A 72,089-nucleotide genomic window follows, 5' to 3' on the forward strand; every position below is an offset into this window, starting at 1 on the left:
TCTTCTCTACTATTTTAAAAGGGACTATTCCACTAGCTCATTTTCATCCCTGGAATTGTTTGTGTAAATGAAGATCATGAATTCATGTTTGCTTATTTTGTACTCTGCCACCTTACCAAACTCTCCTGTGCAGAGAATCTATAAGCAGAGATAATTTGACTTCCTCTTTTCCAATTTTAATTCCTTTAATTTATTTTTCTTGCCAAAAAATACAAAGGACCAACAAAACAAAAAAGCTAGTTTTTGACATATCAATAGACAAACTGTAGCCACACTAACAAAGAAAAAAAGATGGAAAATTCAAATAAATAAAACCAGAGGTGAAATGGTAAACATAACTAATGCCACAGAAATAATAAAGGATCATAAAAAACTGAGAAATTATAAGCTAACAAATTGGAAAAAACCTCAAAGAAATGAATGAATTCTTCTCACTATAAGCTACCAAGAGATAAAGAAATCTAAACAGACTCATACTGAGCAACAGGATTGAAGCAGTAACAAAAAATCTTCCATTAAGGAAAAACCCAGGACATTTCAGCTTTACTGCTGAATTTTACAAAATGTTTGACTCCAACTATTTCCAAACTATTCCAAAATATTAAGCAGGATGGAACTCTGCCAAACTCTTTTCAGAGGTCAGCCTCACACTGACATTAAAATTGAACAAAGACACAACAAAAAAAGAAAACTATAGTCCTGTGTCTGCAAAAATTCTCAAAATATTAACAAGCTGAATTCAAAACCACATCAAAAATACATACATCACAATCAAATGGATTTATTGCAGAGATGCTAAAGTGGTTTAACATTTGCAAATCAATAACTGTCATAAATCACATCAACACAGTTAAGAACAAAAACATATGGTCACCTGAATAGTTACAGAGATAGTATTTGATAATACTCAACATCCCTTTATGATCAAAATTCCTTCACAAATTATGTATTGAAGGACCAAACCTGGGGCTGGTGCAGTGACTCAACAGGCTAATTCTCCAGCAGCAGCAGCAGCATCCCATTTGGCTGCCTCTTCTAACCCCAGCTGCTCCACTTAGTATCAAGCTCCCTGCTTATGACCTGGCAAAGCAGTAGAGGACCGTTCAAGTCCTTGGGCATCTAAACCCATATGGGAGACTGAAAGAAGCTCCTGGCTCCTAACTCCTGGCTCCTGCCTTCAGACTGGCTCTTCTCCTGCCATTGCACCATCTGGGGAATGACCTACCAGAAGATGAAAGATTCTCTCTCTCTCTCTCTCTCTCTCTTCTTCTCTCTGTACACCTGTGTTTCAAATAAAAATAAGTAAATCATTTTTTTCACACAAAGGACCATATATGGGAATTATAAAGGAGCTACATGACAAAATAGCTGTAAGTATCATACTAAACAAGGAAAACCTGAAAGAATTTTCCCTCAGACCTAAAACAAGACAAGAATGCTGACTTCTACCACCCTTATTCAGTATAGTACTAGTAATATTAGCAAGAGCAATCAGGGAGAAGAAACAAATAAAGAACCTCAGAATTAGAAAGAGTGTCAAAATATTCATGCTTTCAGGTAACACAATGCTGTACATGCAAAAAATCTAAACATTCCACCAAAGAGCTATTAGAACTGATAAATCATGCAGCCAAAGTGCAGGTTACAAAGTAAGCATACAGAGAAAGAGAGGAAGGAAGGAAGGAAGGAAGGGAAGGAGGGAGGGAGAGAGAGAGAGAGAGAGAGAGAGAGAGAGAGAGAGAGAGAGAAAGAAAGAAAGAAAGAAAGAAAGAAAGAAAGAAAGAAAGAAAGAAAGAAAGAAAGAAAGAAAGAAAGAAAGAAAGAAAGAAAGAAAGAAAGAAAGAAAGAAAGAAAGAAAGGAAGGGAGAAAAGAAAGAGAGAAAAGAAAGACAGACAATGAAAGGGGAAGAAATGGAAGTGCTCGCTCATATGTTCATCAACAGAGAACTCTGAGAGAAATCCGATTCACAACTGGCAAAAGAAAAACAACAAAGAATCAAACATTTAGGAATAAGCTTAACCAGGAAGTGAAAGATCTATATAATGAAAATCATAAAACAACAGTGAAATAAAGCATCAAGGGCACACCTTGGAAAATATATTCCTTTCTCAGAAACTGGAAGAGAAGAATATCTGGGAAAAAATGAATATCTGATTTTTTAGTAGAGTCTTCTCTCTGCTCACCCATCAAGGTGCCGAGAACAGCCTCAGACTGGCAACTGTCTACATTAAGAGCTCAGCTAGCCACTACTGTCCTGGTTTCATTGCTCACTGCTGCCACCCTCCCCACCCCCAAATCAAGAGGAGGATTTTTGATTTCTCCGGCCCAGATGAAGTGACCACTGCTGAACCCAACAGACATAACCTGGGTGGTTCACACTGACACAATGCAAGACCCGCTGGGGGTAGAGATGGGAGGAGGGGCTGGGACCCATTGCTACAGATGAGAGTCATGACTTATGCAGGCAACCAGCACGTATCAGCCTGAGCCAGTGATTTTAGAAGAGTCGATACCGTGTCCTGACAACTGCTGGGCACCCTGCCAACCACTGCAAACATTTTGATGCATTTCATGCTGACCACAACCCTGGGAGGAAGGTTTCATATTTCCATGTTACAGATGAGGCAACTGAGGCAAAGAAAAGTTTAGGGAATTGCATAAACTCACAGATCTGATAAGGGACTGACAACTGCTGCCGTGGCAGTACACCTCCACGTGTTTGGGTTGTGTGGAGCAACCAATGGGTGTGAGATTTCTGTGTCAGGAAACAATCATTCATCCATCACACTACAGAAAACCGTAGCTACTGTGAGAGTTAGGAGGCCAGGACAGTGGAATTCTGGTATGTTTAATACTTCACTCTGGGCATTCTGGGCATTTTGTCTATATTTATGATATTTTATGTACACTCATAGCAAAAAAAATAATAATAATAAGTGTAACTATTAAAATGCCATTCTACTGGTGCTGGTGCTGTGGTGCTAAGCTTTAGCCAGCAGCACTAGCATCCCATAAGGGTACCAGTTCTATCTTCAGCTGTTCCACTTACAAATAAAACCACAACGATGAAAGCATTGTACTGAGGAAGAAACTTACATGCAAAGGATGAATTCACCCAAGATCCACAGCTCGGAAGCAGTGACCCAAGCCTGCCACCTGGGCCAGTGAACTTTCCTCTTCATCCACAGGCCAGAGTAGTGTCAACACAGACAGGTGATGGGCAAGGCAGGGAGGAATTCAGTCACTCAGGAAACAAGCTCAGTAAAGAGAGCTCGCTCAAAGCAAAGTCATTTTGCGAATTCACATACAGGTGTGAATTGTATCAAGCTGCTTAAGCATGTTTATTTTTTATTCCTTTTGTCTATACAAGCATTTGTAGAATTTATAGCCATTCCTGAACTTTCTGTCATGTCTTGAGTTTCCACTGAAACAAGGAAGAGCTCTAGCTAAAGGAACCAAAGGTGACAATTGCATGTTAAAGCTTATTTTTGCTCTGCCCTTCCTTGTAGCTAACTCTTCCCTTGTTGATTTAAAGAAAATCTGGGGGGACCCACAGAATAAGAATTTCAATTCTCAATAGCTAAACACCAGAGCCCAGTGTAGTGGCACAGTGGGATAAGCTGCCACATGACAAAAGAGCTAACCCCAAAGGCAGGAGCAGACATTTTTCAACTGTCGTTTTTATTCCAGGAGTCACAGCAGAAATACCTGGATGTCCTCAAATGGAACAGCACCACTGTCCTGAGCTCAGGAGACTCCCGATGTGCTTCTAACATTAACATACACACCTGTGCCTTTACTCCAGTCTTGCATTCACAGCCCCTAACTCAGCTGGCCATCTACAACTGAGAAGATGTCTCAGCACTAAAAGCATGATGAGGATTTGGACATCAGGATGAAACGCCAATTCAGAAAGTGACTGGGCTTTTAAACATATGTATTTATTTTTATTGGAAAGGCAGATTTTACAGAGAGAGGTGGAGAGCCAGAGACTCGTTTCCCAAAGGGCCACCATGGCCAGAGCTGAGCTGATCTGAAATCAAGAGCCTGGAACACCTCTGGGCCTCCCACATGGATATAGGGGCTCAAGGACTTGAGTCATCCTTTGCTGCTTTGCCAGGTCAGAATCACAGAGGCGGACCCTGGCCAACAGGGTTCTCTGACTCAGCTGCCCTGAAGTCAAGGGGTGGGAGAGCTTCTGTTTTCCAGGGTCAGATGCTGTGCAGGTCTTCACTGATGTCATCTTATGAAACAGTCTTTGCAAAAACCCTTGGAGGGAAGTTTTTAATCAATGTATTCTAGATGAGGAAATAAGCTAAGAGAAGGCAGGTCAATAGGGAAAAGTGACTCTAGCTGTAAGTCAACACTAGACCTGAACAACTCCTCCCATTGACCAAGGAGGCTTTCCACCAGGACAGCCCTATGGGGGACTATGCCGTGTGCCCAGCAATCAAAAAGAACTGGTTTAGACTTCCTAGGAGAACCTGCTCTGTGGTGTGCTTGATTCTGCTCCACCAGCTGACCTGCCCCAGTCCTCGTCTCCCTATTTCCAAGTCCATGTTCAACACATGGTTTGCTCAGTCACCAGTGTGCTTCCCTCGAAATGCTCCCCCATTGTATCATTTCCCTGTTGAGACCCCACACCTCTGTGACAATATTCTATGCTCCTGTCCTGCATGGGAGAGGAGACGGACTGCAGAGGATGCTGGGAGAAGAAGGTTCTAAGGGAAGTCACTGGGGAACTTCCTGCCTCAGAGACAAAAAGAGGAGTGGGGAAGGCAAATTTAAAGCTGGACTCTTAGAGGTGGATAATTTTAAAAGGAAATCTCTTCCAAAAGAGAGTATGTGTGAAAACCCTTCAGAAAGCTCTTGAACAGACATAAGGATGTTTGGGACTCTGCCAGGAGTTGTAAAAGAAAATCTGGCTCGGGTGATGAAAATGATGTTTCGTGGTACTGAAAAGACTCCCCACGTGGGCTCCCGGCTGCCGAAACACTCTCCTGTGGAGGGCATCCAGAGGCACCATCCCGGTGCGTGCAGGGAGGCTGCAACAGCCCAACTGCTGCAAGTCTGTCACCAGACCCACACAGCCACCAGCCCCTCTGGGCCAGTAGCCTTGCCCATACTCTCATCCCTCCCAGGGAATTCACACCTAGTGACTGATGGATTGGCCAGATCTGTGTCTAGCTCCACAGTCTCAGGAAACCTGCCAGCAGGCCCTGAGGCTACCAAAGGGCTGAAACAACAGTGTTCTTTGGTGGCTCCACGGACCACCAGGAGCGATCTGGTGGGAGGTCTCCATTTATTCTGCACAGATTACAAGCTTATAAAGGCTAGGGAAGAGGAGGCCTGGAGCACGTCTCCTCATAGTCTACCCACCCAGCAATGACACTGTAGTGGACTAGAAGCCATGTCTATTCTCCTGGACCCTCCAGTCACGTCAGAGGTCACATTCCACAAGCAGGGCTGGAAGTTGTACCTCCGATTATGGGCAAGTAAGTGGTGAACCAGGCCTACCAGGTAGCAGGCAGAGATCCAGGGGTGATCTCCCCCACCACAGATCAGGACCTCCTCCTTCAAGAGCACCCCACAATGTTAGGCCTGTCACTGAGTTTGTGTCGTCTTTCAGCTCCTTCCCACTGTTCAGTCCCACTTCTGCCCACTCCCTTCTACAGAAGTGGATCACAAAGAATCTTCCTTCGAAACTACCCTGCACACGAAACACTAGCTCAGATCCTGTGTCAGCTCCTACAGGCATGCTTTCCTATGAGGCAGTAGCCAAGAGAACAGAGCAGAAAGCTGGAATTCCCTTTGCTATCCCCTGGGCTCATGCAGAGCATCAGCAGACACCACAGAATCAACCATCCCGGGGCCTGCATGACATCCTAAGCAGATCCGTTGGTTGGCTGAGTCGTAACCAAAGCAATCTACCCTGCTGTAGTAGTATTCTTTCCGAAGGGCTCATTCTGATTTATTCTCATTCATAAAACTTTGGGGAGACTGGGAAGTTTCATCCTTACACAGTCTCACTGAGAACGAGGCTTCTCCAGCGCCCACCCAGGCAGGCATTGAGCTAGGACGTGGGTCTGAATTATTACAGGACCTTCAAGTAAAGACAAAGCCTGGTCTTTAGAAACACAAGGAGTTCCCATGACAGTGCAAGTGGAGATTCAAGATGGCAGGAGTGGCCAGGGCACAGGAAGACTGCTGCCTTCGTGGTTGGCATTGGTGAGGAGTACAGACCCTGGGTGAAACCGACTGAGGCTGAACACTACTTCCACCTGTTTTGTTGTTGTTGCTGTTGTTTTAATTTTTACTTGTCATGATTACAGTCCCATAGGCTCCAGGCTTTCCCTCTCCACCTTGCCCATGTACCGCCCCCACCACTGTTCTCCCCTGTGTTATTACAATGATGTAGTCGTCCGACAACAGTCACAAGTGCATCATTCTGCTATTTAAGTCCCTGGAGAGACCAGCATGCTATTGTCAAGGTATACTTAGCAGTTTCATTGTGAGTCCATCTTCCACTCAGGAGTAGAGATGAACACTTCACTTCTCACCATGCTAATCTCTCTTATGCAGTTCCTTTAGATGTTTATATATAAACATACATATACACACATAGATATACATGTTTACCAATATATTTATTGATCTTATATTTTGAAGGTTGCCTTACATCAGAGAGAAATACATTTGTGCTTTCTGGTTCTTACCAGGTGAGTCACTTATCCTTCTTCATGAAGGTGGTGGCTGTATTTGTCAGATTCTGCTCCCCTAACTAGAGATGGAGTGGCTTAAACACCAGACATTTATTTCTCACAGTCCTGAGTCTAGGACAGCCAAGGTCAAGTTGTGGGGTCATCTGGCTCTATTGCTCACTTGCAAATGACAGCAACGTTCTCCTCAGGCAGGGCGAGAAGCAAGCTCTCTGGCATCTCGCCTTACAAGGGCCCTGCTCCCATCAAGGCCCACTCCCTCAAGGCTTCGTGGAAACCTCATCACCCCTCAACCCCATCACTTTGCGGGTGAGGCTATCCGCCTTGGTTTGGTGTGGACGGGAGTACAATTCAGACTAGAGCCCTGATGCAAATAGTGCTTTCCTCCTAGATGATGAGGATTCAATGAACCGATACATGTAAGCCTGTCCAGACCGACGTCTGCCCTGTACTAAATGCTCTACGTGTGAGTGCCGGCCCCTGTGAACACTGAAGTCACATAAGCCAGGTTCAAACCTGGGAAATGTCAAGTGTGTCAAGGTTTTCCTTGCCAACGCTGAATTCCTGGGGTCACATTGCCTCTCAAAGGTGGAGGAATTAAGGATGGACTGTTTTCATGCAAATATGAGCATGGAAAGCCCCTGGACTGTAGGAAGGTGAGAATCTCAAACCTTCCAATTCTTACTGAGTTCATCTCTCTCTCTCTCTCTCTCTCTCCATTCTCCTCTTTCACTGGTGATCAAATGTGAACCAATCTCAGAAGCATGTCCACTGAAGGGATGACTGCTGGTAAAAAACATTTACTTTTTAATTCCACAGGACACAAGCTGCTTGAAATGTAAGACATCATAGGTTTAATCCAGAGGTAAGAGGTGAAACTGGGTGAAATGGAATCCAAAATACACTGATCCCCATGAAAAAAACCAACGTCAGTTGGTTTTAAGAGGGTCAGGGAATGGTTAATTTTGTCAGCCTACCGATAACTCTGGAATCGTAAACAACAGAAATGCATTTTCATCAATGTGTCACACTTTTCTTTACCTCCCTAGCTAGGCCTGTGGGATATTACTAACTGGACCTAGAGGCAGGCTGGGATTGAGCTCTGCATTTAGGAGCTGGACATTGATGAAACTGGTCCTCAACCCCCTTTTGGACTTCTTAGGTCTTCTTTCTGCTTGTTTTAGTAAAAAGGCTGAGGTCCCTGGCCCCTGCAGACAAGCGCACGGCGTGATTGTTGCCTTGTTGTCAGAGGGCAAGGTTGACAACCCAGATCCTGCCGCCTTTAGCTGACCTTTTCAATCTTTCCGTTTGTTTCCTGATGGGGTCCTTCTTCTTTACAATTAGAACGCTGCTAAGGGAACTGTGTGAAATGTACTGTCAAGGTCTGCATGGGGGCAGTGTGCAAACAGGCACTCACCTGTATTTATTTGCAAAAGAATTATTAAGATGAAATTTATGTATCATGAAATCTACACCCATAAAGTGCATATTTCAATGTATTCTAGCATAATTATAGTTTGCACCAGCATCACACCATCAAAAATCAGGACATTTTCACCACCCCAAAAGGGATGCCACCAAATCTTTCAATGCCTGTTTCTGTCTGTATGAAATGGCTTGTTCTAGATATTTCATCATACAGGATCATATATTACATAACCTTTTGCAATCTATTTCTTTTACTTAGCAATGTTTCATGCATTCTTGATTGGGTATAAATTGACTCAATATTTAGAGGAAGATTTATGAATATCAGCCAAACCTTAAAATACACCCACTCTGACTCAGAAATTTGACATACAGGAACTTATCCCTAAAAAAATAGTCCCACTTATGTTAAGATAGCTGTACAAAGACAACATTGCAGCATTGAAAAGGATTGGAAAATATCCAAGGAACATTTGCTAGAGCTCAGGCTGAATGGCTTTTGGTTCAACGCTATAGTGGAGTGCTGCACAGTTTTTCATAGGATGAGTCCCACATAGAATGATGTGGAATACACTCCAAAATAACTGAACACAGCGGAACACATGAAGGCATAGAACTATGTTTAAAGATCATTTCTAGTTGCATGAAAAGATCAGGATATATGTATACATGTATATGCATTGCTATATGTGGGTACAAGGGTGTATGTATTTTATATCCTCAAAATGTTATGGAAAAAATAGACTTAAAACCTAAGTCTATTTTAGCACAAAGGCTTTTTGAAAACTATGCACAGTTTTTTCATAGTATGCATTTTTTGTGAATTTTTTCCCAGAGTTCTCATATGCATAAATTTCAAGTATTTTGCACCAAAATATCTATATCTCTTATTAAATATATACCTTTCAATTTGATTTTCCACAAACTTTTTGGAGAGATATATATAGACAAAGAGGGAGTGGGGGAGCAAGGGAAGCCTCTATCCCTGGCAAGCTTGTCCTTAAGGAGGGAAAATGCTGGTCTGGGGGGTGCGTTGGGGAAGAGAGGAAAGCTGACTCCTCATCTTGCAGCTTCCAGAATTGTTTGAACAGTATTTACCAAGGACATGCGTGTGCCGAGAATGTTAACTAGAGATCATTGAATGGTATCATTAAGCAGCTGCCTGAGCAAATTCAGTCTGGGAACCACACAGGGAGTCGCACACCCTGAGCCCTGCAGGGTTTGTAAGTGACTGACACCCAGAGAGACAGGGCCAGCCTCGGCAAAGCATGAAGACCTGTGATTTGAAGCTCAGAGATTTCTGTTATTATCTTCCTGGAGGCCTGCTGTCACCTGCATGACCTTTTCACCTGCCAATTAAAGGCAGATGCACACACCTGGAGAGGCAGCTTTCAAGATGCTCCCTACCTTGCCCCTTCCCAGAACGCTCTTGACCGCCAAGAGCCTTCTGAGAGTCTGTGTTCCTGCCACTGAATTCCTTTGAAGAAAACCCGAAGGAATCAAGAGCCAGGTCACATCTGGGTCATCAGCCATTGTTTTCATACTGCCTCAGCCTTTGGAGGAAGGGGTGCTGTGTCCCCTCCTCTGTCCTAAACACTGACCCCAAGCAGAAGACCACAGACACCGTCAAGGCTTCTCCATCAATGCTTTCCTCTTGCAAAGTCGAAACCACTTTCAACGCCCCTACCAATCAGGGCTCCTCTTTTCTACTGTATTCGGATGAACGGCAAAGTGAAAGATGACATAACTTTTATTTTTAAAAAGGCACTTAGTTATGGAAGGTATGATTATTTTTATTTCGACATGGCATGCGGTGTTTTTGTGTATGTTTTCAGCCAATAAGAAGTGAGGAATTTTGCCTCCATTAGCCATCATCTGATACGGTTCTTTCACAGATATACAAGAGTTTCTGAGTTGCTATGTAGAATGAAAATGTCAGTGCACATCATGTGTCAAAACTCAACTTCCATTTCCCTGACATCTTTTCAGTTATCGCTCCCATCTGCCTCAGTAGCCTCTGGCATCATAGACTGGCAGGAATACGTGGAGTTTTCCTTCCTGCTTGAGTGACATTAAGAAGGGTAGCAATTAAAATAGAATCGTGATTTTTCAACCTTAAGAGAAGTTACTGCAGTGTTGCTGAAAATATTCAGTTACTGAAACTTTAGCTAACACCTACGTATGCCATGATTAGGAATGAAATTGCAAATTTCAGGAGGACCTTGAAACCAAGTCTGACTTTCAGATTTGGGGGGTGGATGCCTGACACAACAATTATGATACACTTGGGACACTTGCAACGCACACTGCAGAGTCCCTGGGTTTGCTCCCCACTTCAATTCCACCTTCCTGCTGATGTGCACGCTGGGAGATAGTGGTTAGGGTTCAAGTAGTTGGATCCCTGCCAGCCACATGCGAGACCCAGACTGGATTTCCAGTTCCTGGCTTTAGTATGACCCAACCCCAAGTATGTGGGTATTTCAGGAGGGAACCAGTACATGGAAGATTTCTCTACCTACCTTTCTCTCTCCATTAAATCCTTAAAAACTGTTGTCTATTGCCCACCCACACATAGGAAATGCTATCCTTTCGCATCACTATTGCAGCTCTAGGCCTTGCTGTACTATCAAGTACTGTTAGACAGCAATGTATTGAAAGGATAGTTGGTCTCTTCCCTCCATCACATACGTGCACAGCCAATGGGCTGAGAATGGGAGCAGCGTCCCATGCAGCAATGCCACAGAGACTCCCAAAAGTCCTTGTCCATCCCTTAGCCACACCCTTGACCTTGAGAGGGGATCTGCTAAAGCAACTCCATGGACATCTTAAGATGAATATCCTTTTCAAAGAGCCCACCCCTGAAACAATTCAAGTTCAACTCCGCCTCTCCCCTCCAGTTGTCACTGCGTTGGAACGTAACAGATTTACCTCTGGCTGCACATTTCTGAGGCACCCACTGCTGGGGGATGATAAAAACACACCAGTGTAAAGACCTTTTCAACGCTTTCCTGGGTGTTTCCCAAGGGCAGCCAGGGCTAGACACCAATGGAACTCAGCATAAACCTTCTTCATTTCCTGCTTGGATTATGCCAAGTGCCTCCTAGAGGATCCTCATGTTTTGAGTCTCATACTGATCATCTGCATGTGTTGCAGTAATTGATTTATCTCCACTGTGAATCTATATTTCTACTAGAACAAATGAAACAATAAAAATGGGCAGAAAGAAACAAATGACCATCTCCAATCAGAAAAATGACAAAATATTTTGTTGTCATTCTTCCGTAGTTTTCCCTAGTTTTCTATGGTCCTTTAATAATACATTGCGGGCAAATTTTTAAGACAGTAAATGTAGATCCATACCCTCTCCAGCACCTTCCTGGCACTTGACTGTGTAACCGTATCACTGTCTTTGACCAATCCTTGATCTTAGGGTATTTATATCATTTTCCTGTGGGTTGTTGTTATTTCACTTTATTTGCTTCCTTGGGTTTTATTCTGTATTTTTGCTAATGTCAACAACATTGGAAGGAACCATTTGGAAAAGGCATGTTGCTTATAGACCCATTTTCTAAGAATACCATCCTGAAGGTCAAGTACTTCAAGTCAGTGTAGGGTACCCCTTCAAAATTCTCTGAATTTACAAATTGCTCTTCCAGGCAATTTAATAGTGTCTGAAAGGGTCTACCCCTCCACCCTTCGCTAACCTTGGCCTTGTCGTTTATAAAGCATCTTCATTTAGTCAGCTGGATGAAAAATGATGCCACCTCTTTGTTCCTACTGTTAGCAAATGTGAACAGCTTTCATCCATTTTTGGACATATAAAAACTTGCTTTTTAAAATGGCTTATTTATATTCATTATCCATTTTCTATAACACAATCTTGTTCTCATTAATTATGCAGAAGAAGCACTCACATAACAGAACGATTAATATTCTCCCAGTTTGTCTTTGTTAACCTTTTTAAGGATTTTTTTAAACCTTTGTCCTTTTAACTATAAGCACTGGCTTTGTGATCTATTTTTAAATCTTCACATGTTCAAATCTATTCGTCTTTTTTTATATGGTCTTTCTGTTGAAAACTTTTCCCCAAATTAAAATTATTTATGTTTTTTTCCCCTCATAGTTTTATGGTTTCACTTTTTATTTCATTAAACCTTTGCAGTTAATGAAATCTTTGTGGCTGACTGTTAAAGCACAGATGTGATTATACACTCCCTTCCTTCAATCCTTCCTTGTCTCATTGCCTATGGGATTATGTTCAAGTTTAAATTCAAGTTCCCTCACACCCCCCCCCAAATTATTTGGTCAACATTTAGCTTTTATGCCCCTTCCATCTATGCTCACAGCATTCCTTTGCGGGGGAGCGGGATGAAGTTACACTATAGGGGTTTTGTTCTTCCATCATAGATAGTCTATTGCTTCAAATTTCATGAGAATAGACACTGAGAATGCATTAGTACTCTTAGCACAATGTCAGGGAGGAAATACACCTGCATTACTCACTTCTGAAAGAATAAAATGTTACCAGCTCCCAGGAACCCACTGCCAGTGCCTGCAAGAAGACAGGCTCCTTTATGCCGTGAAGCACAGTGTTCTGTATATATAGTATACTGCAGCGTAACCTGCTACGTAATGACATTACAGAGTGCATCCTGGAACCCACACGACCTATCTGTTCCTCTGGCTGCTGTCACATTATATCCTTGACTCCTCCCCAAGGGTGGGACATACAGCAGGTCCTCAGTGTGTGCTATTGGATTCACATGAGTACATTCTCACATGGTCCCCCTGGCTTGCAGTTAATCCTGCCTTGGATGTGCCCTGAAACATCCTTGTATTTAGAAGGAAAGAGGCTGACAGTTTCTAAAAAGCCAATAGGATATTAGTTGGAAGGGCGTGTGCCCAGCTGAAACCTATTATTTCATTAATAAGAAATCAAGAAATAATGGTGCAGGTGTGGAAGCGGTGCCTTCTGGCGCCCCCTCCTGGACTCTATCCATCATGTCTGCCTTTTCCCTAGGTAGAGCCTAAGAGCTGACCAACCAATTCTCTCCAAGGATTTCGTACTTGCAAATTAATAGCATTTCAACAGACCAGGAGAACTGAGTTTTCTCTTTCTCCCTGACTGCGCTTAATTTAGGAGTTTGGTGGTTTTCTCCCTGTGTTCCAACAGACTGTTTTCCCTTATTTCATGTGAATAACTGTTGAAGGCTTCCAGACACTTAACCAGACACTTAAAATAGCTTTACAAATTGGCAGAGTGCACATTAAAAATAATAACAAGAAATATTTCACCTGCCTCCATTCCACTCCCAGAGAGCTCAGTGCATGCACAATACGTAGCGAGGCCTGAACCAGCACGTAGCTGTTAATCGTACAGATCAGCTCCACTTAGCACGGGACAGAATTGGTGTGTTCCTTAGATGACACACGTGATGATTATCTCTGACACCGAACTGACCTGGGGCTTGTGATTTCGCCATTCCAAGGCTCAGCTTTCTTATCTGTCAAGTAACTGTGCGCATGACTTTATACAATCTCTGAAGTTCCCTCTGCCACGGGACTGTGGCCAATCATGGTTTTCTAGAAGACAGGGACAAAGAGACCACCCAGGCAGCACAGAGATGGGCTTCTCCCCATATGGCCCTGTAACCCTACCTTCTGTCAGTCACTCTGCTACAGATAAAGGGGCAGGGGAGGCAATTCCTGGCCTTGCTACCTAACACACAGGGACGGCAGAGGGCACCTGCTCTGTGAGCTCCCCACCCCCAGGTGTCTCCCAGTAGATTATAGTCTGTGTTAGACTGCTTTTCATGACTTCATGCTGTGATGTGTGTGCTCAAGATGCTATTAGCGATGAACTAATGAGGTACGCTCGCAAAGGAAAACCTTTTGCTTTTCTTTCTAAACACCATCTTGAGTTTTCACTGTCAGATGTGGCATTTTAAACTCGACATATGTAATCGATGACACCTGTCACAGAACTCCCGTTCTGCATTTTGAGGTCTGACATGGCTCCAGGAACCAGCCTACTCTACCTAGATGCCTAACAGACACATCCGTTAGTTCACGGCTAGCTGTGTAAGGTTGTAGTTCTAAGTACCCTAGTTCTATAACCTGGTTGTTATGTAAACCGGAGCAAATTGCTTCAACTCTCCATACCTCAGTTTTCTCCTCAGAGAAATGGGACTTCAGTGACAATTCAATGTTCCCAGAACAGCAAGTAGCTCAAAATAAACTCTCCAAAAAATTAATTCACACAGTTGCCCCCTCACCTTATCCATAACTTCATTTGCTATGGTTTCGGCTACCTATAATCACCCATCATCTTTAAATGTCAAATCAAAAATCCAGAAATGAACAATTCTTAAGTGAAATTACACCGTGCTTAGTAACATGAGGAAATCTTGTGCCATCTTGCCCTGTCCCACCAGATGTGAATGGTTCCTTTGTCCATTGTCTCCGTTCTGTACATACTGACCATCTGTGAGTCACTGAGTAAGCCATGTCATTTATCAGATTGACCCAAGCGGGTATTGCAGGGACACCAAGTAACCTTGATTTTATCCAGCAACAAAAGCAACAGCAATGATGCTGGCAACTCAAACCATGCCAAGAAGAAGCCATAGTTATTTGTTTAAAGGAATAGGTGAAAGCTCCTCACTTAATAAGAAAAAGATTCTATGCTGAGGCTGCAAAGATCTTCAATAAGTTATTGTTCTTATTATCTCAGTGTGCCTACATTTTAAATTTACCATACATATGTTTGTACAGATTAGATGGTATAGATGGGCTTTGGCTGAATCTGCTTTATCGGGCATCCACTGGAATCTTGAACCATAACCCCTATGAATCTGATAGGACACTATCCATCAACACGACCAGGCCACCACTTGTGTCCACTTGGATGAAGCTCTTAACTTGTGTTCTCCTGCTAAGGCTTCTTGGATGGTGTTCCTTTTCAGGAGATCACTAGGATAACAGTCCTGAGGTTGAGAGGGAGAGAGAAACAACAGCCAGACACTGTCTAAGAGATGGCGCTGGAAGGACACACGGATGTTGAATAAGAATGAGATTTTACCTACACCACAAGCATAGTACTTCCACATATCCTCTGCTCATCCAGGTGAGGTTACCTCACATCTTCAGGCTCCAAAATCAGCTAGAATCAGAAAACAGCAGGTGGGTTCCCACAGCCTGCTTGCTCGTTTTTCCATTTATCTAATCCAACTCTAGTGTTAGTTCAAACGGTTCTACGTTTGAATATATTGATAGACTGTAGAGCATAAGCAAACAACACTGATGCACTTATTTTCCTGGAGAAACATCATCTTCCAAAGTGGAGTCATTGACATTCCTGATTCTTCAATCAGCAAATTCAGTGATTCAACTACTGAGCACGCACATTTGACGAACTAGGTCTAGAACTGTGAGTGCATGGACGTTACTAGCCTAGCTCTCTATAGCTAACCACATCCAAGGATGTTCTAACGATAGGACAAGGAAACTCCCTCGTTAGCAATGATGAAGGGCTTTTGAAAGAGGTAACTAATGAGGCAACTAACCATTGAACAGTCCTCATCACACTCAGTTTGGAAAGCTAAGGATAATTCACCCGACTCCCACTATTTTCCACACCCTGGCCACGCACCATCCAACAGGAACGTGTGGTCAATGGATACAAGAAAAGGAGGACTGCTGCTACTGAGGACCTGACATTTTAGTTTAAGTTCATTTTTCATTAGTTTTCATTCAAAAGGCACATATGGCTAGTGGCTACCACATTGTACAGTAAAAATAGAGGGGTATTTCCATTTGAATCTGCCTCGTTGTAGAAAGGGCTGCAACAAATCCTTGATTGCAAATGGTAGAGTCAACATTTTCCCCACAAACATTTTCCAGATTTTTAAAAACAGAAATCAGCACGTTACATAAGGCATTTGCTATTCAGTTAGCCCTCAGCCTTTTCCTCAATGCCATAAAAGTATTGAGGAAAAACAGTGTTGGAGGTGATTTTTGCTTTGTTTTCAAGTACCTGAACTTCTCAGCTAGTCATCTGGCCTCCTCCAAGGATTGGTGCCTAGATCAAAGTGTCCAGAGTGACTATGTAAATGCATTGCCAATGATTTCTCTTCAGGAAACAGCGGTGACAGGATCTCATTACTTTGAATGACACCAACAATCTGCTACATGCTGGCTGTTTCCTATCTCACTCTTTTCTGCTGTTGGAACTGCAAATCCCATTAGCAGGTGTTCCTCGAGCACCCTGAGCAATGTGAGTGACTCACAGGTCTGAAAAAATAGCTCTGCTGCTGAACCACTTTGAGAGGCACAAGATAGGACTGTAGCAAGGATGGGCTGCAGGTGGGTGGAATAGCTAATATGTGCCTTGTTTGCAAGTTTTCATCTCAGTAGTTTAAAAACCAATTAAGGAAAGGAATGAGGGTCCTGATGAGATAGAATTCAATTCACCCCTTGTAATGGATGCAGGGATGAGGCAACAGAAGGGTAATCCATCATTGCATTACCACCATCACCCAGCTTGTCTATGTTGCTGAGTGTTTATTTCCTGCCTCCGGAGGACACGGACCCCTGGTTGCTGACTCGGGCATTGGGAAATACAAAGATGATGAAAGTAGAGACTTGGGAGCAGCATGACTCAGCTCAGAGTTGAAATGGCTGCTTGTATTCCATGGATCTCTGCTTCTTGTGAGTCCAAACACCTGTCACTAAACTATGTGACTGTGGGTGGCCCTACTTATGGAATTTGCAAGATTATCTGAACCTAGATAAACCCTGGTACTTTTTAAGGGCCAACTTAGGTGCTGAACCAAATAGAAAAACAAAAAATTTACTCTCTAATTGATGAGCCAGAATCCTTTGATGTCCCAAGAGTGTGGTTGGGGCCTAATGGGGCTGTATCATAGGGAACACTGGATCATGCGTGGGATGCGGCCAATCGCTCGTGAGCTGCTTACAGGAATCCAGCTGTCAATGACAAGGTGGTTTGAGGTTGAGGTTATTAGTCATTAATGTGGGTACCAGGTGGAGGCTGGAGCTGGCCCTCAGTGACACAAAGAGGAAAAGCATACTTACAAATGTAGTTCCAGAGCATGCTTCACACACATTCTGTCTAATCTTCAGAACCAGTTTTGATGGCTTTATTTGTCTGACCTCCCTTCCAGGCACAGAGAGCTTATAAATCTCCCCTAAAGTCATGAGGATTGAAAGTGACAGAGAGGCTGGCACTGTGGTGCAGCAAGTTGAGCTACCATTGGTGATGATGACATCCTATAGCAGAGTGGGGGGGCAGCTCTGGACCCTACTGCGGCCATCCATTTCCAATACAACACTTCTGGGCAAGCAGAAGAAGATGACCCTAGTGTCTGAGCCTCTGCTACCTGTGTGGGATACCTGAATGGAGTTGCCTGCTCCTGGCTTTGGCCTGGCCTGGTCCATCCTCAGCTGTTGCAGCCGACTGGGGAGCCAATCGGTGTCTGGAAGATCTCTCTCTCTCTTTCCTCTCTCTCTCTCTTTCTCTTCTCCTCCCCTGCTTGTCTCTACCTCTTTCTCTCAGTCACTGCCCATTTCAAACAAACAAGTCAACATAACTCTTAAAGTTGTAATCATATATAAACATATGTTTACATTAAAATGACATAGTCTGATCCAAGAGCTGCCTAGGCTGCCCTGCTCCATGGAGGTGGGATGCAGAGGGCCGCAGGTCTCTGCTCTGTTTTCTAGTCTAAAGGCAACCAGAGACCAAAGGCAAGACTCTTGGTGGCACCTGCCACGGTGAATGATTTAGGAACCAATCTAATGCCTGGTTTTTAGAAGGAACTAAGCTGAAGGCCTCACTACCGGCACATGTCCTTGCAAGCCAGTTATGAGGCTATGGTAAGACAAATAAAAGTTTTTGATTTCTAGTTCTGGCCTGACCCAAATTTGTGGCAACTGTCCACCAAAATTACACACACACACACACACACACACACACACACACACACACACACACACAGAGTAGCCAATTGCAGAAGCTTAACCTATACATGTGCAAAACAGCGAATATATAAAGTGTTTCCTTACAATACTGTGTGATAGCAAAAAGCAAGAAGCGATCTTTTTTAATCCATGAAGGACTGACTCAATAATTTATAAGACTTCCATATGTGGAATATTATGCAACTTAAAGACAGAGGTGTTCTATACAGTGATGTAAGAAGATACATAGTTAACTAAAAGAAAAAATGTTAAAGAGCTTATAATGTGCTAACTTTGTGCTAACTTCTGTATAAAAGTAGAAAGAGGAAGAGAAGCACGTATTTGTTTATGAAGAGAAACTACGGACAAAGCTCTGAACAGTGGTTATTTGTGGAGTGTGAAGAAAGAACACGGAAGATTACGAACAATGATGGTGAGGAGAGTTTTTTACTTTGAGGGTTTCCAAGAAATAAATGAAAAGATTAAAATGGTGTCTTCTTTGCTAAGGGGGTCTCTCTTACAGGATCCAAATGCTCTTAACAGAGCTGTGCTCTTTTATAAAAAAGAACACAACCCCAGTCAGATGGCCGGGCTCCAAAGGCCACCTTCTCACTTCCCGAGTTCATTGTCTGACCCTCAACTTTCTCCTTTAAAATAGGAGACATAGGAAATATCGACACCATTATACTGAATGTCAAGCAACATAACATGTAAAAGTGCATGGTTTACTGTTAAAATACTCCAAATACATAGCCCAAGTGCTTGCTCTCATTGCAGCTGGGGAAATGATTCTTGCTAAGCATCAGGACCCAAGGTTCTGGAATATACTCTTCCCTTTTCAGATTTGGCTTTCATTAGGGAATCTTGCCAGGACAGACTTGGGATGCTTCATTGTTCTTCTGCATTCCCCATCTCAATGATCCAGTCAGCCTTCTGGTCTTAGATCCACAGAAAACCTTAGTCCACTTTCTAGCAGAGCACCTGAGACAGGGTTAATGTGGCTCCTGTTTCTGAGATCTGGGAAGGCTGACACCAAGGGGTGATGTCTGGGGAGGGCCTGCTTGCGGCAGCATAGCTCAGGGAAGACTCAGAATGGGGAGGAGTGCATGGGAAAGAAGCAAAAAACGGAAGCGCTCTCTCTCCTTCATAGCAAGTCTACTCTCATGACCATGTTCCCCCTTGCGGATCCCCCCTCCCAGGATGGCTGCAGTGGGAACAGGCAGTTCACAAGGCCCTTTCAGGCTCTTCACTCCACTGTTTCTACCTTGTCCCAGGAGTGAGCCAAGTAGTAAAGCCAGTCCTGGCTTCTAAGTCCCAGGAGCCTAGATTCTTCTGTCAACACTGGTTCTCAGAACATTTCAGCCCTCCCCAAAGGCAATGATGATGATAATAACACCACACCTTCCAGGAGTTTAAGTCAGCTATGGCTGCTGAAGCAATGGATGGTCTCCAAGTGCTTGAGGCTATCTGGTGGCCCTGATTGCCAAATCACAAAACTCTTCAAGACCACATTTGGAGTATTGATGGTTCAATTCCATGCTTGCCTGTTTCGGCTGGAACCCTGGCACCCACTGCCACCCCAGGGTATGTGGCCTGGGCTCCCTCCTTAGGGGATATGCTCCTGCAGCATGGCCCACAGCTCTTGGCAAAGGTTTCTCCCCTCTGCAGCAACACATCCTGGGGGGAGAGGGGGCCAGGATAGGGTCTGGGACGAAGGCTAGGATTGGGGTGGGGGCAGGAGTACAGATGCTTCCTGCCCTTGCTGATGAGTTGTCTTAGCAGTGTGACATAACTTAGAGACAAGAGAGCCCTGGCTGTCCTCCTGCAAACCTGAATTGTGTTCCTTGTAAAGCATTCAAGTGTAACCATGAATAGGAAAAAAAACTAAAGACTTATTGCAGAAGCAATTATTTTTCAGCTCTGATGATAAATTTCCAAGCTACTCGAATTTAATTAAGAAAATGTGTTGTTTTTACACCAAAGTTGGACCCCCCCCCCCAAATTCTTTAGTATTTGCCAACTTTGATTGCAAGAGGATGGAGTGCCATGCATTATTTGGAATACTAGTTTCAGGTCAAGGTCCCAAGCAGAGGCTGAGAAAGCAACTCCTATGCAAGCATGGGAGGGCTTGCACGGAGGAGAAACTAGTAAATGAGGGAGAGAAGCAGAGTGGGTCAAGGACAGAATTGGGCCAGGGTGTGGGGGAGAGTCAGAAGTCTGGGCTCAGTCTAATTGCTCAGCAGTCCTCGATCACGAATTTTATCAGGGATTTTTCCTCCCAGAAGCAGGGGCACTGGCTCCTGGAACTCTGAAGTAGAGGGTCACTGCTATGGATGACCTCAATGGAGTGGACCTGGGAGACCTCGCTGGTCAGCCAAAGGCAAGCCTCTTGACTAGGGTGCATCTGCGAGCCTGAAGCAGCCCACACCTGCAGCCAGCACGGGTGGGTATGGACCTGCCTGGAGAACCCACAGCAGCTGTTCCAGCATTTGGCCCATGTCAGTGTAATATATCTCCATTTTAATGGAAGGTGGAGCCCCATTCCTACAATTCCTGTTTTCCAGAAAAGGAATCCAAGACTTTGGCAGAGCAAGTGAATTCATGAAAGTCATACAGGGCCACAAATGAGCCAAGAGCTTCTGGTGTTGTAGCCTGTCTCTGAGGGATCCTCTGCTTGAAATGGGGAGACGGGAAGCTGCATATCCAGGCAGTTCCTGTCCTCAAACACATCCCTGGGCCACTTTGTTCAGTGGAAACAGCCATGTGGGCATTACCTATGCAGAGCTAACTTCTTCATGAGATGTTAACTGTTTTTCACTTACTGCAACATAAAGATTGAGGCATCTCTGAAAATTAAATATTGAAGTTTGGTAACACAGTTATTGTAGCAGAGCAACAGTACACTATAATGATATATTACTCCATTTCTGATTTTAAAGCACAAGCCCATTTCTCAGTAATTTTCAAGAATATCTTATTTTTTTAAACCCCAAACAAAAATAGACACTAGGAAATAAACCCATATTCATGCTATAAAAAATTCTTAAAAACATATTAAAAATACCAGTTCATGACCCACTTGCTATCCTCATAATCATGTTAAGCCATTTGCTTTCTCCTGGAATGTTGCATTGGAACATGAAAAATGAGACAGATCAACAGCTTCCAGTGCTATGGCCATGTAAATGTTGTGAACTGGAACTTGATGTTCCAGAAAATGTTTTAAGAACAGAGATTAATGAATTTATAGGAAGAGTGCAGAATATGTTTCTGTCACTCAAAATAATGATGCACCCTTAAAAAAAGGCATTAGTGCATGGACCAGCGCCAAGGTGAGGGGCTACTTACATAACAACAGGGCAAAATGCCTTGGGCTCGCATCGTACCTAATTGTGCCTCACTCACAATGAACAATGCCATAATACCACCCAAAAGTCATAAACACTGCATCTGCTTCCAATGATGAATTACAAAGCAGTTCCTTATCAAAAAACAATAAGCAAAAGCCAAGAGAACTCTTTAAATAAAACCCAAAAGGCTTCTGTTGTTGACAGCATTGTCCCCTGTTTAGCATCACTCTTTGAGATACAGACAATCTCTCTGGGAAGCTGAGACATTTCCTGTGGTGCCCTGGCTGAGCTCCACAGAGCCTAAGGTTTCACTAGGTATTAGATAATAGGACGATGGGGCAGTGTGGGTTACCCCTTACGGGACCTATTATTAGCAAGTCAGAATACCTAGCACGCCTGCCTAAGCGAGGTCCCCAAGGCACTGGTAATACTTAGCCCAGAGTCAGAGCAGCTTGGAGAGAGCAGTTGAAATCAATCAGCTGAGCCATCCCCATGGGGCCTTTAGTTTAGCTAGCTAAAGCTAGGAAGGGAAGGACAAAAATAGGTCTAGTTCTCCAACTCTCAGAAGAGAAGCAGGAAGTTGACTAATTAAATTTGGGAACCCAGGTGAGGGAAGACTCCTGAGTTTCACTAATGCAGGAAGGAGATTTATTTGTTGGAGAATTAGAATTTTCAAGCTCTGGTTTCGCCTTCGCATGCTTAAAGGTTTGGGGATGAAGGGTCTAGGGAGAAAGCAGACACCTCTGCGTGTGAGACTGAGGGCTGCCAGGGCAGCGTGGGTGTGCCCACACTGCGGGCTGTGGAGGAAAACAGCATCTTGCTTATGCAGCACACACTCAGGTGGCCCCATGGCAGCACACTCAGGGGACTCCTCCATTCTACAGTGGTCCTTATACCCCAAGTGTACCTGCTTGCTCCCTCTCCCTTCTCCCCAGATCCTTGGCATCAACCATCTCCTTCCTCTCATCTTTCCTTTCCACAGGCTCCTTCCCCTTGCTCCACACACACTCAGATCTCAAGTCCTGGAACAACAACAAAGCTGCACCATGACCATGTCTTTCTCTCAACTTAACTCTCTTATTTTCCTCCTGTCACCACTGCACAGCAACCACCTCGCTGCTTCATCTTCCATTTATTCTCTGACTCTGTAGTCTGCATCCTTCACCCTGGAACATGCACTTCCAAGGGTCCCAGTGGCACATCCCAGCTTCTTGCATCTCCTCCCCGTCAGCTGTAGCCACTAGTCCTACAAACCACACTGCATCTCTGTGTGTCCTGGCTTTGTTTCCATTCTTCTCAGGCACAACAGCATTCTCTTGCCAGTTTTCAGTAGACTCAAGGTCAAGGCAGTTATCACCTGGACAGAGCCTCTCCCCTACAGTCAGACAGTACTGAGAGGATACACTCCTGAAACCTGCTTGGGAGCCCTCTGAGTTGGACTAAGCCACTGGGCCATTGGATTTTATGGCAAAGCATGTGACAGTCCCAGGCAATTGTCCGTATGCCTTGTAAGGTCTTGGAAAGCTCAAGTTCTGGCTGCAGGACAGTTATTCCCTATTACCCCCCAGATGGAGGAAGCCTGATTCTGGACAAATCCTGTGGTCTAGAAGGCTCCACCAGCCCTGTGCTCTGAGGCCACAACCCTGCCTGGAACTTGGACCACGCTTTTTTTTTTTTCAACTTATTATTTGTTTTTATTGGAAAGGCAGATCCACACAAAAAAGGAGAGACAGAGAGAAAGATCCTCTGTGCTCTGGTTTACTCCCCAAGTGGTCGCAATGAGTTGAACCAAAGCCAGGAGTTTCCCCAAGGTCTCCCATGCTGGCACAGGGTGCCAAGGCTTTGGGCCATCCTCCATTGCTTTTCCAGGCCACAAGCAGGAAGCCAGGTGAGAAGTGGAGCAGCCAGAACATGAACTGATGCCCACATGGGATTCCGGTGAATGCAAGGCCATGTTTTGGTATACCTTGACAGTGTGACCTTGGATTTTCTACCCTTGCCTGTTTCTACAATGCTGAAATAGCAAAATGTTAAACTTGTAACAGTTGCTAAAGGATTATCCTACTGTGATAATATGGGAGAAAATAGCAGAAGACAAAGTGGGAAGGGAGAGTAGAGGGAATCCTTATAACTACAAAAGTGTATCATAAAAAATAATGACAATAAAAATGTAAAAAAAAATGACTACAAAGTGACGAGGATCGGTCACTCCCCAAAAGAGACAGAGAGACATGCAGAACCAGAGGAACAGAAAAATCCCTATGCATTCCGCTTGCATCGTCGTCTCCCATCTGAGGAAAACCTGGAGCGACTCGCAGGAGGAATAATGGAAGGAGTCAGACTCATAGGTGGCAGTCAGAAGAAAGCCCTGTGAGTCCCCTGGGAGCGTGCACTTCTCTGGAGAGTGTGTCAGGCAGAGGACCTGCAGGGGAAGAAGAGGCAGTGCAGAGGGTGTGGGAGGCAGGATGCCCTGCTGGCCTCCTCCAGCACTGCAGAGCCATTTGGAGGCCAAGAAAGGCTTCCTACAGCCCCTGAGTGCCCAAGACCTTCAGGGGCGATTCCTGTCCCTCTTCAGGGTGGGCAGTGAGACATCAAGCCAAAGAGGAGACAAGCAGATCCTTAGTGCTGTGGCCATAGGGACAACGAATCAGGTAAGGATCCGAGAACTGAGGCATAAGCCACGGCAGGTAGAAATTCCAATCCATCCAGTGCAAAAGGGGCCCCTTAGAAACCTTCAAAGCTGGATGCCGACAGTTTTGGGGTCCTGAGAAAAAAGGAGGTTTCCATAGAAACAAGAAAAAGGCAACTGCCTCTCGGAGTGAAGGACAGGGCTACGAAGATGTAACTCATACATGCTCATCTTTATTCTAGTATAGAAGTCTGAGTCTACAAGAAGCGCTTAGCTCCCTAGCCTTAATTTTTAAACTGCTCCCAATCCACCCAAAGTTTGGTAAGTTGTCCCCTCCAGTGAAATGGAACAGTATAACTTGAAGCCCTGTCCATTTGCTACAGCTGAAGGGAACATCTGATGACTTCCTGACTCCTGGCCTCCCCACAATCATGCAATTCACAACGTTGGTCTTCCCACCCCAGACCCACTGTCCACCATCATCCACCCAAAGCTGAGCCCTGTTCCTGTATCCTGCACCGGGCCCAGTGCCAGGCCCTGCTCCTGTGTCCTGTATTGGGCTCATTGCTTCTGACTTTTGGCTGGTTGGGTCAGTACAACAGAGAGGAAGAGGGGTTAGGGTCTTTCTCCCCAGGCTACTGTTTTTTTTTTAACTCCATCATCTGGCAGCTTCCCTTCTAGCTGCCTCCATCCCACATGTGCTTCTGTCCTTATCGTCTGCTATCTTCAAGTTTGGTCATGCCTGACACGCTTGTATGTGCCAATGTCCACCTTCTCCAGCAGCAATGCCATTCAATGGCTCCTCTAGTACTTTTTCAAATCATTGTTATTTATTTATTTATTTGAAAGCATGACAGAGACAGAGATAAGTATCTTCCATCCTCTGGCTCATTCCCCAAATGATAGGAAGAATCAGGACTGAGCCGGTCTGAAGCCAGGAGCCAGGAGCTCCATCCAGGTCTCCCACACAAATGGCAGGGGCCCAAGGCCTTGGGCTATCTTCTACTGATTTTCCAGGTGCTTGAGCAGACAGCTGATCAGAAGAAGAATATCTGGGGCTCAGAATTTATGATCCAAAACAGCATGCTGATACAAAAGCAGAAGTTTAACCTCCTTAGCCACTGAGCCAGCTCTGGTATTTCGTTGTTTTTAAAGGACATGAGTGACGGACAAGAGGAAGAACATTTCACCTTATTTTTCAATTTGTATGGTTTCTTTTTTTTTTTTCCTCCCCATTTTATCTGAAATGGACAGAGACAGACAATAATCTTGCATCTGCTGCTTCACTCCCCAAATACCCACAATGGCTCAGGCTGAGCTGAATCAAGCCAAAGTCAGGATTCAGGAGCTTCATCTGGCTCGCCCACATGTGTAACAGAGGCCCAAGCGCTTGGCCTTCTTCCACAGCCTTTCCATTGACAAGGAAGGAGCTGCATCAGAAATGAAGCAGCCAGGACATGAACCAGAGTGTGCATGGGAGGCCAATGTTTGCTATGTTAAAACATCTGTTTTTAATGAGGTATTGGGAAGGGATTGAGAACTTGCATTTGGAAAGAAGGGAAATCTGACTGGACCAAGGTCCTCTTCCAAAGTTGGTGAGAAAAAATATAATGTAGGGGCTGGGGAAGTTTGGCATGAAGAATATTTTACTGCTGGCCGCTGTCGTGGGGTCATCACGGGTATCACTGTGTAACCTGCAGTGGCCATGTGGCTGAGACCCATCTTCCATGGCGAACGACTAGCACAGTGGAATGTGGAAGGGTCCAGGGCATGGACTTGAGCAAACAGATCTGAGCTCACCTGAGCATAGAGGTGGTGGGGTACCTGGGGGGAGGCGCTCTCCAATGTGAGCCTCTGCAGGGAGTGAGGATTACTCAACATGGGAGCTGCCCACAGCACAACACTACAGGCAGAACTGTTCCTGCTCCAGAGAGACCGGGATTATTTTGGAGAACTAGTGCCAGGCCCTGAAAAACACAGATGCCAAGGCTTGCTAGCTCTTCCTTCAAAATTGGAGTCACATACTCCTGAGCCACTTGGCTTCTGAGTCGAGAAAATGCAGCAGTGGGAGAAGGAGGGCCAGGGAACTGAGGTTGAGCTACTACGAAAGCTGATGAGCCACACCTTTCACTGATGCTCTTGGGAACCCTCATGATCAGAGAATAAATGGCGTGAAGTTACAGCTGCTTTAGGCAGAATATCCCAGGCAAGCTATTCTCAGGGCCCCGTTGTTACCACACTCACAGTCTGTAATCAGCATCAGGGCAGAGATTCCCTCTTTAGGGCTCCTCTACCAGGACAAGTCAGTGAAATTCAGAACAGGTGCCTAAGGGCCCCACTGCAGCATGCAAAACACCTTCCCCCAGGGGCTGTAGGGCTATTCATTCCACCTCCCCACGCTTCCCAAGGTATGCCCCCTGGGCTTTAGAGACTTCAGAAAGTGCTCTTGTATTTGAAAAAAAAAAAAAAAAAAAAAAAAAGCATCTCCAGGGAAAGATAGAGACTGTGAGGCATCCTGGGGAGATTAGGACAGCCTGTCTCACTCAGCAACTAGGGCAGGCTGGTGTTTTCAGACCAGGGGCCAGCACTGTGTGCTGGAGGAGGTGGCCATGTGACTCCCTCCCTGCCCACACCAAGGAGGCTGTTTCCTGTTTGCAAACCAGGAAAGCTTGGAGTTTTCGCCACAAGGGGAGCAAGCCGAGGCAGAGTTGCACTTACCAAGACCACCCTTTGGTAGGCAAGCAGCAGCAGCAGGCTGTGGCACAACGTCCTGTGGGAGTTAGTTTACTATTATTAAGACTGCATTTCTATTACGCCAATGCTGATGGCGTATGCGGATATCAGTAATTATGCTCTCTAACACCAGATACTGCTTCTGCTTCTCTCCATTCCCAGCATCCATGTGTTTCCTGATTGCTCCTGACTGTCCTGGGCTGTGGGTAGTGCAGGGCTGCTGTGTCTTGGGTTTCAGACCCAGCCAAGATGGCTCAGCTCCCACAGCATTAGCTCTGTATTCAGAAGGAAAGCCGCCTGCTGTGAACATAGGGAAAGAGGAAAAGGGAACTTGCTTTTTCTCAGGGAGATTTTATATGGATCTTCTGGTCAATGAAAAGTCTATTTAAATTTTTAATGGAGGATCTTGGCCGAATGGTATGTTGTAGCCTTCACTGTGTATTACTGACCTCAAGTTCTTTGGCTCATTTGCAAATGGAATTGACAACAGACCGATGTTCAACCTAGACAGTTTTTATTGGGGCTCATGCTAGGGAGCCAACAGCCCGGCAGGAAGAGCTTCCACTGAGTGGCTTCCCAGCGGGAGTTGAACAGGTGTTTTTACTTGGGTCCGGAAGGCATGATGTTCCATGTCAGTGCAACGCCCTTCCGTCTGCAGTCAGGTTGGCATGCTGCCTCATCCCACTTGGAACACCAACCTTGAGCCAGCAACTGGTTTGGTGTGCTGTGCAGGCGCTGTGTGTTTTTGGTTTGGTTTGGTTTTGCCCGTAATATATGAAATAGTGCATTGCTCACTACTGTCACCCCAGGAAGGTCCCATATCTGGGTTTCTGTGCGGCTAGGAGCCAGATGTTCTTTGTTGCTGATTGCTTTGGAACTGGAGATGATTGCATGTCGGATTAGGAGTGGCTTCATTTAGTGAGTTCTGCTTCTATCCTGTTTCCCTACCACAGGTGACAGATGTGATATGCATTTCTAGAATTATGGTTATTGAGCCAAATTTTGGAACTCAGACAAGTAGGATTTGGGGAGAAATATCCTCTTTGGAGGGAGAATCCATCCTGGGGCACCTAACGGACACTCTTGAGTAACAAATATCATGGACACACTTCCAGTCAATGCTACTGTAAGGAGATTAAAACAAAGTTTCTGTTATTAAGATGTATTGTTCTGGAAAGGAGAGAATATAAACTTACAAGAAACAAGAGAACCCCCAAAACTGCGGAAACTCAGAAAAGTAGGGCTCATGCTGTTCTTTCTAGGGGTTGAAAAATGAAAAAAAAAAAGTGAATTTGGGGGAATATTTTTCTCCCACAATCATTTCTTTTTTTCTAGCAATTGGCAGACTTTAATATTCAAGGAGAATTAAGTCCATCATACATAAGTTAGTCATTCTTATTTTCTTTTGAAAAAAAGGCATTTGCAAATAGGCATACACATGTAGCATATTTCTGAAGTTATTTACAAAGGACTTTAATGTCTCTTCTTATAGTAATTGAAGCCAATTAATATAAACTATACTGAACAGAACTGATATTTATATTTCCAATTCTTAAGAACATATGATTTGTTGTAAAATATTTTAAGTAGGCAGTTTCAACTGTGAATGCAGGATATTGAGCTTTTTTGCAAGTTGAGCACATCTTTTGAATAATAAATAACAATTATGAAAAACTTACTATGTACCAAACATTCAGACTGGCATTCTTTCTGGTCTTTGCCACACCCCATTATTTGGGCACTTTTATCAGCCACTGCCCTTTACAGGTGAGGAAACAGAGCTTAAAATCTGCCACACTCAAAGCAAGGCTTTGAACCCTGAAGTTCTGATCCCAAATTGATCAGATGGAGTCCTGTGCTGGTGGTCAGTCTACACAGCCCAAGTCTCCCATTAGGGGAAGAGGTGCTGCCCACTGAAGGAGCACTGTCCGGCCTCCAGATACCTGCATCTCCAAGGGCTGCCTCCATCTCAAGGACCTGAAATCACATCCTTCCTTGCAAGGTCACTTAGACCCAGTGCTGGAAAACTCTGATGAGCACAGCTCAGTCAAAACAATTAAGGCTTGCTGAGCTCACGCACTTTGCATTCCCTCCTATCATCTGTTGCTAGGGAAGCCAACCTCTCCAAGGCTGCGTGCATCTGCATGATACGCAGTCACATTCTCCAATAGACTCAAGGGAGTTTGACATATCATTTTGGACTACTGTGTTTACTATGTTTGAATGTGCCCTCCCAAAGATCATGTGTTGGAGGCTTAATCCAGAATGCCATAATGTGATACAAGTGGGGCCTAATGAGAGGTATTTAGATCACAAGAACTCCACCTTCATGAACAGATGGACACTGTTTGTAAAAGGGCTAGAGAAACGCAGGTTTGACAACTTGCTCTCCTGCCTTTCCATTTTCTTCCATAGGATGATACAGAAAGGAAGTTCTCATTACTTGCCAGTCCTCAATCTTCCCTGCCTCCAGATCCATCAGCCAATAAATTTCTGTTCATTGTAAATTGTTCAGTTTGTGGTATTCTGTTATAACAGTACAACACATCCCGGAACAAGTGCTATAGGTTTAAAAAAAAGATCTACTTCTAAAAAAAAAAAAATAAGATTTCACCATTTTCCTTTAGGCTTTGATGTATGACACCATTGCATTTGAGCATTCATTTGATTGATTTCATTCATCGGTAACTGACCAAATTTCCAACATCTTTATTCGTCAATTGGCTATGTATGTGTTTTGAACAGTAGCCCAGGATCACAGCATCAATGCTGTAAAATCTTGCATCTTTCGCAAGACATAGAGTTTCATTCTACCTTTTGTTTGCATTCTATCTTTTGTTTGCAAATACACCCAGTATTTTTTGTAGGAAATCTTTAACAATCTCAGAAAAACAAACAGTGGTGATTAATGGTGTTCATCAGCTGCTCTGGGTAAATACTAGACCATAGCCAATTTCAAGTCATAAATATGATGTCACTAAATTAGGGGAAATTGTGTACATTGATTACATCAAGTCTGAAGGCCTTATGGTTTACTTCCAGCAAGCCACTGGCCAGACACTAGTATTACATAAGAAGTGGTGTCTGAATAGTCCCAAATTTGTTAACTGATTAGTGTTTTGGTATATTCCTGATATTAGAAGTTTGTCTTCCTGATAAACTTTTTAACCTATGAGATTCAAAAATTAGGAAACGCAATAACATTATCCAACATTCTCCACGGGGATACAGCACAGTGACCTGTCTGGCTAAGCCATAGCTTGCAACCTCAGTGTCCCACACTGGCATCAGTTCATTTCCCAGCAGTTCTATTTTTGAACAAGCTCCTGGCTAATGCACCGACGATAGCAACTGAGAATGGTCCAGTTGCTTGGGCTGCTGCAACCCACCAACATGAGAGGCCTCGATGCAGCTCCTGATTTTGACCTGACCCAGCCCAGCCATTGTAGCCATTTGGGGAGTGAACCATCTGATGGAATAACTCTCTCTCTGTCTCACTCTATATGATCCCATCTTTCTAATAAATAAATAAATTTGGTTGAAATATAAAACTCTCCAGGGTGACCTAGAAGAAAACAAAAACCTAATAAAATCCCGTGATATCTCTGGAATCATTAACTTTTCCTGTGCCTTGGTAAAGGTAATATCCTCCCAGACCTCCACCATTCCTGTACTGCAGATGCTGAAATAGCAAGACTGTCACACCTTCTAAGCAATATTGTTCTAAGAAATACAAGGCGGTCTGAAACTAAAGCTAAACTTCATTTTTTATTTCTTTTACCTCCCCCAAAACACAGAGACTCTGTTGCAAATTGTTAGGCACAAAATTATGGCCCCGATCCCCAAATTCACAGTGTTGACTCTTTTACTCCCAATGTCACTGTCATTGGAGACTGGACCTTCCAAGAGACACCCAAGTTTAAGTGCAGTCTTCATGAGAAGCCTTATCCAACAGGACTAGTGTCCTTAAAAGAATAGAGAAAAGCACCAGAGAGGCATGAGCATGAACACAGAAGAAAGGCCGTGTAAGAACCCGGTAAGAAGGGACCCCCCTGAAAGCCCGGGGTGGGAGGGGTGGCTTCTGGAGACAATCCACAGGCACCTTGAACGTGGGTGTACAGGCTTCGAAACTGTAGCAAGATCAATTTCTGCTTTTGGAACCAGCCTGTCTATGGCTTTTTGTAAATAAGTAGACTAGCACACGGAGTGGCTGCATCAACCTGGAGCATCTCCCAGTTTGTAATGGTAAACACACAAATCATAGCCCTGTGGTGTGTGCAAACATGCTTGTATGCATGCATGCTCTGACCTTGTAACTCAGTGTGTTTGTTTGCATACTGTTGAGAAGGTTGATAGTGGACAATCTGCAGATTATTACAACTTGGTCTGCCAAAGAAAATATAACTGTCACTTTCATTTAAAAGCATTTATTCATTTTTGGAATGACCATTATTAATATAAAACATGTTTGCATGTACTGTATTCAATTCAGTGTAATAAAAGACACACAGGTTATTCAAAAATCTCTCAAAGTTTGCTGAAGCAAACCTGGAAATTCAGATAACCCCTTCTCAACTTATCTGTACTGCCTTGTTTGGAAACAGGATGATGGGGGAAATCAATGAGATTGGGAAGGTTTGTTTTTTTCCATAATGAAATGGGCCAAGGAACAAACAGTACTTTCTTTTACACAAGGCGTATTCTTTGGCCCATGCAGACATTACAGACCAGTCTCCCTAATCTCAGACCTGACCAACACAGCTCTATCCGCCAACCCCCGCCTACTCACTTTCACTAGGCTGCCAGTAAATTCCCATCGCTGGCTTCTACCTTCCATGTACACAGCAACTCACTGTTAGAGGTACTGCACACAGGCGTTGGCTGTTGATCTTAGTGATGCCTCTGAGTGCTGCTAACAGTGTGATCGTTAAGATGCTGAGTTAGGTAAGTGCCCTCTGGCATTCAGACCATCTTGGCTGAGCTGCTCCATGCCAGCCTTCCCCCCACCAGCCCCCTGATCCCTTGAGCCTCCTAGCACTCAGTTGGCTTTCTGCCACAGGAGCCTCAGGGTTGGATGTGTTGCTATGCCCTCAGTGCTGACCAGATCCCGTGAGTGCTGCCTGCAACTCAGGAAAACAAGACAAAGCTATGAAAACCAGTTTTCTGCTAGTGACTCAGGAAAAGCAGCCAAAGATGGCCCAAGTATTTGGGTCCCTGCCACTCATGTAGGAGATCTGGAAGAAGCTCCTGGCTCTGGCCTGTACCAGTCCTGGCCATTGTAGCCAGCTGGGGAGTGAAGCAGTACGAGGGAAATCTCTCTTCTCTTTTTCTCTGCCTCTCTGACTTTCAAATAAAAGAAATACTCATGTATAACTATTTATCGAGCGCTGGAAGAGCTTTATATTTCCTTATCAATTAAAACATTGGGATGCTAATAATAATTTGTCCATATTCTTATACAATACAACAGTCAATACGTTTTTAACAAGATGATGAATTTAGCCCTGTTGTCATTCTTCTGTCGTTCCTGGAGGGTGGTGTGGCAATATGCATCAGCTGACCTCAAAGTGCCCACCTGCTCTCTGCTGCTAAGCCAGAGCCAAGTGATAGACCAGTGTTTTTCTCTCTCCTTTGGGATTACCAAAATGAGAAAGCCTATCAAAAATGATTGCAACACTAGACTTCTGGCAATAAAAACAATTATTTATGAAAAGCCAGACTCAAGTGAGGGGAGTCCAAAGCTAGCTCCTCTTGTTGCCTGGAGAGCCCCGCAAGTGTGGGGCAAGGAGGGAGAACCAGAGTAAAGCATGGTACCTCTTGGAGGTGAAGAGAAGACGTTGGGAGGCTGCAGAGAGCAACTCTTCTCAGAACAAAACGTTGCAGAGGCCTACAGGGGGCATCTTGAGTAGGAAAGGAATGGAGATTCAATATGAAAACTTCAAAAGCTTGGGGGCAGAGATAAGAGGAAATGGAGAATTAGGAAACAAAGATTTCATCCACTTTTCCTTGATCCTCACTCTTTCCCACCCTGGTCAACCCTGTAATCACCATCAAATAAATAAATTATAAAAAAGAAAGAAAGAAAAAGCCTGGGGACAGGGGAACCTGCTTAACAGAATTAGAGGCAAAAATGCCTGGTCCTCACAGAACTGGATAATGGGGCATGTCTCCACAAGACAGACAGGGAAATTTCACAATTCATTAAATAGATGCACAATTGTGGGAACTATTGAGCTCTAGATTGGGCACTATCCCAGTCTTGTTTCACAAACCTTAAAAGCAAGACTGAAGGGGCCGACGTTGCACCATGGCAGGTTAAGCTACTGCTAGGCACCAGTTGGGTTCCAGCTGCTCCACTGCTGACCCAGTTCATGCTGAAGTGTCTGGGAGACAACAGAAGATGGCCTCGGTGCTTGGGCTCCTGCCAGCTGTGCGGAAGACCTGGATGAGGTCCCATGCCTGCAGCCTGCTGTAGCCCCATCCATTGCACCATTTGGGGAATGGATCAGCTAATGGGAAACTAACACTCTCTCTCTCTGTCTCTCTCTCTCTCTCACCCCCCTCCCCCACGTTTTGAATAAAAAACAAAACCCTTAAAAATAAAAGACAAAATAAAAGGTTAGGAATGTTTATAACTAACAACTACATCCCAGAAACCAATATTGACAGGCATGTGAATATTTTTAGTACTTAACAAGGGAAAATTCAAAATGTCTGGGATATAAAAAATAACAAAAGATAAGCCACCGTTAGGGAAACTCAAATCCCTCATCAGGCACTGTTTAGAATCCTGGCTACTCCATCTCCAATCCAATCCAGTTACCTGCTACTGCACCTGGAAGCAGCAGATGATAATTTAAGTACCTGGATCCCATTACTTATGTGGCTGGCGTTCCAGACCCCTGACTACTGACTTTTGCCTGGCTCAGCCATGGCTGCTGTGACCCCTTGGCAGAGTCAAACAAAAACAAAAACAAAAAATGGCAAATATCTCTCTGTCTCTCTCTCTCTGTCTCTCTCTTTCTCCCTATACAGACTCTACGTTTCAAAGTAGATAAACCTTTTTGTAAAGAAAAAATAATAATAATAATAAAATAAGGAGAACGAAGAGCAGATTGGACAGATGACCAACAACCTGATGATAGATTTAAACATAATCATAGAAACAATCATGTTAACTGTAAGTGGCCTAAATACTCCAATTAAAAGGTAGAGGTTGTGATACAGCAAGGTGAGCCACCACTTGGTACATCTTCTTCACTTATCGAACTGCTTGGGATCAAGTCTGAACTCTTCTTCCAGGTCCCTGGTAATCTTGTAAGGAAGCATCGGATGATGCCTTAAGTACTTGAGTTCCTGTCAGTCATCTAAACAGAATTCCTGAATTATGGCTTCAGCCTGGCCCAGGAACAGCAGTTGCCAATACACCAGGGAATGAACCAGAAAAAATCTCTCTCTTGTATGTGTGTATGTATGTATGTGTATTTGTATATATATCATTCTCTGTCACTCTGCTTTAAAACAAATATACAGTTTCTTAAAACTAAAATATAAGAAAGGAGAAAGCCAGGCTATGTTTTAAAAAATACTATCTAGCTTCATACTATCCACAGGAAACACACTTCCACCATAGGAGCCAAACAGCTTAAGAGTAAAAAGATGAGGGGGGAAATCTGCCAAGAAATTTGAAGTGGCTGTATTATATTTAAAAAGTGAATTTCAGAGCAAAGAATATAACCGGGGATCAGCAAAGCATTGCATAATGATAAAGGAGCCAGCTCATGAAGAGAAATGAGTAAGCCCAAAAGTCTGTGTGCTTAATACTGAAGCTTTACACTACATGAAGCTCAAACGTACAGGCTTGCAAGAACAGCCAACCAAATCTGCAAACATAACCAGAGATTTCAATATCAAACTCTCAATAAATGATAGAATAAATAAACAAATGATAGAATAAATCCTATAAATGTGGAATATGTCAGCAATACTATTAACCAACTTGACGTATTGACATTTATGGCAAACACTGCTAAGCATCAGGAACATCCTTCTCAACTGCACACGGAGTATCAAGAGAGACTGTGTTCTAGACCATGCGGAAATCTCACTAGATTGAAGATGACTCCAGTCACACAAGGTGTGCGCTGACCACCTGATCTGAACACTTACAAAACTACAGTCATCACAACCATGATTTATTAACAGGAAGACAGACGAATAGGCTCCAAAGTCTGGGGATAGATGGCCATGTAACAGATGATGGATTTCCCCAAAGTGTGCAAATGCAATTCAATAGAGGAAAGGATTGAATTTTCAATAAAAACCTTGAAAATTAGCTATTCAATTTTTTTAAAAACTCACAACACACCCAAAAATGTCTCCATGGTAAATATTTGGCTTAGTGTTTGGCCCCCAGCCCTTGGGGAAGGGCTCACCTACAGATCTTGACGCCCCAGCTACCTGGTACTAAATTCCTTGGGAAACAGCAACAGTGGTACAAGTATTAGGATTCCTGCCACTCACATTGTGGGCCTGGATTGAGTTCTTGACTCCCAGCTTCAGCCTGCTTCCAGTCCTGGCAGGTGTAGGTATGAAGTTACTTTCAAAAGTAGGTCCTCAGTCATTCACATTGGGACAGGAGGACTGAAAGACGCTGTTCTTTAGCACACCAGCTTCCCCAAAGAGATGGAAAGGCGAAACTTCAAGGGTGCAGGATAGAGTGGGAGGCTTCCTGCAAGCTTCTGTACAGGTTGTCAAGAGGGCAAAGAAACCTGAGATCTTGTGACACCCAGAATATTTTTGCCAACTGAGGGTCCCGGGAGACTGCATGCCAGGCACAGGACAAGGCTCCCCTCGCAAAGAGCACCTGCTCGCATCAGGGGGGCCACATGTCTCCCTCAGGTCTCTGTGACCAGGAGACATCTCCAGGGCAGAAGAGGAGCAGGTCACTACACAGACTGCACTGCCCCATGTGCTTCCAGAAGCGACTAGGGCAGACACTGGGCAGCACTGCAGCCCCGCAGCTTCAGCTAGCAGACACATGCACTCCATTTTAAGAAAGCTCACAAGATTCCCCACACCTGGGGGACATTTGTATTGCAACGGTTCCACAGATAAAACTCAGAAAGAAAAGAAATCAGAATCAACAGTGGCTATCTTGAGATGGTGGAGTCTCCAGTCACTTCAGTTTTTTTCTTTATGCTAATTGTGTCATCTGGATGCTTTTCAATAAGCATGTATTACTTTTATAGTCATAAGAAGCGATAGAGCTATGTTGAATTTATTTAAAATCTCCCAAGCAAAATGAGGATAAAATGTTTCCGTAGGATTACATTATAATGAAATACAAACTCATTATAAATGTATAGAAAAAGAATGGGGGCTAATATACTAAAATATTAATGGACCAAAAGTTTGAGTGGTACAATTAAGACTTTTCTTCCTTTGTGTTGTTCTGTTCTCATTGTTTTTTTTCTCATTTTGTTTATCTGTCATTTTTATAATCAGACTATGAAGTTATTCTAAATATGCTTTATAAATACTGCAACAGAAGTTAAGTTGGCTAGCCACAGCACTGCAGACAAGTCCAGGTCCCTGGGAAGTCACTGCTTCTGAGATGAGGCAGTTGGACTTTGACCACTTCCAATGCTTTTCACTCTAGGATTTGCTCACTCTTGAAATGTTTGGAGATCAGATATGAAGATATTTGATACTCTATGTTTATGCTTCAAAATAAAAACAAATGATAGGAGGGATTGTAATTATCTCCATAAACTTTCCCCTTCCTTAGATTGTCTTCCGAGCCAGGCACTCTGCCTCGGATTGTCTTCTCTTAAATTGAGTCCCTTGTTGATTCGGAAGAGATGAATTCTGAAGTTCAAGACTGCTAGGCCTTCATGTTTATTTATAAGCCCCTTATTGAAGCACATAACTTGTATTTGCTTCAAGACTGATGCACAATTTTCCATGCCATACTGCCCATATATTATCCAAATACCACATTTTCCAGATTGATTTTTCCCTTCTTTCTCCCATTAAATCTTCATATTAATCACGCCAACATTTGCCTTCATTGAGGATGTTGATTAACGAGAAGTAAATTATCTGTCTATTGCATATTCACCAAAGTATGTCAGAGTATTCCAGACTGCTTAAAAAGTAGCTGTCCCAAATTGCCCACTAGAAATGCCAGGAGTCTAATTTCTTTTGAGTTACAGCAGCAGATGTGCTGGCCTGTCCCTGGAAAGGCTAAGGCTCAAGCAAGCACGCTGGTGCACATGAGTCCGATTTTATTAGTTGCCATTATTATTTATGGTTTGTTGAGCAGCAGTGATGCATGGCTCAATGCGGACTCATGTCTTAGCTCACTTACCATGGTGATCCTGGGCTCAGAACGTATTTTTTCCTCTTTGAATATTTGAAAAGCATCAGTTCACAGATTCAAAACTGGAAAACCTGTCTAGAACAACCACGGGATACAACGTCACGTTCCCCTGTCTCTGCTGCAGCTGCTGACCTCACCTGCGGGAGTGGAGGCAGTGGTCCCTTCTAGTTATCTGTCCTATGCAGACACTGCTGACGCCCCATGGGAGGCACCCTGCACCCACGTGGGAGACAGCCGAGCTTTCTTGGCACGGACGTGGGCTTCAGGGTCACCTCAATCTGGATCATAGCCTGCCTCTGCCACTTTGCAGCTACCATCTTTAAAAAGTTACTTGACCTCTTGGGAATTCTCTTTATGCAGCTGTAAAATGGGAATCATCACCATCACACCTGCTGTTCGGGCGATTAACCAGGATTAAAAGTGATAAGACCTTGTTGATCCTGTAAGAAGGTGCTTGGAGAGCAGATACTTTTCAGGAATGAGTCAGAAAGACCACAGGGCGGTTGCCAAGGGGCACAGTGAGCTGTGCTTTTCTTTCACCTGCCCCAGGGAGGTTATTTCACTTTCTCTTGGTGGACATTTTCATATGCTGTGTCCACTGAATAATTTTAAATTGCCTACTCTGACTGCCTAATGTCTCCCTATGGTGACCCCTTTCTGGACCTCTATGATGATGGTGAGTGAACAGCTGAATGATCTAGCTTAATACAATCAGCTGCAAAGGCAGGTTTTTCTCTTCCATGTCTCTGAAGCCCATTTTAAAAAAAAAATGAACGGTAAAGGAAAAGAAAAGAAAATTGGTGTGTGTATTGCAACCTAGTGTGAGAGAAAAAATGCAAACACCTAACCACTAAAAAGGAGATTACAATATTAGTACGTGTGTTTCATTTCTAAATCGTGTTATAAAAATTGTTTTATTTTTGTGAAAAACCAGGGAGAGGGCCAGAGCTACACATACTCCAACTATGTATTAGCTACTAAGAGAACAGCATAGCAGATGTAATCAACATGGTCTCTGTTTAGAAACTGGCAGTCATGGGCCATGTGAAATCCTGCACCCATTCAGGGTAGCCAAAGCCTTCCATTGGCACCGTTGTTGGAGCCATACTCTGCCATCACCATCATAGCAATTATAGTAGTGCCCAACATTATGAATCCAAGTGTATGTCAGATGACGTTCTGCATTGTTCAAGGGATGTGCAATGCTTCCATCTGAACAATGAATATATTAAATTCCAGTCCAGCTTCTCATCTCCCGTGGAGGTAAAACAAGTGCACCTACATGCACAAGTGAAGATTGCCCCATTTAGAAAAATACTCAGCATGAGGAGGGCAAAGTGCTTCCCATAAATGAAAGAGAACCATCTAATCTACCACTGGAAGAGAGAAAATGATAGTCCATCCCAGTGTGTCCCACAGCAGAGGAAGGAGATCTCCCTCTCACTTCCTACCTCTTTATGGAAGGAAGGGGTGGTTCCCCATTCAGATATACAACTAGGGTGGGTCTGATCATGCGCTCTGATCATGGATGACACAGACGCGTCCTGAGAAGGTGAGTATATCAATCCAACATTGCAGGCTTACTAATGAGAGAAAGAAGCGAGAGAGAGTTCTTGTATCTGCTGGTCCAATCCCCAAATGGCCACAATACCCAAGGTACCAGAGCCAGGAAGTCCATCCAAGTTTCTCACAGGTTGAGAGAGACTCAGACATCTTGTACTATCTTTCCCGGTGCGTTTTCAGAAAGTCAGATAGCAAACAGAACAGCCAGGACTGAATATGGGATGTTGACATTGTGGGCAGTGATTTAAACTCATTGTGCCACGAAGCAGTCCACCCCCCTTCCATATGTCTCTGTATGTGTAAATCTATCTGTAAATTACTTATAATATCTAATACAATGTAAATTTGATGCAAACATTTGCTATGCTACACTGTTAATGAAACAACAGGAAAAAAATCTGGATATGCTGAGCACAGCCACATTTTTATTTTCAGTTCCTGGTTGGTAGACTGTGTAATCAGAACCCACGTTTGTGAAGGGCCAATGATGCCTGTCTGTTGGCGTTCTATAGAAGCCATGGTCAAGAGAATGGGATTAGCAAAAAGCACCTTGATGAGCAATCCCCAGAGCTTTTGTTTCTGTTCACTCATATATTTTTCCATCTACATCTCCATGTAACTACCTCATAAACAGTGAGTTCGTTGACATTACTTTAAGTGAAAGTTTAAATGGTCATTTGTGGTCATTTTCTCAAGCGTTATTCCTGTTTTCAAATATTTACCATTTCCTATCCATAATCATGTGTGATTTAGAAGGAGAAAGGATAAATAGGCTATGAGCAACATGAATAATAAGAGAATGACATTATGGGGGCAAGTCCTTCAATCCAACAAAAACTACATTTGGTACACCAATTTGGACAAACCAGACTTTTTTTTGGGCCTATAATGCTAAAGTGTCCCCTCTCTCTGCTATTGAGTGGGTACATGGGTTATTCCATCACTGGAAGGGCCAGAAGCAGGGCTCTGATGACTTCAGAACCTCACTGAGGAGATCTGCCTTCAAGAAATGCATGCCAGGGAAAAGGAAAAGAATTAATTAACTGGATAGTCTGGGGATTGACTTACGTTATAAGTCATTGACACACTGTTGTGAATTGTGGCCACTCTGAGAGTATCTCCTCCAGTCATGTCCTTTTAAAAAAAAAGACAAAAAGACGTTTATTTGAAGGGCAAAACTACTCAGAGACAGAGAGAGACAGGGAGAGGAAGAAATAGTGTGGAAAAAGAGAGAGAAAGAGAGAGAGAGAAAGAATCTCCCATTCATTACCAAATGACTGCTATGGCCAGGGCTGGGCCAGGCTAAAACCAGGAATTTCATTCCTGTGTCCCAGGTGGGTAATAGAGGCATAAGAGTACTCTAGCCACTTTCTCAGGAGCATTTTAAGGGAGTAGATTGGAAGTGAAGCAGCTATCTTGTGCTCTTATGGAATGTCAACATTGCAGGCAGTGGCCCAAATACTGTACCTCAACACAGACCCCCGGTGTTTTCCCTTGGAATAATCAAACACATAATGGAAAGATTTACCCCGGAACAAGTCCCCACATAGATGATGAACTGGTTACTTCCAAAAGCAGGGACATAAGCAACTGGGACACTTCTATCTTGAAGCTATCCAGCAGTTCTATGAAAACCCCAAACCATGCTTAAGTGAGAAAAAAAAATGGACTGGCAGAAGATCAAGCAAGTGAGACCCTCATCTTTTAGCAGGTAGGTGCCTTCACACTTTCATGGGTGCATACCCAAAGTTTCTCTGCACAGCATGGATGATGCTATCCTGGCTTGTGCATCATGCGCAGGAGGGATGCGGAAAGAATGAAAGAAAAAAAAATGCCGCAGGGCTGGTTTCAACGTTTGCTGAGGATTTGGGTCACTCAGGTGTGAACTTCTGCACTGCCAAACAGATGAGCTATTTACACAGCACCTCTCCCACAAAGCAATCTCTTCATATCTATGCGAGACTGTATGGTAACAAGCATACTGTACCTCCAGCAATACAGAATTTCTACTAGAAACTAACATTGTAACAGACTCAGGAGAACCAGCCACTCTGAGGGGGCTCATCAGGGTGGAAAGGCAACCATCACAACATGGAAGAACCTACAGCTGGCACAATGCCAGGGAAGAGGAGCCCAAGGCTGAGCATCATGCCCAACAGTTTCTCAGTGTCATTCCCACATACAGCATACCTTGTCCTGTGGCATCCAGGTGTTCTATCATTCTCAGGGTCATGGATTACTGAGTAGTCTCCTGGTATTTATTTATTCATTCAAAATATAATAAGGTCCTCAGAGAAAAAGAAAATCCCTGAAGGAGAAAACTAGTACATTTTTAAAAGCATAAAATAGAATGTGGAGTATCAGAAATTCAAACTAAAAACCACAATAAGGTAGCATTTTCCAGTTTCAATAATAGCTAAGGAGTGTATGATAGAAAATTCATTCCTAGTGAAAAGATACTCAAAGGAACCCTTTCTTGATGATGGTAATGATGATAATGGTGGTGACAATGATGATGTTGGTGATCAGATTCCTGGGATTTTGCTGGTGCTCACTAAAAGCTGAACGGATGAATGAGAAGCTCAGGATACTGCATCTGTCACGCGACTTTGGACTTGTGCTGGTCCTCCCACACTATGCTGTTCTGTGCAGCACATCAAAGACAGGTGGTTCCCCCGGCCCCTGCCACAGAGAGCTGTGTCATGAGGTCCAATCCAGTTGAGAAGACAAGCTTTATCACTCTGACACAGAAACCCATGACAGATGACTATGTCTCCCTCCAACTGAAGGGTGGGTAGAATATGTGATGAGTTTTGTAATAGACTTAAAGTTCAAGGTGGCCTTGAACTGTGTAGAAAACATCAACTTATGTACTGTGTCTAGAAGAAGTGGCTAGTGGCATCAAGGTTAGTTGGTACTGCCAATACCTAGTGTGAGCCACAGAAGTAGCCATGGGTTACTATCTGCCATATGGGTGTCTCATCTTGGTGGTGGGTTGACTCCCAGAAAAGGTCCCCAGAACACATTTTGGGGCAGAAAGAGATGAATGTAAGAAAGCACCCAACAACAGGCCCAGGATTTTAGACCCATTCTAAGTATTCAAGAAAAACAAAGCCCAGAAAATTTAACAATATGAACAATATAAACAATGTAAAAAAAAAAAAAAAAGCAGCAGCTAGAAGTGGAACCAGCCCTGAGGAATTTATTCATAGTCCTGGGATTTTGTTTTCCATTTGAACACAGAATCTTTCAGGGAACAAGAGTTCTAAAAGAATTTTCAAGGGATGGAAGACAGATGGGGGTTTTATGGTGAAATGCACTTAGCAACAGCTTATACCACCGTGCTGTATCCATCCCAGCTCACCCTTCCATCCCCCTTCTACCTGCAGGTTTGTGACCCTCTTGGAGTTTAGTAGGCCCCATAAAGACATGCACCAGGGAAATTTTCTGTTGTCAAAATCAATGTTTCCAAGTTAATGTGATCACAGAATGTCGATTGCCTGCTAGAACATTCCGTAGAACTTGTGCTTCTCAGAGCGCAACTTAGAAGTCTGCACTGTCCCCTGCACAAGTCTGTTCTTGCCTGAAATGAGCCTCCAACAAGTGAAAGAAGCCATTGCAGAGGAAGAAAGGAGTCTCACAAATAGCCCCTGAGTGCCTCCCGTGAAAGCTCCTCACCTGGACACTGGGTGTACCAATGGAATTCCCTTCTCTTCATCATCAAACCCATAAGCCTTCAGAGTTGCTGTGAACTCTGCCTGACTCTTGACCCTCTGAAATCTTAGTGTTAGAGTTATACCATCTCCAGGAATAGCTGCTGCAACACCACTCCCCAGCCCAGGTGGCATGTCCACTCCCTGATCATTGTCTAGAAAGAGGGTCTTAGTGAATTGTTACTTGATTGCTTTATAAATGACTCTTCCTTATAAATACACCTAATTATTATGTGTCAATCACAAATTAAAATATCTATCAAAATTTCCTCTTTAAAGAATCAGAACAAGAGCCTACATTTTACCCACTATTGAACTTTCCCCTTAGCCTCAACTAAAACATGAGTAATTAAATCATTATTTCCAAAATTACTTTATTTGGCATCAACTGTCATAGGAAAGAAGTGAAAATCCTTCAAAATGGTGTATTTCAATAATGGAGAATCAAAGGCTTTCCTGTGGGTGACCTGTTTCAGAGTTCAAAACAGACTCGCAAAAACACTGGCTCCTCCTAGACCTTAGGCCCCAGTTCTTTTTAGAGATCCTCTCTGCCTTATTAAAGACATTGGCTCAGGCCGGGCTCATTCATCATTGTCGGCACAGTCACTCCTCATGTTGGAAAGTCCCCAGTGGCGCGTCATCAAGCCGGCAGAGTTTGTTATAGTTCATTCCTGCCCCTCACTGTGATCAGAGAGAACAGCTCTGAGGGCAAAATTTCACAAAAGGAGCAAAGGCCATTGAGGACTTCCTCCTTATCCCAGGGAAACATCCAGGGCACGACTAATCCACCTGCAAAGAGGGGATGGATGCGTGGGACTGGCACCACATACACACCTGTGTGGTCAGAGTAACCTCTGGGAGGATTGAACCACAGCACTTCTAGCAAAACATTTATGTATGTATTTGAGCAGGAAAGAAACAGAGCATCCCAACTGTGGGATCCCGTGACAGCCAGGATGAGCCAAGCCAAATCTTGGAGTCAGAAACTCAATCCAGGTGGCAGGAGGCAGGAAACTCAGTCATCTGAGCCCCCAGCATTGCCTTCCAAGATCTGTGTTAACAGGAAGCTGGAATCAGGTATACAGTTCATGTGTCAAACCCAGGCATTCTGGGTTGGACCTGGACATCTTTAATGTTAGGCCAGGACCCAGTTCATCATAGGCAAGAAGAATGTAAAAGTTTAAAATGAGGAAGAACAGTTTCTAATCTAAACCTACTCTCCATGTGTGGTGCCATCACATAAATATTTTGAGCGAATGCATATCCATAGAGTTAACAATATGTGAACTTGCATGAGATGTGTGATTAAGGCCATGGGAGGAAGAAACTAGGAAACAAGCTTTTCTGCCACCTATCACAGAAGCAAAGCTGGTTTTACTCCAGCCCACCCACGGATGAGTGTCCATGTGTTAAAACCCTGCTGATCCTCCACTGTGGAAAGCCTAAAGGGTATTCCCTTTGTTGCTCGGCCACTTGCAATAGAAATGTTGTCCAATTGTATTAAACAAGCATGTATCTGTGTATAAAGTATCAGGAGGAAGTTCTCTTGGTTCTTAAGCTCCTAAAGCTTTCAGATTCATCTCTAATTTAGACTCAACTGGGCGAGATTCAATCAGAATTTGGGGCAGATCAGGATAATTCAGACTTCCCTGCTGGGCACCCAGGAAGCAAGAAGACATTGATAGACTAAAGCAAGAGAGGAGAGCAAGTTTTATACCAGACTGAAGGAAGATTTACTCCACACCTGAAAAGATCTGTTGTAAATTTCAGTGTTGGAACCAGAAGCCACGGAGGCAGAATTCAACTTGTCTCTCATTACTCTGATGGCGTTCTTGATGCAATAAGATGGGAAACGAAGGAGAATGAACAGGAAATCATGCCTTAGAGTCATGGCTTTGTGATCAGAACACAAGGGCAGCAATTGTGTTCACACTGTGTAGCCTGAAGTCCTAGCTTGCACTTCAAGGCTCCACGTGAAAGGCATAGAACAGTACGAAAGCCCTGGGCTCGAGCAAGGAGAAGAGGCTGGCTGCTCTTCTTGCACAGGACTTTCTATTTCCCCAGGAAATGTCACTCCCTCCAGGTCATTTTCCCAAGGCGCATGATCTTTTACAACTCAAGTTGGGAGACTTTGGGAAAGGGGAAACAAGGTATACAAGGCTTCCCAAATCGGAAAACGAGTTCTTCCTAAGTGTATCTGGAACACACTGGTGGAATAAGTGGCCAACGTGATGCAAGTAGAGATGACTCCCCAAAACCAGGAGACCCCAGAGATGAGCCAGATAGGCACGGAGCACAAACCACATCTCCTTGTCTAGTCCATTACCCATCTTTCTGAGGGCTTACACATTACATAGTACAGCGGGTGGTTGATTTTTTAATAGATCATATCCACTCACGAGGAAAGTCACAAAATGTCTACACTACAGCAGTTTGCTTCATGGCTCCCTTAGTTCATTATGATACTTTCATGTCCTTTGCATGGCTGAGAATCCTCCCACTAAAAGCACAACCTGTTTCCCTCCCCAGTTGACTTGGGCTTGGGCCTATGGGTAGAAAAGACAATGTGCCAACCCCAAGCCAGAGCCCTAAGAGATAACATGCATGGCTTTCCACTTGCCCCTGGCACTTGTACCACTGCCACAAGCATGTGCCCTGACTGGCTCACTGATCTGAACCCAACCTGCAGTTTGAAGCCAAAGCCAACAAAGCCAAGTTCAACTTGGATTGGTGTGCTCACATACACATAGTTGTGAGAAAAAGAATTGAGGTTTGAAGTGGTTTGCAGGGCATTCTTGTGGCAAATATAAATGACTATTAGTTCAAAGAGCAAAATTAAACATGCTCAATCTCACCATTCAGAAACAACCCTCATTTGGTGTGTGTGTTTTCCCTAGTATTTTGATGGTGTGTATCTGTACTATTGATGTAGGATGAGCTGGAATTTTTGCCTGTTGTGCAAATATTGACACACCCTCATTCCCAGGATATACCTATGTCCCATCTGGAACCAAGGAAGTAGAGCAGCCAGGATATGAACTGACACCCATATGAGATCCTGGCAGATACAATGTGAGGATTTAGGCACTAGGCTATAGTGCCAGGTCCCAACCATCTTTAAACTAGCTATCATTTACTGATTCTTAACTCTTCGGTGATAGGTTGAATGTCAGAATGTCTCGCCAGATAGCCGAACAGACTTTCGTGGGAGGACAGAAGGTCAAGTACTACTGCATCTGTGACTTGCCATTTCCTCTCATGCAAATCCAAAGCTGCCACCAAATGGCAGAGAGGAACTCAAGGAGAAGACTGGAGCGGATCTTAGAGAACTAGTGAAACAGCATGGGTGTGTGGGGGCAATGTCAGGGTGAGGAAGAGCCCCAACCAGGGCCTCGATTTCCGACTCCTCCAGGCTTTTCCTGTGTCTGTCTCTAAACTGGGATCATCCCACGGCATAGCACTCAGACTTAAACATCATCATCAAATGATCTCATTAGTCTATGCCTGTAAACGCTCTGAACTCCATTCCAAAAAAGAAGTGATTACAGAGGTGAAAAACATTATGAAGGGCAAAAAGAATACCGGAGCGAATCTCCTCTCATAAGCTATTTCAGCCTTCGAGACTAGTGGCCTTGCCGATTTGTACATTGTCTAAGTTTCAGAGACATTGGAGAGAACATAAAAATCCCATCTTGAATATGGTAATAGCCAAAAATTATCAGGCCCTCTTGGTATCAGAAAATAGGAAAACATCTCATATATAGGAAGCAAAACAAATAAGCCAGGCAACAGATGTGATTCAGTTTTAAGCCTGAAATATGGCCAGTCCAGCCTTGGGCTAAAATGACCAAATCTCATACTTAACCCCACTGGAACATGTTAGTACAAAACTGTTAGGCAATGCTGGTTGCTTGTGTCCAAAAAAACAGTCCACACAGAAAGTGCATTGTTCCCAGCACAATACAAAGACTTGTCTTCCACGACTGGAGCATTTTGCCCCAGAAAACAAATTATGAAAAGGAATGACTGGGTCAACTCCCTAAATTCTGGAGTTCAGAGATATCTCCATCTCCTAGAAAAGGGTGGGGTGGTCTCCATATCACCAAAAAGGCAGGACTAGGCCAGTGTGCAGATGCTGCTAGTGGGTGGAAAGTGCTAAATGAGTCAAGAGAAAGAAAGTGGAAGCTGTAGAGTCAGGGAGAGCAGCGTCATGTCAAATGAAGGCATTGAGAAGCTCAGCACTGGAGGTATTCAAATGCCAGGAGAGGGGCCAGAGGAGGGATGGGGAACAGCCTCTAGACCCAGATAGCAAAGAGCTGCCTGATTCCACCTGTGATCAGTGCATTTTTCATAAGTTGTTTGTTTGTATATTAGGATTTAATTATTGAAAGACAGAATTATAGAGACAGAGACAGACAGATACAGAGAGCTCTTCCATCCATGGGTTCACCCCCACAAACAGCCACAATGGCCAGAGTTGGGCTATTCCAAAGCTGGAAGATAGGAGCTTCTTCTGGGTATCCTTTGTGAGTGCAGGGGCCCATGTACTTGTCTATCCTCTGTTGCATTCCCAGAGGATAGACAAGGAACTGGATTGGGAAGTGGAGCAGTCAGGACTCAAACCGGTGTCCATATGGGATATCAACACTGCCGGCAGCGGCTTTACCCAGTTCTTCATAATTAAGGTGGCTCTCCTGAACACTAAATGAATCCGGACCCAGGATGCAGTGGGGGGCGATTAGAATCCCCTGCTGTGAACCACCTGGAGTGTGCAAGATCCAGGGTGGGAGTGGGCCCAGTAGGGAAACAATGGGCACCTCCCACTTGGGTTGCCACTCCGACTGGTGAACATGAGAACCAGGACTGGGGCAGGCATGGTTAAACAGAGAGGGTACCCACCAGCATGTGTGTGAGCTGGAAAGTGGGGCTGTTGGATTGAACTAGGCTACAATGCCCATTGACATGTATGAGACCTGAATGGGACAAGTCTGCTGTACAAACTGGCAAGCATGGGAACCAGGGCAGGGAGCAGGCCCAGGGGGAGTAACTGCAAGTGACTCCGACTAGGCTGCAGCTCACACTAGTCTACATGAAGGCCGAGTGAGTGGTGGGCAGGATTGGGCTGACTGCAATACCCATTGGTTTGTGTAGAAGACAGGACTGGTGAAAGAACTGATCCAGCAATTGCAACCACCAGCATATGCATAAGCTGATTGTGGCAACAGACTATGCCAGACCCAGTACTGGCAAGCATACACAAGAATCAGGTCTGGGATCACCTCAGATGAAGTTTTTTGCGATCCCCCCCAACAAAACTGCTGGACTCAGAACCCCAACCACAAAGAGAATTGCAAGCTCCGTGGTATGACCATGGAGTGTGTATATCAAACCTGGGCCTCTTCAGTGCTTAGAAGACGCAGTGAACAGCATATCCAGGGATACATGGAGGATATGGCAGTACAGACCCTGCCCTCTCTCCTCTCTGTCACTTAGCACCTGCACAGCCCACCTACTCTCCCCTATTTGCATCCTCATCTAACAGCAGGGCTAGTGCCAACTCCTCTCACACTTGTTGTGAGAACGAAAAAAGAACTTGTTGGTGCTGGCCCTGGTCACAGAGGGGTCCCTGAACACACACCTAGGAGCACCTAGGAGTTCCCGTGTACCCCCAACTGTGGAACTGTTCACAAGATGGCATGTTGGTGACTTGGGTGGCCCTTGTGTTTTGTGATGGTGAGTCACTTGTCAGTATCAGGCTTTGGGGGCTGCAGTCCACTGGCTGAGCAGGCAGGGCCCACCCAACACCTGCAGCCAATGCAAAGGCATGTCAGAACAGAGGCCAGACTGCTTGGTGGTGTTTACCGCCCAGGCTGCCAAACACGCTCGGTGAGCAGCAGAGGCCACCTGCTTTCCGGAGTCCGTGGGAAGCAAGCAGCCAATGACATTCCAAGACACACAGTTGGCATGCTCACAAGGACAGGCTCTTCTCAAGGTTACACAGTAATTTGGGTGAATTCCGACGTATCTCACATCCCTGGTAAATTGATGCTAATCAGAATCAGGGTTGCTTCAAAGAACCCTGATAATATTCAGGTGTTGGGAACTGTCTTGTAAAATCAACAGGAAAACAATGCCTCCTGCCAGGTCTTCTCCCAGATTACAGGGCTGCGGAGGAGTTCCACAGAGCTGGGTGGATGCTCACATCTTTGTAGGTGACAGCTCTGCCCTGCACCAAAGTGCAAAGCCTGGAGACTTCAGTCACGATTCCAATGGAGTGAGATTGTTTATCTCTGTCGGAACCACAGAGTGTCAAGGTTTACTCTGAGTTTTGCAAACAGATCCATTTCCACTGGGGGAAGATGTTACCCAAGAGCTTTTGTTCTGACACCAGGCAGTGCTTTAGGGTAACCAGCCACCCCATTTGCTTCTTTGGGAGTTTCCCAAAATACAGGATTTTCAGTTTTAAAGCCAGAACAATCCCCAGTAACCATGGATGAGTTGGTCACTCTCCAGGGTTTGCTCATCTTTTTATTTATCGTTTTCTCCACCCTACTCTTCCTTCCTGATCAGTCTAAATCAGGAGCTCTCAAGCTTGGTTGCATATGTGGAACCCAGTCGGGAACTTTTGAAAGCCCTGGGGCCAGTACAGTGGTGTAGCAAGCTAATCTTCTGCCTGCTAGCCCTGGCATCCCATATGGGCACCAGTTCCATGTCCTGGCTGCTCCACTGCAACATTATTTCTCCTTCTCTAACTGTGAGAGTCTGCATTTCAAATGAAAACAGTTAAAATTTACAAAAGAAAAAAAAAGCCCCGGTGCCCAGGCTACATTTCAGCTCCCAGTTATGTCAAAAGTTCTTGAGGTAGAGCACCAGGCTTTAGCTTCAGCATGTAAAATCACTGATCTAAGCACGCCAAATGAACATTTTGCAGGGAAGAGATGGCTGTCCTTACCAGTTTTATCAAAAGGAACTCCTTTTGTAAAGTCAAACTCATCATTCGGTTTGATAACTTTGTGTCTTTCTCCCCATGCCTTCCCAGCAGTACATGCTCATGAACAAGCAGTCATCATCTCTAGCCCCAAATATTTTGGAAAAGTCATTGACATATTTAAGTTAAAAAAGAAAAAAAAAACCACTTCTGGGGCTGGCACTGTGACATACTAGGCTAAATCTGCCTATAGTGCCTGAGTCCCATATGGGCACCAGTTTGAGGCCTGACTGCTCCACTTCCCATCCAGCTCCCTGCCTGTGGCCTGAGAAAGCAGTGGGGACAGCTTACAGCCTTGTGACGGAGGCCTGCATGGGAAGCTCCTGGCTTCTGGCTCCTGGCTTCTGGCTCCTTGCTGCTGGCTACGGAGCAGCTCAGTTCTGGCTAATGCAGCCACCTGGGGAGTAAACCAGCAAATGGAAAATCTTTCTCTCTGTCTCTCCTTCTCTCTGTAGGTCTGCCTTTTCAATAAAAACAGATACCAAAAGAAAAGATTGTGCCATTGATTAGTGATTTTAAAATCCAAGCATTGGTTATGACATTAAACCTTAGAACACAACTGATACATAAAACTAGGATCATTCCTAAATTCTGAATTCCACTGGGAGTTCCATTTCTGTATTTTTTTTGATCAGATAACTCCACACTATAGTATAAACCTTTCGGTCCTAGCCCCTCCCTAGTCCCCTTGCCAGCTGGGTCTTGGGAAGCACCGGAACAGAGCGTCTTATTGCCAGACACCTCCAGGAGGCAGAATCCTAAGATGTCCCCATATGTTGTCACATCCTCATACAGTCTGCTGCCCTTCAGTGTGGGCCAGAACCTGTGCATGGCTTCCAGCCAAGTGAGAGTATGTGAAAGGGTGGGGTGGAATGCCATGGGATCATACCCAAGGTTATAAAGCAGAGAGAGTCTACTGATGACCTTAAAGAAGGCAGATGCTATTGTGAGCAATGGAGAACTACAGAGACTTCTAGATGGTGCCAGTCAGCATCAAGTGGGCACCTCAGTCATATGTCTCAAAAGGAATGAGTTCTCTGATCACCATTGCTGATAGCTTCATAAAGACAAGAACATGAGCACCTGAGAGGGTCACACTCCTTACCGGGGGGGCCCTGGGGACAGGATTCAGGTAAATTGTGCCCAGGCTCCTGACTCACACCAGCTCTAAGCTACATGTGCTCTTCTCTGAGTTGTTAAGTTTGCAGTGATTTATGTAGCCATAGAAACCGAGCACACTCTGCCTCTGTCATCCTGCATGTGGGCAAACTGGGCTCAACAAGACCAGATGATACCAGAGGGAAGAAAACAAACCATCTGAGCTGATAGGTTTCAAACACAGAAAGATAAAGAAATGAGAGGGTTAGTCACTCGGACTGGCCGGATTCCACTCTCCTGTATGTGTTGAAATATTGCACTGTGTCACATCAAGCCGTACTAAGGTTACATGCTAATCACAGCTATTTTACAACAAAATAATTAAAAAGAAAGAAAAACAACTAACTCCTTAACACAAAAGGATGTCTTGCAGGATTCCAGGAAAAATCCAAAAGAAATACAGGCAAAGAGGTGTGTCTTCCTTTTGAGTTATTTAGAGCATCCCTCCCCCACCCCAGCCCCTGCAAGGAGACACTTTTTCTTCCTTTACAAGGCTGTAGACTCAACAAGCAGAGAACACCTCCAAAGTCGGCCTCGCTCATTTGTCCGGCTCCAGGAAGGGCCTCACTTAAATCAAATTTAATGAAGAGGTGTCTACTCTTCCTTAAACGTCTCCCTTGACATCCCAGTGACTTAAAACCTTCAAGCTCAAAAAATTCTTTCTTGTGCACTTAAAGTTCTTCCTCCTAAGCCAGCTTCTCCGAGGGGATGAGAAGCAGCCTGCCTGCATCCCATGCATGGTAGCACTTCATATATTTGCAGGCAGACAAATCCCTCTTAATGCTTGTCTTCCTGAAGCCCAAATCCCCTCCCTCCCACCCCAGGCGCCCCAGCGGCTCTTGCAATGGCTTCCTGCTACCTGTGCCTTCCCCTTACCAGACTGCATGAAAATCCAACCACATGAAGTAACAATTGTCGATCATTATGGCGGCATTGGAAATCTCATTTACCGCAACATAGCTGAAGAGAGCCCCCGCGGATTATATGGGGTAAAAAGCTCAGGAACAAGAAAAAGCAGGCATTAAGGAAGCAAGAGCTGGTGAAAATTCTTCTTGGGAAATTACACAGAGAGGATGGATGCACAGGAAGGACTCCAAAAAGAAAATGTATCAGGATGTTATAAGGATCAATAAGAGTTGAAGAAGAGGTAATCTAATTATTCTAGCAGGAGTTTGAAAGGTGTGGTTCCAGGACCATCAACAATATCTCCAGCATGTGAGTTTCTTACTGCTGGCAGCTGAAAATGACAGAACAGAATTACATCAGAGGTCTGAAAACTCACATTCCAACGTCAGGTGTCAACAGGACATGCGCTCCAAGACTTTCTCTTAGTTTACATTCTCGCCAGAGTCATAGGCTATCCCTTACTTGCAAACACATCACTCCCATCTCTGTCTCTGCTCACACAACATGCTCCCCAATGCCTCTGCCTTGGTCTCAACTTCCCTTCTTATAAGGAAGTTAGCCAAATTTGATTGAGGGTTGTCCCCACCCAAGTAGGATCTCAACTTAATTTACACTCACAATGATCCTATTTCCAAGGAAGTCCCACTAAGAAATCCTGGGAAGGACATGAATGGGAGTGGGAGTAAGGGGAGTAAATGTCCATGTGTCCCATGGTTTATATGTAGAAAGCCTATTCCCCAAGATGTTGGGAATTGGGGCCATTGGAAGGTTATTGGGTAATGAGGGCTACTGGCCGTTCTAAAAGAGACCCCCCAGAAAGATCCTGTGCCTCTTCTACCAGGTGACATTACAGTGAGGAGTCAGCGGGAAGGCGGCTCACAGCTGAGTTGGAATCTGCTTGCACCTTTATCTTGGGCTCCCCAGACTCAGAAATACATGTATTTCTTCTCTGTTTGGGCCACTGAGTCCACAGTTGTAGCAGCCCAGACAGATCAACACAGAGTATATACTACTCAACCTGGTATATTCAGGAGTTCGTCACAAATGCAGGTAATTGGGTCTCACCTAAGACCTACTCCTTGAGAATTTCCTGGGTAGCCACATGGTGAGCCAAGTTTAACGAGCCCTCTAGGTTGATGGCGATGCTTGCATGTGAGTGCCATTGGTTATGGTATACCTGAAAGATTTCCTAAATGGCCCCAAAGTGGTCTGGACTCAGAGTTCACAAGTTTAGGTGAACAGGGGAGTATCCTCAATATCATGGGAGGTTTCATAGAGTAAATCTGAAATTGGATCTATGAGAATATTATGGTGGGAAGCCTTTCCATGTGTTACGAATACACCCGGAGGTGCCTTACACCTACAGATCAGGGGCTGATGTATGTCTATTGCTATCATCGTGCACTCAGGGACAGGCTCCAGATGCCAACAGGTTGATATTTGGTCACAGACCACAAAGGACCCCCTGCCTGACTCATCATCACTGGTCCACAACAGGACCCAGGATCCTGAGGGAAGGGACTTCCAGAATGCAAACCCAGTCCTAGCAGCTGATATGAGATGCAAAAGGAGCAGACTCAGGGATCAAGGCAGCTCTGACGTGGAGGCGCCCCAACTCTCAATTCCCAGGACAAATAGAAACCATCCTCTGAGGAAGTATATTCAGCTTCCTCCTCGCTGAATAAACACACCTGCCCCGGATGCTAGATGAAGCTCCTGAATTTTAGTGCCGTTAGCAGAATTTCCTGGCTGTCTGGGAAGTTTCATGCTGTATCCTTCAAATTCCCTGTGTTTTTATTGCAGAGTGTGGCCTGGAAATTTGCACTACCTCTTGGGGTGCAGCAAATGAAGGGACATGAAAAGACAGCAAGATAGCATTCAAAAATGCCCCTCACACAGCATATAATGAAAAATAATCACACTGAAAATTGATGGCAATGCGTTCCTTGGGGACCCTGGACTGCTGCTGCCTTGAGCCTGGGTTTCTCCTCTTCTGGAAGGAATTATGCACTGATGGGGGCTCCTACTCAGGCTACAGGCTCAAGTTTCCAAGACAATATCCTGACTTTGGACACATGTGTCTTGGCAAGATATATGTCCATTGGCTTGCAGGAGGACTAGAATTGCTTGGTGGCTCATTAGACAAGTAAGTGTGGTAAGCAAGGCAGGAGTTTTTATTTTTAAAATTCAGGCTCTTGCTGACTCAAGCATGCCTAGAGGAATAAAACTGTATGCTATCTTGATTTGTATGCAGACGTATTCATCTTAAACGCCTCTAAACCAAGTAACTGGGCCATTTACACAGTCAAGGATTTGAGATTTGGGGAAGTCACATACTGCTTGGATTGTGCATCTAAATACCACCAGTTAGCCAAAGGTCTGCTGGGGAAGCACTATGAGGGTCCTTCAGAGGATAGATAGATAAGACAAGACTTTAGGGAAAGGCACCTGCCATTCCCAACAGGTTCTTTCAGACCCACTTTGATCACCTGCGTCCACAAAGGACTCCTCCCAGCTGCCCCTTCACACAACCCATGCTCACCCCAATCCCCACCAGCTCATCCTTCCTCCTTTCCCTGCCAAACTCCAGTTAGCACATCCAGGGGGCAAGCTTTGCAATCCTTAGACCCAGTAACCACCATTCGTAATGCCCTTTAACACTAACACAGCCTCCACTTGGAGCAGGAAAGGAGAGATCCATCTCTCCATCAATCCCTGACCTTTACCCATTCCCAGGAGGGACTTGGGAGTAGTCCTGAAGCCACAGAAGAAAACCAGGCTCAACAGGAGAAATGTTTATTGGAAAGCAAATGAGCCTCTCTTGCTATATTTTGATATTCTAAGTATTTACACTGATGTCGGCCCACTCCAGGGCAGAACGCACAGCAGGTGTACACAAAAACACAGATGATTATCCTGTGAGGGAAAAAAAAAATCACCAAGTCCGTAAATTCTCAAATACCTGGATGATCTATTGCAAGATTAACCGTCAAGGACTGATGACCAACATCAGTACCCAATGTCAGTATCAAATAGAACTGGGAAAAAAAAGAGAGGTGGGGTGGGGAGGGTTTCTGGGCCCGGCATGGTAGCCTAGTGACTAAAGTCCTTGCCTTGCATGTGCAAAGATCCCATTTGGGCTCCAGTTCGCATCCCAGTTGCTCCACTTCCCATTTAACTCCTTGCTTATAACCTGCAAAAGCAGTAGAGTAAAAGGCCCAAAGCCTTGGGACCCTGTACTTAAGCAGGAAACACAGAAGAAATGGCTCCAGCCATCGTGGCCACTTGGGGAGTGAACCAGCAGACAGAAACTCTCTCTGTCTCTCCTCTTTGTAAATTTGTCTTTGCAATAAAAATAAATAAATTAAAAAAAAAAAAAAGGTTTGCTAACAGTGCTTAGCGCTTTCTGTGAAATTCAATTTCAGCAAATTTTCACCAAACACAAGTAAGAAGGAGGAGTGGATAATCAGTCTAGAAATGTAACTGTATTATATTATATCTTTTTTTAATCAGCTTCATTAATGAGAAGATATGTTTAGATACCATTAAATCATGGCATAACATAGCAAGTGCCATGCAAGTAAAATAGAAGAGACTGGAAACCCTGCTGGTAGCATTGCCAAATGTCTTCATAACATTGTCACCAGCACAAAATCAGAAATACCCCTTTAAATTATGATGTTGAGCATAAGGGATCCTCCTCCCGGCCATTACACACAGTTTGATGAATATGTTTAATTAGAAAATGCAACGTATTCATATAATAAATGTGAAATGTTTTTCAAAAATGATCCTTTTTGAGGTTTGTTTTTTTACTTCTTTTGTACGTGACGATTTACCATTGCTTTTTTTGCTGCAGTCCTTTCTGAAAACTTTGCTTTGTGTGTGTGTGTGTGTGTGTGTGTGTGTGTGTGCGCGCATGCTTTTTTTTATGGGCTTGTCTCTCTTGCATTTCCTGTCATGGAGCAGAAGGATACATTTTTATTTTATAATAAGGTTGCTTGAATCGCTTCCTCAATCGCTCTCCGGAGAGCTGGGTTTCAATAAAACTGTTTCATGGGCTCTTAGAGTGTCTTTCCTTTGTTGCTCACAGCTTGGGAACTGGGGAGAAAATGGAAACTCCTGTCATACATAGATCCGGACCTGGCAATGAAAGAGCATACAAGCCTATGGAGATTACAACAATTTGGGAGGCCCGGATGGGGGCCATGCCGCCTCCCTGCCTTGCTCTGTGCTCCCTGGGGCGCCAGGAAGTGCCCTGGCTTCTCCTGGTGAAGCTAGTCTTCTCCCCTCGTGGCCCCGTGTCTTTGTACACAGGGGGCTTAGCGATGGAGTAACTGCTTTTATCCCTCTGGAAAATATTTATGGCTAAACACTGGGGATTGCCCTGGGAAATGGCCCCATAAATTTCCTGTGACCCTCACCTTGCCCTATCTTGAAATTGGAGCCCTATCAATCCCAAAACGCAGAAGGGAGGGGCAGCTTTCTTTTGAGGAGGAAACTGGAGAGCAATTTCTTATCTCATTCACATCCCTCCGGATTGTGCATGAGCCACTCTGTTGGGACGGGGAGGCTGATGGCAGCTCAGGCGACACTGCGCCTGCCTGGAGGTGGCTGCTGGGTGTGCAAACCACAGAAAAAGGTTCCCCTCTCCCAGGGCAGTGAGCACTGAGAAACACAGATGCTCCCAGTCACGCCAGAGCCTGGTCAGGCGTTAGGGGGTTGCGGAGGAGTTTTCTTCTCTCGCAGTGGATTGTGGGAGATGCCTTGTCAGCCATGCAGGTCAATCCTGAATGGGACACTGACCCCGGGACACAGCAACTTGAGGGCAAAGATCCACGATCCAACGGGCCCCTAAGATTTTCCTGAAGCCCAGTGGCCCTGAGATCCACTCTGGCCACAGAATCAGCTCCCACCCTGGAATCAAGTGGCCCCAGGTTGTTGATGAGTGTCTTCCGGTGCAGCTCATGAAGCTCAGCGCGCAGCACGTGCCTCATTGCCCTGCCACATCCGTGGCGAGCGGCTCCCACATACAACTGTAACTGCGCTTCACACAAAGAAACTGCGATTTTCATCCTGTTGTTCCATTTTCCTAGTTCTTGGGGACTTAAACTCGGTGTTTATGGCAACTATTTTCCTGTTTCTGGAAAAATTCCAAGCGATGATGAAAGTCAGACAAAGCTTTCAAGATCTCTAAGGCTTGGAACCACTTCTCGCTATCTCAGAGACTAGCTGGGGAGGGCTGCCAGGCCACTCAGCACATCTCTCCTCCTCCAGCTGCAGAACTTCTCCCTTCCCAGGCTCCCCATGCAGTGCGTTTCTCCCTGACAGTCTAGAATCGTGTCTGGGTTTGGGCTGGAGGGATTAGCTTGTGTCCCTATAGCAGCATCCTGAATATCATAAACAAGGATACTGTTAAAGCACCTGGAAAATGGAATTAGAACTCCACTTGAGGTGGGAGTTGTAGTTTAGCAAGATAAGCTACTCTTTGGGAAGCCTGATATTCCATATCAGAGTGACAGTTGGAGTTCTTGAAAGTTTGTGAACTAGTTTCTTGTTGGTCAGTACAAGGTGACCCAATACTTATGCCCCTGTCACTTACATGGGAAACTAGGATGGGATTTCTTATTCTTGGCTTCCATCTGACCCAACCATTCTGATAATTTGGGGAGTGAACAAAAACCAGTGGATGAAATCTCTCTCTCTCTTTTTTTTCCTCTCTCTTTCCTCAGGTTAAATCCTCAGTCTCCTGGCCTCTGATTAGTTGCAAGTGAATTTAAGTCAATAGATTCCACAAGACTCTTTCCTAATTTCCCATCCCCATCTATTGCCAGAAGTAAAATGTCTGTCTGGGAACCACTCCCATTTCGAATGGCCCTCCCATTTCTAACATGCTTTCAGGGAAATTTCATTGAACCCTTCTCCTTCAGAGTCTAAGGTCTCTGCGCCTGTAAGAACAGTACTCGGATAACCCTAGGATACACATCGGTTACCACTAAAGCAATGCCTTTAAGCATCTGGACCAATCACTTGCATCTCAAAACTTTACTTTGCCTTCTTTTAGCTCACTGAAGGCCCTTCCAGGGTGTACTTTGCATTGGGAAGCATTCTTTTCTATGACTGTCATGGATTTCTGTACAAAGTTGGGATTCTGTTGGTAAGGAATAAGCAAACTGGGATGGAGACTGGGAGGCAAGCAATAATGTCAACATGTTAGTGAACAGTCAGAGCACTGATACTGTCATCACTTAACCCTCTTGCCAGCTCCATAAAGTGGAAGAAAATGGGATTGCTAATTTCAAATGGAAATAAATGCAAATTTCAACATGATTATAACAAGATAACAACATTACCTTTCATGTTTTCCATACTTTCCTTGCATGAGCCACCTTTAGGCACAAAGGTTCAGTAGCCACTGTCTTACATCCCTTTTCAGCTCTTTGATCTTTGCTTCCTTTATCCACTGCATAAAGGACTTTTTTATGAGTAAAAATCATACTTTGTTTTTTCTTTCATTCAATTGTTCTTTTAGAGACACCAAAGATAAAGTGGAAAGGATTGTAAGTCAAAAGGGAAAGAAATGTGTGTTATGCGGCAGATGGTCCCAGCATGATGCAGCTCCCTGCCTGAGGAGTCACGGGGTTTGTCTCTGTATGGTCTTTGGACTTGGCAAATTCCTCTATCACTCATGCCAACCACAAAGTTGAAATCTTCCCTTGTCTCCCTCCACCCAGGAATAACGGATCCATGATTGAGGTTAGGAAAAAAAAAACAACTCAATTGTCTTAAACTAAGCAGAAGATGATGGGTTCATCCAAGTGCAGATATAGGGTGACCACTGATCAGCTATGTCTCATCCATCGCCCTGGGTTATTCTGAGATTCTCTTGGCCATGCATAAGTATGGAAACTCCATCTCTAAGCTGTTATTGACACAGCTGCAGGAGTTCTGGACCCTGTATCTGCACATGACAGCTTCCATCCTAACGTCCCAGAGGGTTGCTATGAGAATTCAATGACATAATACACAAGTGTTTTGGAATAGTACCTGCCGTTCACCAATATGAGCCATTGCTGTTGGTATTTCTTGGCAAATGTAATTTATCATCACTATGCTTTTTTTTTCATGCTTGGGCCATGTCCCATCTTGTAACTAATATCAATAGTTGCACTCTCAGAATAATAATGTTCTGGAGGTTATTAAAAATTGGAGCTATCATTCAATTACATTTCATCACATTGAGAAAAGGTTTTCATTTGTGTGCTTACCCACAGGGACTCCATAATCACCACATTCTCAAAGTCAATTACAGTCAACAAATTATCCAAAGACATAAAATTAATGAAGTTTTCTCATGTAATGGCTTTACAGGGCGCACAGGGTGGCCACAGAGACACAGATTCAATGGAGATGGCTGATTTCATGTGCTTCCCAGGCTCAAGGGAAAACCCCAAGCTGGCTCACTCTCTGTCATCTGTTAAAAGGAATTTGCTTTTGTGTGTTTGTGTTCTAAATCCTGGGTTTGGGTATCAGCAGCGGCATACTAGGTGAGTCTTCCTTGTGCATCCCTCTAACAGCCACAGGTCACACAGGCGACCACACCATCCCTGGGAAACAGCTTAACCACTACAAAAAGCTCAAGGTGAGCAAATGGGAAAAAGCCAAAAAGTTACCTGCTCCCTACTCAAGACTCAATATTTCTGTCACTTCTGATCACCAGCTGGACTCTGTGTGTGTATGTGTATGTGTGTGTGCGTGTATTTCTTCCCACCAACAAATTACTTCTCCAGCAGACACCAGCTGGGTGTCCTCCAAATCAATTCAATTCAGTTCTGACACTAACTGCCTAGAGACAGCACCAGCTCCCACAGGTGAGGGCTCAAGCCAGATTACTGCCCACTTCAGATGTCAGTCCGTACAAGGTACATTATCACCTATACTTTTGACCAACAGGGTATACATTAGGAGTTCCCATGACTCCACTTCCTACCCTGTTGCTTTAAATAATTTGCAAGAGCAATTCACAGACCTTGGAAAAGCACTCAGGCTTGACAGTTCATTGTAAGAGATAAAGAGGGATACCCGTGTGGAACACACACACAGGATAAGATATGGAAAAGGGCGAGGGTGTTCCAAGCACTCTCTGGGAGAACACCCCTCCCCGATACTCCATGTGTTCAGCCACACAGACAGGCCCTGATCTCAGTCCTTTTGGGTTTTATGGGGCTCCATTTCAAGTGGGAACTGTTGATTAAATCATGACCATTGAAGATTGGCTGACCATCAGCCCCTCCTTTTTGCCAGATATTGGGGAGAGGGGACCAGTTAGATCTGAAATTTCCAGCCCTCTAATTCAGCTTTGAGTTTTGCTTTGACCAGTCCCTCCATCCTGAAGCTACCCAGAGATGGCCAGACTCAGGCGTCTTAGCAGCCTACATAAGATACTCATCACCCCAGAGATTCCAAGGATTTTATGAACTATAAATTGGGAAATGGAAGTAGGACAAAGACCAAATGTTCAACAGGAATTCCACAATGTCACACCTAGCCTCGTGTTCAGCCTTCAGTGAAACTTTGGGTGTGTTGGTTGAGCAGTGGTGAGGGGAGTGTCACCTGGCAGAGTCTGAGGGAGCAGGAGTTGAAGTAGAGGAAGAATTGTTCTGCAAGGTCAATTGCAAACCAACCCCTCCCTCGGTGCCACTCCTACCCTCAGCTCCCTGAGTATTGGAGCATGAATCGAGGTGAGCAGATTTCTTCCTGCCTGTTGTAAACAATAATGTCCAACTCCAAAATTTTAGGACTCAGAAAAGGGGAAGCTATGGTAATATCCCTCCCTTTAGGTCAGATTTTAAATTCCTTGGGAGCCATCTGCAGACACACATTACCCAGTGCCCACACTATGCCAGCCTCCAAGAATATAAAATCCCTTCAGGCTATTCAGGCTATACGCTGGTTTGCTTTCACTCACCAGGGCAGTCTACTTCAGGTGTCCTGATGACACAATTCAGGATTTGTGCTTATCTGCCCCACAAATAAGGCCACCTGTAAGGAACCACCTGTAATTCAGTCTTTTGCATGATGTCAAATTATTGCCATAAATATAGCAGTCAGCTTTTACCACGTAGGGACTCTTTTTCTGCATCAGGAAACTCTATGTGTCGCCTTGCCTGTGTGGTCTCACTGAATCATATTTCAGTTATCTGTTATTAAAAAAAATTCCTGAGGTCCAATAATGTATGAAGAACAGGCATTTACAAGTATTGAACTCAGAGCTCTAGAGGCTGACACAGACACGTGATGGACGCCTCCTTGCTGTAATGTGGTATGGTAGCCAACCATGTGAGATGAGCACAGTGCTAACTCAGGTCTTAAAAAGCCTCTAATCTCATCATGACAGCCCACACTTGTGAGTTTATCTAATTCTAATTTCCCCTCAAAGGCCCACCTCCAAATCCCACTAGCATATGACCTTGGGGGTTAAATTTCCAGCATTTGGATTCTGAAAGTCACAGCAAACTCACAGAAACCCTCTAACCTTAGGCAGTGGAGAAGGCCACTGAAGTTCATGCCCATAGTCCTGTAGCTAATGCATGAAAAAGCCTGGGTTGGAAACTAGATGTCTGTCTCTACAAGCAGTCCTCTCATTTGCAAGTGCCTAAGTTTAGGCTTCGTAAGATTCAACACAGTCGACTTATATTTCTTTGAATCTTGTCAAGTGACCACACAGTCAATACCTACTAGCCCCATTTCTGCCCTTCCTACTGCCCATCATTCTGAGCTCAAGCATATAAGGTCTGCTAAACTCCATTTGGACTTCCAACAGCTGCTCTGTCCATTTTGGCTTTCAGCCCATCTTCTTATTCTTGTCATAGTATCATCCATGACTACTGTGTTACAAACAAAAGCAAGAACTATTCATTCTGGAAGCTATCACAGGTATGAAATGAATTCAGAAAATTTGGCTCTTAGCCAAACTTGAAGAATCAAGCCAGCACATGTTTTTGGTCAAATTTGGGGAATTTTTCTAAAGATATGTGGCTCCGTTTGCTTTCGTTCCACATTCTTTGGGCTCTCAGCTGGATTCTCAGTGTGCAGCATTAAATTTAACTTCTCAGCCATGGTAGCATCCCAGGATTGTTAAATGCACCAAGGTACTTGGTAATTCATCTTACTCAAAACATTCACAGCTCTGTGAGCATGCATTCATTAACATAGAAATCACTTTCATGTTGAACAAACATATCTAGCATATTCTCAGTATTCACATTTTCACCTAACCTGTCATGAAACATGCTATGTGTACACAAATAAACAAGGGTGCAGAGCCGACGTGTCAAGGTGTCTGGGAAAGACTTGAGCTGCAAAGAGTTTTAGCAGAGGATTCTCACTCCTCAAAAGGCTCTGGGCTTTGTCTCTGAACAACAGCTATGTCCCAACCAAGGAGCTTCTTCCCTGCCAGACTGCATGAGAAATTCTCACCCTGTGAGAAGATTTTCCTGGGTGATAACACATCTCCTCATTCCCCGGGGATATGTGCACACAGTTTGTACAACACTCTCATGTTTACCCCCAGCTGTGCCGTGTGAGTGTGGTCGCTTTCATTAGACTGCACTGCTTCTAGTCTTCGTGTGTCCGCAGGTGTTTCTTCTACTCTCGTGTTTCTTACAATGTTTTGCCCCTGTTAGCACTCTAGAAATACATGCCATTGTTGGGCATCAAGATGTCATGCGTCTTTAAAAATCTACGAAGATCCAGCAAAGATTTGGTTTCTTCCATATGCAGCTTTAATGAACTACCGCAGAAGTTACAAACTTGCAACCAGCATGTCAGCAGGATTGCATGTAAAGTTCACCCACATATTGCTGTCTTACGCCTAATTGGCTGCCAACAAATTCTCTTTTTTAAAAAAAAAATGGACTATATCACCAATGTCCATATTTCTGACTTCTCTTGAAAAATCAAAGAAGTTTATTTTCTTAGAAAACACAAAACATGTTGAATCCTTATGGGGTATATATTCTGCAATATTTCCATAGGCCATTATTCTCCTCCAGTACTGAGGCAAAATGTCAACTACCATGTATCATGTTTTCTCTATTTTTTCTTTTTTGCAAATATGGGCAATAGAAGCTTAGAAGGTTATATATTTTAAAAGAGTGGATGGAACATGAGACTAGTCATATGTTTAAGAGGAAGAGATATGTCTGAGAGAAAGAACATGGCTTTAACAGGTCACCAGGAAATAAAACATGTTAAGAATTATGTTCAGCGAACCAGTCAGGAATACATCCAGCTGCAAGTAAAAGAAAACTCAAAACAAGTGACTTCAACAGTGTGTGCGTAGCGAGCACCACAACACTGCCCAAGACACAGATTCCTTCCCTCTTTCTATCATTTCGGTGTGGCTTTCACGTGCTGCATTTTAAAACATTTTGCACATGTTTGAGATAGAAAGAAGACAGAGGGCAACCTTTCCCACGGCCCTGCACCTGTGCATCCTGACCAAGACTCTAGCCTATGTTTATCCCTAGTCTCAGGGAATCAAGGAAATCATGGTCTAGCCTGTAGAGGTAAAAAGGAAGAAGAGGACCTGAATACCTTCTGAGTGAGCACCCAGTGTGAGTGCCACAACCAGAATATTACAAGAGAGAGAGAAAAAAATGTTTAGAGCAGGCATTGAACTCAGTGATTAAGCCATGGTTTAGGATGCCCTAGTTCCCATATCAAAGTGCTCAGTTGAATTCTGAGTCTTGGATGCTGAACTTACCATTCTGCTTCCTGCTGATCCACCAGAAGTTGGCTCAAGTTCTTGGGTCCCTGCCACTCATGTGGGAAACCCATGGCTCCTGGATTTAGCCAGATTCAGCCTTGGTTGTTGCCAGCATTTTGGAGGGAATCAGTGGGGACAAGGTGTCTCTTTTTCTGTCTCTCTTTCCTACTCTGCCATTCAAATAAATATAAATAAATGACCTTTTAAAAAAATTACGAAGCTATGTTTTAAATAGGCAAGAATGGAAACTGAAACAGAGTGCATCTACGAATGCTGCCTTCTAAGCCCTTTGTAGACATCTGAGGTTGGAATCTTTGGTTCACCATCTGCAGTAACATTTGCTAAACACAGACTTGAATTACCCAGTATGGCAGCTTTGTGTGGAAGGACTCACATTGCCAGACATCACAGTCGAGCGTAATCTGTGGCATCTACTTCAACCCCGGGAGCTGCTTTTCTGTTGGTTCTACGTATAAAATTTGAGAAATAATAAAATTTTATTTCTTCGTAAGAAAGATTTTTATAAAGAAAGCCAGCTGACTTGATAAGTAACTTAAGTCTTCTGTTTATAGAGTCATGAAGAGTCTGAGACAGCACTTTAATTTTTCTACCACATTTTATTGCATTGTATGGAGACTACTACTATGTTGTAATAATATTTTCTCTTTGGCGGACTACTAAGGATTTACAGTGTATCTCTGATGACTCCCAGGGCCCTATTGTGTGCAATAAATGTCTAACTGCACGGTGCAGATCAAAGTGTTATCCTGAAGGGATCAAGGGAGGAGGTAGACTTAGGTTAGCCTAATTAGGAAAACTCCATCATTTACTGCTGAAGCTAATGGACAAACTAAAATGCACAGATTATTTTAAAAAATTACAGTGACATATCAACTATCTCGGTATTGGATATTTTGTAGCCTCTATTTAGCACACTTTGTGGACATACCAAAACAAACACAAAAACTACTAGATTAGCCAAAATAGATCTAATGAAGTTCATATACTGAATATTCAATTCCTACTAAAAGTCGCTTAGAGGCTGTTTACTCCAATTCTCCTTAGACACTCACTAGGATTGGTTATCTGGTGCCTTCCATCCTACAGAGACAGCAGGAGGAAGTTACAACAGAAAGACAAGAAAGATCAAAAACATATTCTAACAAGTAAAACCAAGACTTCTAAAGGCATTGCTAGTAACAGCCTTATAGTGAAATGGTCTTTCTAACATGTTAGTTTTGGGTCAGTATAATGAGAATAATTTTAGACACTGACTTTTCTTTTTTTTTTTAAAGATTCATTTATTTTTATTGGAAAGGAGGGTATACAGAGAGTAGGAGAGACAGAGAGGAAGATCTTCCATCCGATGATTCACTCCCCAAGTGAGCGCAACAGCCGGTGCTGCACTGATCCGAAGCCAGGAATCAGTAACCTCCCCCAGGTCTCCCACATGGGTGCAGGGTCCCAAGGCCTTGGGCCATCCTTGACTGTTTTCCCAGGTCACAAGCAGGGAGCTGGATGAAAAGCAAGACTGCCAAGATTAGAACCGGCAACCATATGAGATCCCGGCACGTGCAAGGTGAGGACTTTTAACCACTATGCTATCACGTCGGACCTGACATTCTGACTTTTTAAAGGCAGGACTGAAGTGGGCGTTGGGCTAAACACTTAAGTCACCACTTGGGATGTCCACATTCCATGTCAGAATGCCTGTTCTCAGTCCTGGCTATTCTGTTTCTGATCCAGCTTCCTGCTAATGTGCAGCAAAGAAGGCGGCAGCAGGTGAAGGCTCACATACTTGGGTCTTTATACCCAGGGTGGAGCTCTACACTGAGCTTCTGGCCTTTGACCTGGCCTGACCTAGCCCTGTCAGTTACAGATATTTGGAAAAGTGAGCCATTTGGATAGATGAGCTCTATCTCTACCCCCATTTCCTTACACTTCAAATAAAAGTGGAAATAAATTTTAAAGAAAGTTTAGATTTAAAAATAAAGAAAAACTTGCCATGCATCAAGGATCACTGTTTAGGAAGGCAGAGAAACACGCCATGCAATTTTTTTTTAAAAGTTTTTGCTTAAATTATTAAATAATTGCAAGTTCGCTGTTAAAGAAAATAAGATTCAGTACCTGAAAACTTCTCACTGTGAAAAGCTGCATTCCATAATGATGGAGAAATGGGATTGTACAGTATCCATATAAGTGAAGCCATGCATATATGTTCAATTTGCAAAAACATAAGAAAACAATCAACATTCAGAGAGATAACCATCTTTTTAAAATTATAATGCATTTCACTCACACTGTAAACACTGCCATACTGGAACACAAAATAAAATAAACATGCTCAGGGATATTTATTGACCCCCACTAACCCCGCAAGTCAACTTGGTTTCCAATATGAACTGCTTCCAAAGCACTCCTAGTCCCCCTCCTTATACACAACACAGCCAAGACTGGACATTACAAGACAGAAAACAGAACAATCAGAGTAAAATGTTCATTAACCACAGGCATATGGAACACTCAAGCCTGTTTTAATCAGCACGGTCCAAGTGAACCGCAGTCCCAAGATGCATCACTTCCAGTAAATGTACATTAAAGAAGGATCAAGTAACTGTCTTCAAATTAGGTCCTTCTAAATTGCTCTTCTATTCAATAACCTGCTGCCCGAACTGGCATGCATTCAGAAATGCTTGATAGCCCAGCAGCCAGTTCTACAGAGCTGCTCTACAATGGTTCGCCATGCATCACTTTGCTGGAAAGAGCGCTTTCTTTCCCAACACAAATGGAGGAAAAGACTTGGCCTCTAGCAAGAGCCTTCTCCTCAGATGATCATGCGTAGACTGCGCAGCACCATCTATGTGCCTTGGAACGAGATAAACGACGAGGGTAGAAACATTGCTGTGGAGGCAGCATGGAGAAAGAGAAAGTGAACCTTTTGTCTGCGTCTATGAAACCACTGTTAGCCCAGTATCTGCATGACAGCTGAGCTGCTGGGAGAGCAAAAGCTTCAGCAGAGAAGAGGAAAAGGTTTCTGAAGTTGAAAATCAAGGCATATTATTTTCAAGGGTCAACTTTCCTTTCCTTTTTTTTTTTTTTTGAGAGTTAGCTTGGGTTCTTGAACTGCAAAGTAACCTCCACATTATTGTCATCATCGCGTCGCCTAGAATTTTTTAGTACTTTGTATGAATGAAGGCCTCGACCATGCTTTTTACATACATGCTTCCATTTAATCCTATGTGATAGCTTTTACTTTCCCAATTTATTCTTAAGGACTGCATGTGCAGACAAGGAGACTTGCATGAATAATAGAAAGTAATACCATTGGAATACCAGTCAATCATCTGATTCTAAAACCTGTATATTGATGATTAGAGCAGCACGTCACCCTGAAGCCTCTTGCATGGAAACTCAGCCATGCCGAGAGGAAGTAGCCTCTTTCAAAAGCAGAATCAGTAGATACCAACAGACTCCAGTTCTCTGGCTCAGGTTCTGCTCTTTGCTGTTATCTGTGCCCCTGTCCTTCCAAACTGATGTCTCTAGAACCCTGCTGTTTCTGAGATCTTTCACTACTATGCACAGTTCATCCATTCAATGATATCTGAGTGTTCAGGATGATTAGACTATAGGACAAGATTCCCCTTGCCATTGGACTTATCTTTAATCATTTATAGTGGTCTAGTCTTGGAGCTGCTAATTATTAAATAAATCTTAAGTACATTTACACACCACTCTGTGGTTTCTTATTAGTCACCTGCCAATCATCCCAAATATGTCTCCCATGACCCTTTTTATTTCCCCATAAAGCTGATTAGTTTTCCTCTACTTAAATATCTCAGCCATACCTCCCTTTGAGTCCATGTTCCCAGATAATTTTACAAATTTTTCATCCCTTTAATTAGTTGGTGGAGATGAAGCCAAATGCTTGGGTTGGCCAGGAGAAAGAAATGCTCCATAAGGAAAGAGCTATCAAAAAGCTGAGCTCCCCTTCTTCATGCCATCTGTCCCATCCCTAGGCACCACTTCTGCTCAGAAGACTGAGAACCAATCCATTTTCTTCTTTAGTTAAACTACGGCAATTAACTTTTTTCCACTTTCCACTTTCCTCCTTGCTTGTTTTTTGCTTTTGCTTTTGGTTTTGTTTGCCTCATTGAAGGTTTTTTTTTTCTAGGAACTAAGTGATTTGCATGCTCGGGTGGCAAACAAAACTTAATCTCTATATTTACTTCTCTTTTTCTCCCCTCCTACTATCCTGTGGTTTCATCATTGTTGTACTTAGCCTGGCACCATAAATAGCCATCAGTTCTCATGGCCTTTGTCAGTTACCCACTCTCTGAAACGCTTCTTCCTACTCGTGGGAACTGAACATAGCTAACTAACTTTCCCACCCCCTCCCAACTTATCACCAACTCCTTCAAAGCCTGTTTGAGTCTCAGCCCACACAATGGGTTGGGGGGAAAGAGTAGGGTTGGATCAGCGGGAGTCTGAGTGGAAAACTGGCAATTCAGTCAAGTTCAGCCCCAGGATGAGTTGCTGCCAGGACAGGGTTGGGACAGAGTAAAAGCCAGACGTCCTGAGGGTTAAACAGAGAGCAAAAGTACACAGCCTGTGGTGAGCAAAGGTGGGAACCAGGAGAAGGGATGACTCACACGGAACAACATCATGCCTGGGGCCAATCCAACAGAGAAGCCATGTCAAAACAAGTCTAGGCAGGAGAAGAAGGGTGAGGTGAATCCAAGGACAGGCATCAGGCAGTCCTGAAGGAAAGCAGAACACAGCTAGAGGGAAGAAGGAGCCTGTGTGAAACAAGAACACGGGGAAAAGGGCTCTGGTACGATACCCGTGAGTGACTTCTGAGAGCTTACTTCTCCCTGATCTAAGGCATTGATTTGCAACAGCTGAGTCCAAATTTACATGTCTCTACTCAGGTCCCACTTTTCCTAGTTACGATGCAATTGAAACATATTTGCATGGTTTTGACCCACGAAGTGGTAATTTGGTATATAACTTGATCTCACAGGACAAGAGCAGGACAGGTGACCTCATTACTCCAAGTGTTGGTTTTGTTTCCTGCAGAATGAAGAAAATAATGCCTACCAGTAACTGGTGATAAGATGCAGTCATATATTTTAAGACATTTGGTTAATACTTTCTGCCTTGTATGTGCTCAATAAATATTTAGTTGTTATTATCCCTAGCTTGGAGAAATGATTCACATTTTGGAATTGGATTTGACAGTAAAGCACTGTGAGTGATCCCTACATATGTAGCTCTAGGCATTCATAACACACTTTACTTTTTAAGAGTTATTAACGTACTTTAGAGAGAGAGATCTTCCACTCACTGGTTCACTTCCCAAATGGTTCATTCCCCCACATGGTCACAACAAACTGAGCTATATCATGTCAAAATTGGAGCCAAGGAGTCCATGCTGATCCCCACCTGGGTAACCAGGACTCAAAGACATGGGCCATCATCTGCTGCTTCCTCGGGCGCCTTAGCAGGCAGCTGAAAGAGGAGCAGAGGAGCCAGGACTCCAACCAGCACTTCCAAATGGGCCGCTGACCTCATGAATCATGCCTTAACTCACTATACCATAATGCTGACCTCCATGGTAAGAAATTTCACCTACCACTAACTCAGGTACAGTAGAGTTTATGTCTAAAAGCCCACGTGGGCTTTGCAGTCAGCCACACATTGGTTGGCTCTTAGCCCCACCATTTGTGAATCACTTAACCTTTCTGAGCCTCAGCCTACTGACCTGTAAAATAGCAGTAATCATAACACCTGCCACAATGCTGTTTGTGAAATGTTGGCACAACTCCTAACCCATAGTGACGGTGTGATGAGCGGTAAAGAGACATCAGTTCCGATCTACATCTGCACAGTAATTCCAGGTCCCAATCGAAGTCATCTCAACTTACGGGCAAAAAAGAGAAAACCAAGTGGGCTGCCTGCCATTTACCCATTTCAAGTATAGATTTTAAGATTTGTCATCGCTACAGGTCTGGTCTTGTTTTAGCCACAATGTCAACCATGGGCTACTGTTTGCGGTGGTTGACCATTCAATTTCAAGTAAATCTGGAGTTGGGGGTAATTTGGCTTAGTCTTGGACCATCTCCTACTGTGCTGATGGTTTTTGAGTTTCATATTGGAAAAAAAAAATTCTTGGCTAGGGGAAGATTTTCTTATTCAAAATAAATGAAATTGTTTTTTAATTTAAAAAAAATTCACTCAGTTTCCAAGATTTCAAATGGCTCTTTCAAAGGAGAATATTGATTTCTGGTGAAGGGTCATACAGACACAAGAAAGAACATTTTCTTCCATATGCAGATGGACTTCAGAACTTGATGCTAAGAGCAGGCAAAGGCGCACATGGAGGCTGAAGTGTCTGGAGGCGTTTGGCTAAGCATTTTCTGCTTGTGACTTTTCCCAGTGGGAAGTTGAGCGATACCAGCCGCCCTGTAGCCAGATTGCATGTTGCTACTGAGAAACATGTTATGTCATCTCATAGAAAACTCCGCACAAACATGCCAACTCTCTTCGGCAAAATCAAAGGTCCACTTCTCTCTTTCATCTTCCTGGCTGCGAATCTCACAGGCTCCCAAGCTGCCACATGTGGCTCATTGTTTGTTTGCACTGGGATCGGAAGAGTTTATCAGCTTGGCTAGAATGGGGTCAGCAAACCATGCACTAAAAACAAACTTCAGTGGAACCACAGAAGCTACTAAAACAGCTTGGCATGCGCCATGGAAACACAGCCATGTGACAAGGGAGAAGTGACAAGGGCCATTTATCAAAGACGGTAAGATCTTTGGTCCCTAGAACACGTGGACATGGTTCTGTTGGAACCGCTGGCTTAATAAAAGGTATCAGATCAGTTAATGAGTCCATTGGGTTTCTAGTGGGTTTTTTTTTCTCTAGATATGATACAACCTATGGATTCCAAGTGGTCTTTATGGAGTCTGAGGGAATAAATTCAAACCTGGAAAAACAGCTAGAGCTTGGTGCCTCTTGCTTCTCTTCACCTGGACTGTTCTAGGGGATTCTTTCATTTGGCAGTGCTTCATTCTGAGCCCAACAAATTTGCAACTGAGAATCCATGGAGTCAGAAGAGAGTCAGGGCTATCGTGATACCCAAATGTGAGACAGCCTCGTGAGCTCTCTCTCCAGGTCTAGTCTGCAATACTAATCTTGGCCCAGAGAAATGGAGTGACACCAAATTAGTCTTACTATGTGTTAGATGATCAACCGGTGTCTTACCAAACTCTCGGTTACATATCACATTAGAATAGTAATATTATGTCCCCCCAGAAAAAAAAAAAATAGCATCTTGCTTGCAAATGCCAGCAACAGAACGACATAGCAGAAGTAGATAAACTACGACCCCTGGTTGACAAATGAAAAATTGAGTCACGTGAAAGGCAACTAAGCCATAACTTGGGCTATACATGCTCTGACAATGGGCTACAGATCAATGTGGTCTGGGTCCGGCTCCATCGCTCAGCACTTCTGCTCCACGTCATCTCTACCTCCGCTGGAGGCCTTGGAAGCTTTCTGCTTCTCCTGAATTTCATTGGAGCTGTGCCTATAAAGCAGAGGGGGAAAACATGATTAGATTTCTTTTCCAGAGGCTTGAATTCTTTCTGACACATTCTAGGTGATGAACTCCCATCTAATAAATCCAGTTCACTTGCAATCCTTTTTTGTCCCCCACCACTAAGTTCATATCACCTTCACTCCCCACCACAAGGTTGGAGGGCGCCCTCACCCTGCTGCCCCTGGAGGAGCCCTTTGGAACTGCAGTGTGAACTCGTGTGTACGGCCAAGCACCCAGTCTGCGCTAGCAGCCTAGACCGTGCACCAGCAAGGCTAACAGTGAAGCTCTGTTTGCTGGCATCATGCCAGCCATTCCGAGAGGCTAATTTGTAACGTAATGTTGCCCAGAAGAGTCCATCAGCTAGCCTGTCACTGGCAGTTAGAATTCCGCAGTCCCCTGAAGCCCTTTCTTGCTTTGCAGTCAGGGTCAGAGCAAAGGGCGGGCCGGTTGTGCCCAGTGGGCTCCACCAGGCTGCCAGCCAGCACTTGGCGGCTCTGGCAATTAGCACAACTCCTCCGGTTCTTAAGCAATGTGGACGGACCCGTGTCTCTCATTAAGCTGCCTGCAAGTCAGTCTCTTGCAGGATCCCAAGGGGAACATCAAGCAGGCAAGAGTTTATTTTTCAGATACAGTTTTACAGCAACCAACTTAAGAAGCACCTAAAAATGATAATTAAATATTTCTCCAAGGAGGCAATTCAGATAAATATGCTAAGAGTTAGTCCTCACAGATCTGTTTAGAAAACGTCCAATTAGTATAATACAGACCACATTTCAAGGGCTGAAGGGAATATTTCACTTAACTCCCTTTCTGTCATTGTTGATAGGCCTCTAAGGAAATGACCTCTTTCATATGTTTGCAAGCAAAAAGTCCTTGGAAGGGATGTAACTTCAGGGCACAAGATCTGGGTCCTACTTGATTTTGAGAGTCAAGGGCTTCTTTTTAAAAATTACCTATTTCTGTTTGAAAGGCAAATATTGCAAAATGGGAGACAGAAAGAGAGATCTTCCATCTGCTTTACTCCCCAGATAAGTGCAATGACTAGAGTTGAGCCAAGCGAAAGCCAGGGGCCTGGAGCTTCTTCCTGGGTCCCCCATGTGGGTGCACAGGCCCAAGGACTTGAGCCATCCTCTGCTGCCCTACCAGACAATAAGCAAGGACTTAGA

This window comes from Ochotona curzoniae, unplaced genomic scaffold, assembly GCF_017591425.1.
Source record: "Ochotona curzoniae isolate NIBS_2020 unplaced genomic scaffold, NIBS_Ocur_1.0 contig_4501, whole genome shotgun sequence".
Taxonomy (NCBI): Eukaryota; Metazoa; Chordata; class Mammalia; order Lagomorpha; family Ochotonidae; genus Ochotona; species Ochotona curzoniae.